The sequence below is a fragment of the Halictus rubicundus genome, unplaced genomic scaffold (genome assembly GCF_050948215.1).
Source record: "Halictus rubicundus isolate RS-2024b unplaced genomic scaffold, iyHalRubi1_principal scaffold0177, whole genome shotgun sequence".
In the NCBI taxonomy this organism is placed as follows: domain Eukaryota; kingdom Metazoa; phylum Arthropoda; class Insecta; order Hymenoptera; family Halictidae; genus Halictus; species Halictus rubicundus.
Window position 1 is genome coordinate 1 of NW_027488718.1, and position 72,089 is coordinate 72,089.

Genomic DNA, 72,089 nt, shown 5'->3' on the forward strand with positions numbered 1-72,089 from the left:
TCGCGTGACCGCTGCTGCAACGCAGCGCCTACCGTGAAATCCGATGCGTCGCTGAAGATCGCAAGGGGCAGCGTGGTGTCGGGATGGGCCAGAAGAGCTGCGTGCGCCAGGCTTTCCTTGCACCTCTCGAAGGCCTCGATTCGCTCCGGAGTCCATGTCACCGGTGCTCGTCCCTTCACGTCACCCTGGAGGGCCGCGTTGAGTGGCGCCTGCATCTCGGCGGCCGTTCGCACGAATCGTCGATAAAAGTTTATTACGCCCAGAAACTGTCGCAGCTCTTTCACCGTTTCCGGGCGCGGGAAAGTTCGAATCGCTTCGACTTTCTCTGGAAGCGGTCGGGTACCGTGCGCGGACACTGCGTAGCCGAGAAACGTCACCTCCGGCGCACCGAACACACACTTCGCACAATTGACGAGCACCCCGTACTCGTTTAGGCGGGAAAAAAGTTCGCGTAGGTGCTCTTCGTGTTCCTCGACTGAGCTCGATGCGACCAGAATATCGTCTATGTAAACGTAGCACCAGTCGAGGCCGCGTAACACTTCGTCCATAAACCGCTGGAATGTCTGCGCTGCGTTTCGAAGTCCGAAAGACATCCAGGGGAATTCAAATAGACCAAACGGGGTCGTGATCGCGGTTTTCGCGATGTCCTGCGGGTTCACCGGTATCTGGTTGTATGCGCGCACCAAGTCTATCGTAGAAAACACGCTTTTTCCCCCCAAGCGCTGCGCGAAATCTTCGATGTGCGGCACCGGATATTTGTCCGCGATTGTTCTCGCGTTTAATGCGCGGTAATCCCCGCACGGTCGCCACTCGCCGCTTTTCTTCGGTGTCAGGTGTAGGGCCGATGACCAACAGCTTTCGGATCGGCGCGCTGTTCCGTCCCTCACCATCGCCTCGAATTCCGCCTTAGCGATGCGGAGTTTATCCGGGGCCAGCCGACGGGGCTTGCACGATACCGGCGGGCCTGGCGTCGTCCGGATGTGGTGCTTCGTCGCGTGTTTGGCCGTGCGGTATCCTCCCGACGGCCGCGTGAGGTCCGGGAATCCCGCGAGGATCCTGTGGTAGGTGGACTCACCGGAAATCGCCTTCACGCTATCGGCACAACACGTCACTATACGACCAGCCGCCGACAGCGTCGTGACACCGTCTATTAGTTTTTTCGCGCGCATATCGACTAGGAGTCCGTAATGGCTCAAAAAATCGGCGCCGATTATCGGGGTTGTAACGTCCGCGATCACAAACCGCCACGAAAAGTCCCGACGCAGGCCGAAGTTCAACGCGAACCTCACGGAGCCGTACGTCGTGATCGTTGAACCGTTCGCGGCGTAAAGTTCATATGCCGTCCTTTCGCGTGCACCACTCACACGCGAACGCGGGAAAACGCACAGGTCGGATCCTGTGTCCACCATGAAGGTGATTTTTGTTGTCCGATCCGTCACGAACAGGCGGCTTGTAGCCGGCGCAGAGTCGTTCGCCGCCATCAACGACCGTCCCGCCGGTTTTCCGTCGCCTGGGAACACGGGTCGCGGCACTTCCTCGCGGCGGGACCGTGCTTCCAGTGGTACCAGCATCTGCCGTCACCAGGTGGTACCTCGTCGCTTCGGCTTCGCGACTTCGACGCCCTTCTTTCGCGAGGACCGCGCGACTTGGACCGCGCGCGGCGGGTGTCCATACCGACGCGAAGGGCCGCGATTTCGCGGCGGAGTTCCGCTATCAACGCCTGGGTCTCGTCCATTCGACTCGTCGATGCGGCGTTGACCTGCGGACGAGACGACACCTCGATGACGGCATCGGCGAGGGCTGCGAGGTCGGACAGCGGGTCCCTCCGTCTCGTCACTACCACAGTTTGTACGTTCGTTGGCAGCCGCGCCATCCACAGCGTCCTCAGGAACTCGTCTGTCACGGCACCGGCGGCGAGGCCCTGCAGGCGTCGCAGGAAGACGGAAGGCTTCCGGTCCCCGATCTCCTCGTGTTCCAGCAGGTTTCGGATGTCCTGTTCCTTGGAATCCGCGATTCGCCGTATGAGCTCCGTCTTGAGCGTTTCGTACATGTTGCTCTCCGGCGTGCTGCCGATAATGTCGACCACTACGTCAGCGTACTTGTTCTCCAAGTTCGCTGTGACGTAGTGGTACTTTGTGACGTCCTGCGTGATCCCAGACAGGACAAACTGGGATTCCAATTGCTGGAACCATATTCGTGGGTTCTTTTCCCAGAACGGTGGGATTTTTATGGCCACTCGTGCTACGCCCGCCAAGGGTACGACGTTGGCGTTACCGGGCGCTAGCGGGTCAGTCATCGCTGCGTTCCGTAATTAATTTTTTTTTTATGCACCCGAACTGCACACTACCGCGGTTCGCTCTGCCTTTGCGCGACAGATCACGTCGGGGTCACCAATTATGTGGGAGTCGGGTGAAATGACTGAGGCCGTGTTCGCGGGTATTCGTCTTTATTCGTCGGTGGACCGTCAACCGTCCTATACCGACGTTCGCGAGCGAGTGTCGATCACATGCCTTCGACCGACCGATTCTCCCTCGCGTCAGTCGATTGTTTAGCAGATGGCGACCGTCCCCGAAGCCGATCTTCACGTGTTTCTCTGCGGCTTTCCGAGGACGGTCGCCGCCGCGTACACAATGTATGTTTGTCGGTGGTCGGCGTGCTCTTTGCGCGGGCCGCCACAAACGAATGCGCTCTGACGCTTCCGACCTCGGAAGACATGTGGCTGCGGTTCAGCAACTACGCGTACAAAGAACGGGCGCCGTTCGTTATTTACGCCGATTTGGAATGTTTGCTGGAGAAACATGAAGGACAGAGCCGCGGGGCGCGCACGCAGTATCAACATCACCACGCGTTCAGTATTGGTTATTACATGCATTGTGGATACGATGCTTCCCTGTGCGAGTATCGGGCTTGTTCCAGAGAAGAGGGATGCTCGACATGGTTCGCGACAAAGTTGCACGGGTTAAGTTGTAAATTACAGAAGATACTTGATAAAAACGTGTCGATGAGGACATTGACCGAAGCAGAAAAATTAGATTTTCTTACAGCCACGTGTTGCCACGTATGTGAAAAACCGTTCAACGACTGCGACGAAAAAGTGCATGATCATTGTCATATCACGGGCGCGTATCGCGGTCCGGCGCATAACGCTTGTAATTTGAATTATCAATCTTCGTACGTGATACCAGTGGTTTTCCACAATTTGTCCGGTTACGACGCGCATTTTATCATTAAGGAATTGGCAAACGCGTTCAAGGGGAAGATAGACGTGTTACCGCTGACGAAAGAGCGGTACATCTCGTTCACGAAACACGTTGAGAACGACGGGGGGATGGGAAAAGATTACAGGAAGTTGATAACGTTTCGATTCATCGATTCATTCAAATTCCTGAATTCTAGTCTGGACAAGTTATCCTCGTATTTGGACAAGAGTAAATTGCGCGTCGTACGAGGCGAATTTGCACATCTTTCCGACAGCGATTTCAATCTTTTAACGAGAAAAGGTGTTTTTCCGTACGACTATCTAACGTCGTACGATAAACTAAAAGAGGAGCGATTGCCGCCGCGCGAAGCATTTTACAATCGGTTATGTACCAGCGAGATATCGGACACCGATTATCTTCACGCGAATACGGTTTGGTCTCGTTTCGCTATAAAGACGTTGGGACAGTACAGCGATTTGTATTTAAAATTGGACGTACTGTTGCTGGCAGATGTTTTTGAAAATTTCCGCGAAGACTGTCTCGAGAACTATAAACTCGATCCAGCGCATTATTACACGCTCCCCGGTTTCGCGTGGGACGTGATGTTAAAAATGACAAAGATCGAACTGGAGCTGTTCACCGACGTGGACATGCTATTGTTCGTGGAGCGTGGAATACGCGGTGGACTGAGTCAATGTTCTCACAGGTATGCGCGTGCCAATAACAAGTATTTACCGACGTACGATTCGAGCGAGCCGTCCACCTATCTAATGTATTTCGACGTTAATAATTTATACGGTTGGGCCATGTCGCAACCTCTGCCACACCGCGGTTTTCGCTGGGTGGACGAACGGGCGCATATAGATAATTTTAACGTTGAATCTATTCCAATCGACAGTCCCGTAGGATACATTTTGGATGTGGATTTAGAGTATCCGCGCAAAATTCATGACGCTCACGCGGATCTTCCGTTTTGCCCGAGTCACGACAAGGCGACGGCCGGCTCGAGTCAAAGGAAGTTGCTGGCAACGCTTCGCGATAAGGAGCGATACGTTCTGCATTATCGATATCTGCAGCAAAGTTTGCGACACGGTTTGAAATTAGGGAAAATTTATCGAATTTTAGAGTTTCGACAGTCTCGATGGCTGTGCAGCTACATCGATTTGAACACTAAATTACGCACCAACGCGAACAACGATTTTTCAAAAAATTTGTTCAAGCTAATGAATAACGCGGTGTTCGGAAAGACTATGGAGAACGTTCGGAATCACGCGATCGTGAAATTACTCTCTCGGTGGGACGGTCGACACGGTGTCGAACGATTGATAGCTAGACCGAATTTTCACAGTTGCACGGTGTTCTCGGAGGATTTCGTTGCGATTCAACTGAAAAAAACGAATATTAAATTTTATAAACCCGTATACATAGGCATGTCCGTATTGAATATATCTAAATGCTGTTTGTACGACTTTCATTATGGCTATATGTATCCAAATTTAAAAGAAAACTGTAAGATTTTATACACGGACACGGACAGCGTGATATACGAGATCGTTTGCGACGACGCGTACGAGCTGTTGAAACGCGATATCAATCGATACGACACGAGCATTTATGCTGAGAACAACGTGTACGGCGTTCCGATCGCGAACAAAAAGATGCTGGGTTTGATGAAGGACGAGAACGGTGGCAAAATTATGACGGAATTCGTAGGACTTCGCTCGAAAATGTACGCGACTCGCGTGCGCGACAGCGAGGACGCGTGCTGTGAAACCAAAAAGATAAAAGGCATTAGAACGAATGCCACGGCTAGGGATATAAGTTTCAAAGACTATATCGAGTGCCTTCATAATTATACGGAGAAAAGTGTTAGCAATAATCGTATAATGTCCGTACAGCATCAGGTGTATTCGGTATCCGAAATGAAATTGGCGCTGAGTCCGTACGACGATAAACGATACATTTGCAATAATTTGATCAATACTCTTCCTTGGGGTCATTATAGTATCAACGATGACGTTGATTTCCTACGAAAATAGGAAGTGGTGAAACTATTAGCACGAAGGTCGTTGCAACTGCATTCTGATTGGAGGAGGGGGACAACTTCCTTTTGAAAAAGGAAGCGGTGAAGCCGCTAGCGAGAAGACCGTTGCAACTGTAGAAATATCAATTATTTTTATCGGTTAAGGAAGTGATAAGGCGATTAAGGTATTGTACAAAACGAGGTGTTTCGAGCGTTACGTTTCAGAAAGTATCACACCCGCGGAGCAGTACATAGTCACGATGCGTCGCAACCAACCGAGCATGGACGAGACGAGAGCCGCCATAGTGGCGAAAAGGCGAAGAAACGTAGTGTAAGTATAGTGAAGATAAAACAGAAAAAAAATGAATACGTTCAACTTTTTAAAAATATAAAATTGATTGCAGGATTTTTCCACGATCGTCGCGGACACTGCTACCACCACCACCACCACCACAATCATCACAGTCCTCGTTGGTGACGAGTAGTTCACCAGGTACGAGGATTCTCACCCGAAGATATTCGCTTGCCGGAAATTACTTTAAATGGCTGGAAATTGGCGTGTGCGTCAACGTGGATATTGCTACCGAACTGGTTATTGGAGATAACCGAGGAAACGAAATTGTGATCCCTCAGAACGCATTGATGGAGCTGATGCGTACAAAGGGGTGTTTGAACAACATGCTGTCATCGGCGAAAAACGTGGCACAGCAACAACAACAACAACAAGAAGAAGAACAATATGTAAAGATCGGCGAAAATTTAACATTACGTATAGTGGACCTCGACGGGACGTATCTCATAAAATTATCGAGTCTAACAGTAGCATTGTACGTGACTGAGAACACCATGCAGAATTTGTATAATCTGGGGTTTTGCGTGCAAAATATGTATACGCGGTTATTAGACCAAGTTCCCATGGTCATAGAAAAATTCGTAAATTTTGCTGTTGCGGCGCAAACCGTCCCCGTCCGGAACCAATTTTTCGATCGGAGTTCGCTGATCGAGTGCGAACTGGTGGCTTTTTGCGTGGACGCGATCGAAGCGCATAGGCGGAATTAAATAATTTTAGAAAATATTGTGTGTGTGTGTGTGCGCGCGCGCGCGCGCGCGATGTTTTATTTCCATGCAACGTTTCATCGTGGTACGACGAAAAATGGTGGGATGTTTGATTTTCTGGCATAACGCGTTGAATCTATAAACGCATAGCGGTTTACCCGTGTATTCTGGAATAAACTAGAATCAATTCTAGTTTATTCCAGAACACACGAGTAAACCTCTGTGTTAATAGATTCAACGCGTCGTGTTGAGAAAATCGAACATCCTGTCATATTTCGAAAAAGCGAGAGATGTTTTTCCATGCAACGTTTCGGCAACGGACGTTGAAAAGAGGTTATACGTTTAAAAGCGAGTCGGATCGGCTACGTTAAAAATCACAGTCAGATAAACTTTCGAGGATTTGATTTAAATCGTTGAACACTCCAAATCTCGACTTGAAAGAAATTGCGGATGTCGGTAAATTCCAACATTTCGAAGACGGTATGAACAATATGCAAGTATCAGTCAAAAAATATATTGATATTAGAAACAATAGAAAGCTTGCATATAAAACCATGAGTCTGGTTGGTTATACGGAATGAGTGATGGGGCCCATCAGTAATTTCGCGTAGCCAATCCGACTCACGGCTTTATGCAAGCTTTCTATTGGCTGTAACGTCAATATATTCTTTAACGAATACTCGTATATTGTCCATACTCCTCTTCTAGATGCAGGAATTTGCCGGCATTCGTAAATTCTTACAAGTTGGCTTTGGAGCGTTCAACGATCTAATCCAATCCTCGAAAGTTTCATCCATCTGTGTTTTAACATAACCGATCCAACTCACATTTTAATATGACCTCTTTTCAACGTCCGTTGCGGAAAAACATGTATGATTTCGCGCGCAACGTGTATTCCTTCAAAGGGCCTAGCCGATTAAGATGGTCAAAACTGCCCTTAGAGGTTTTTCAATGATTAATGAACCATTCGGAAGCTGACCCAGAAAAACCCCTCTGAGCAAAATTTCAACCCCCTATCTTGCCCGTGAGGGTAGTTACAGGGTAAATTAGATTCCGCGCATTTCCGCGCATTTCCCACACTCTGATGCTTCCTAAAATTCTGAAAAAAATGTGGCATATTTTGGATCCTAAGACAGATTTTTGAGAATTTTTTCAGATTTTTTTCTTGCAAACTGTGGTCGCAAAAAATTAAAAACCTCAAAAAAATCGGAAAAATGTACATTTCTCAAAAATATGAAAACATGCTATTTTGCTGTTTAGTGCCCCGATAAAGTACCATAACAGGCAATGTCCTCAATTTTTTTTAGATTTTTTCTTGTGGGCACTTTTTGTCCAGACTAGAAAAACCGAATTTTTTCGCCGTTTCTGCTATTAGGAGGAAAGTTACACTTGTTGGTTTTATCGCAGGTATATATTAAGTCATTTTAAACATTATTACACTGAAACAAGTAAGTGTTTGACCTAAGAAATGTTTTAAGAGAAAAAATGGATTGTATTTTGTGCAGTATATACCAGAATGTTCGTAACGTTTAGAACATCGCCGGTTAGCACAGCGGTTAGGGCGTCGGACTACGGAACGGATACGCTGGTGTTCGAATCCCGTTGGTGGCAAAGTTTTTTTTCCATACGTCATCTTTATTTTTTCAATTTCTTATATGGTTTATTTATGTGATTTTAACAATATTTTTTTAATGTTTTAAAAATATTGAGGTAACATTTTTAACTAAAATACATACAAAAATAGTTTTGCAGTATCTATTATTTCCTCGATTCTCTAATTGTATATGTTCATCATTGCGGTCCTGTTTAACATTGTTAATATTAAAATTCATTAATCTAGTTTCTAAGCCTTGCGTCTTCAGAAATTAGGGAGGAAATAAGAAGAACTCTGAATAAATAACACGCAGCAAAGTATTGGTTTTTGTCAAATTGAGAGAAAAGGGCTACATACTACTACTATTTTGAAAGTGAGGTATCAGGTACAAATAAGCCTAAGCCATTCCTCTTTATTGTAAGGTACATGAGGAAGTAATTCCCGTTTATAGTTACTTGAATGAAAGACTTGTTCTGTGCACATTTATGATACGGATCAGGAAGTTCATTATTTTCGGTGGGATGCAGAGGCAATTCATAGTATACTAGGTCAAAAGTACCAGCTTCTACACAAACAAGTAGACAACAAAACCTTTCCAAAAATTGGGAACAATTGGAACTGCAAAAAGACTCCATTTCAAACAGTATCCTCGGTAGATACTCTTGATTTTCCGGAAATGACAGAAGTAGATTTAAAAATTCTTTTCACGGAATCTTACCAATTTTCACAAGCAATTTCATATCAGGCAGAAATCATGGACGAACACAATAATATAATTATTAATTTATTGCCTAATCCAAGAAAATAATATCATTAAATTCGAAGTAAAATCGGAGTGATATAAATAAAAGTTAGTTAAAAATGTTACCTCAATATTTTTAAAACATTAAAAAAATATTGTTAAAATCACATGAATAAACCATATAAGAAATTGAAAAAATAAAGATGACGTATGGAAAAAAAACATTCCCACCAACGGGATTCGAACACCAGCGTATCCGCTCCGTAGTCCGACGCCCTAACCGCTGTGCTAACCGGCGATGTTGTAAACGTTACGAACATTCTGGTATATACCGCACAAAATACAATCCATTTTTTCTCTTAAAACATTTCTTAGGTCAAACACTTACTTGTTTCAATGTAATAATGTTTAAAATGACTTAATATATACCTGCGATAAAACCAACAAGTGTAACTTTCCTCCTAATAGCAGAAACGGCGAAAAAATTCGGTTTTTCTAGTCTGGACAAAAAGTGCCCACAAGAAAAAATCTAAAAAAAATTGAGGACATTGCCTGTTATGGTACTTTATCGGGGCACTAAACAGCAAAATAGCATGTTTTCATATTTTTGAGAAATGTACATTTTTTCGATTTTTTTGAGGTTTTTAATTTTTTGCGACCACAGTTTGCAAGAAAAAAATCTGAAAAAATTCTCAAAAATCTGTCTTAGGATCCAAAATATGCCACATTTTTTTCAGAATTTTAGGAAGCATCAGAGTGTGGGAAATGCGCGGAAAAGCGCGGAATCTAATTTACCCTGTAACTACCCTCACGGGCAAGATAGGGGGTTGAAATTTTGCTCAGAGGGGTTTTTCTGGGTCAGCTTCCGAATGGTTCATTAATCATTGAAAAACCTCTAAGGGCAGTTTTGACCATCTTAATCGGCTAGGCCCTTTAAATAATGTATGTGTGAGATGATGTTTTTTCTCATAAATAAAACTATTGTCTTTTTCATATGTCTCAATAATTATTTTTATTCGATAAGATAATTTTTATACAAGCAGTTTCAGATGATTTTTCGAACGATATTCGTCAATGGGTTGTACTCCACGATGCAGTCGTGTATTATCAAACAGTAGGCGGTCGTTGATGGATGGACATCGGCTCGACATTCGAATTCGATTCGTACATCGATCGTGGCGTTTTTAAGCGCTTCGTTTTGACGGGAACAGTCGAGAACGACGAGCGGGGCATACTTTAGAAAATTCACGGCGTCGAGTAGCGCTTCGTCGTTTCCATAGTACGATTCTTGGAATTTCGCATACATATCGTAGAGCAACGCGTATTTACCTTTCTCGAAATCGATGTTTAAATCATCGTACGGATAGGTTTCCGAGTTCAAGTAAAGTCGAATATTGGCTAACTGACAATGATCGAATCGCGTAACCATTAAGCTGTTCCGTCGATCGGTTTGCAAAGCGAATATCACGTATCGCGGTTTTTCCATTTGCGGAGCTGTTTTTATCGCTCATGTATGCTTCGTGGTTGCTTGCAGTAGAGGATACTCGTACAGATCCCATTGTCATGCCAAGCTCATGCCGATCGACCTGTCACTGTCTAGGATACGTAACATTGATAGTTTATGTATTTCGTCCAGCGTGACGTGTGGCATTCGCCATTGAATTTTGTACAGATCTAGAACGGGCTTCGCGTTGTCGGAAGAGCCGTGCAACGCGTTCGCGTCGGTACGCGAGCGTATCAGAATCAACTCGTGTCGAGCATTTATTACGACGCGTTTGTAGTCTTCGCAGAAGCCCAATAACATGCTCATAGGTACGCAAAAATTGAAATTGATCGCCGCCGTGGCCGTGGCCGTTGGCTTCGGATCGTCGTTGCCGTACAACCACCCTGCATTGGACAACGCGTTGCTTCTCGTCTTGGACAGACTCGCATAATTCTTCAGGGTCGTGGTTGTACCAGGATTTCTGGACCGATCGATTTCCACTCCGTTCAATTCGTAGCGTATTTCCTCGAACATGAACGGGACGACATTGTTGTCGAGACTCGCAGTGTCGATGCGAGATTCTCCGGTCGGTAATTCGAGTTTTCCTGGTAAACTAAGTTTTCCCTCGACGTATAAGAAGCTTCTGCAGGGAAGCGTGTACAGATCTTGCTGTTGAATAGGTATCCTTATCTCATCGTTGTTTCCGAACGTTGTGTTGGCATAGGGATTGTACGTGTGCAGCTCGATCTTCGTTATACGATTGTCAAAGATCGGTGCTTTGGAGATGCCCAAAATGTCCTCGAACATGGTTCTCTCTGCCTCACTCACTGTTTAACGACGAATCCCAAAGATCGTAGATACCGTGCGTTCTCCGCGGTTAATTTCTTGCGAATCGACGCGTTTTCCTTCACGATTAGTTTCCTACGAATCGATGCGCTCTCGTCCTCGTTCAACGTGTGAAATGCCGTATTGTTATGAATTAGCGTTGCTTCGTCGAACGTGTAGTCGCACCGTGATTTCTTCGCCTCGAAAATCAATCAAACGTCCGGATTGGTCAACTATACGAATCGTTAAATCGTCGATTACTCGCGCGACGATCGGAAGGTAAATGACTCGCGCGGGCGTTTCCGATAATTTATACCCCGGCGGTACCTGAGGCGCGAACTCGTGTATCGTGTGAACGAGTTTGCCATTGTCGTACGATCCGGTGGTTACGTTGCATTCCATTCGAATGATATTCACGTTGACAATGTTCACGGGAGCGTCCGACGTGTGCCACGCGTTCGGCGATAGAACGCGGTTCGTGGAAAATCCTAGGATGGATCCTACGTTGCGAGGCTTCTCGAAATTTATCCGATACCTACTAACGATTTCGCTTTTCATGGTATTGTTGTTCGCCCGTAGTATCAGCGGATATTCGTTATCGGGGGACGATTCGCTGACATTTTTGGGAGGACGAGGATATCGCGCGCGTATCTCGCGTCTCAGGTACTCGTTGAACGCCTCTAATTCGTACGAACCGACCGGAATAACGATCTCCTCGTCCTTCTCGCCAAAGTAGAATCGATTGTTCCCGATGTTGGCGCTGATGTTCGGTATCGTGTAATAAGTTTGCAAGTTGAGCAATCCCAGCTCGTACTCGCCGTTGCTCAGATCTATGGGGGGAAAGTACTTGGACGACAATGTGCTGCTTCTTCCCGACAACGTGAACGTAAGCGACTTTTTCCCATCCATCGGATGTGGCGGCGGCGGCGGCGGAGAGGAGTTCGAGGAAATTTAAGTTTCTCGAAGAAATTTCACGCACAATTGTCCACACCGGCTTTCGTCGTAGTTCTGAAAACGTTCGTGATTATACGAGATCGTCGCGTTCGATCCGAAGTAACTAATCAACTCGATCGGCGGACGAAGATTGCCAAAACTATCGAAATAGTCGACGCGCGAGCCGCGTTTCACGTACGCGACCCAATGCGTTCCCGGCCCGCGACTATCGTCAAGATTAACGATACCTCACTCGTTTATCCAAGGTCGCGTCGGTAAATTGTCGCGCATGAAAACTCCACGAAAATGTGGCAATGCTTTACAGATGGCGGTTAATTCGATATCTGTCGTTGTCGCGTCGTCTTTCTTAGAGTTTTTTTTTTTCTTAGCTCTCCTCAAGCCTTTCCCATGCCTGTACGGTGCGAGACGCACCCCGCGACCCTCCATGGCGCGATTGTGTCGCCGGGCTTCCTCCAATTGTTTCTTCGCGGTTTTCGCGGCGTTTATCGCTTTGACTACCCCCGCAGCGCCACCTGTTAATGCTCCTATAGCCGAAAAAGCGTGCAACAGCAGCGGTAGAAAACCACCGCGTTTGGCGGTCGGGAGAATTCGCATTTTCTTGTTCTGCTTCTGCTTCTTCTCCTGCCGTCGTCTCCGCTGTCTCCTCAGACCCATACCTAATTTCGTTTTAGCTTTCATGGCGGTCAACACGGCGGCCGCGGCGACTTTTTCTCCGAACCTCGCGTCTTTGGTCGCTATACGCTGGAGCGCTCGATCCGCTAAAACGTTATCTGCCGCGTGACGATCGTCGAGATCTTTGCGCCGCGAATACGCTACGTCGTGTTCGCGACAGGCCGCATCCTAAGGATTGACTCCCCTATCGCCGCGGGCTAATCGCTTACGCAGTTTCGTACCAGGACCGCAGAACTGATAACCGGGGATGTGCAATTCGATCGGCAACGCGTCTACAGCTCTGTTGAAGAGTCCCTTGCCCGCAGTAGTAGTACACGGACGACGTTTCGCACGCATAGACTATTTTCCAGTCCCACCTTTAAAAATAGATTTTTTCGCAGGGAGGGAGGGGAACAACGACTGATACCGAAGGCGTTCGTGCTCTGGTATAAATACTACACGCCCCTCCCCTCCATCAAATTGATCGGAGTATGCGTTTCGTGAGACAATCTTTAAATATTCGTGTTGTTCCAACGTGTCACGGCGAGCTTGCCGACGACGACGACGACGAGACGATGAGAAAACATGGCTCGTTGCTACCTCGCGACGTACGATGCGTGATAAGCGGACCATCGGGATGCGGTAAAACGAACGTTATGATCAGCCTGCTCGAGAGCGCGAACGGACTACGATTCGCGAATGTTTACGTGTACTCGAAATCGTTGAATCAGTCAAAGTATCGATACTTGGACAAACTGTTCTCGTCCATGGGGGAGGACATCGGCTACTTCGCTTTCGCCGACAACGCCGATGTAATCCCTCCCGCGGAGGCGCTGCCCAATTCGATATTCATCTTCGACGACGTGGCGTGCGACGAACAGGATATAATGAGAGAGTATTTCGCGATGGGTAGACATTCTCGCGTCAATTGCTTCTACCTGGGTCAGTCGTACGCGAGAATACCTAAACATTTGATTCGCGACAACGCCAATTTGTTGATTCTGTTCAAACAAGATGTTACGAACCTGCAACACGTTCATCGGGATCACGTAAACACCGATATGTCGTTCGAAACGTTCTGCGCGTTGTGCGCGAATTGCTGGCGAAAAAAGTATGGATTTCTCGTAATAGATAAAGACAGTCCTGTGAACGGTGGTCGTTATAGACGCGGATTTAACGAGTTTGTCGTACTGTAACGCTCGCAGTTGCTCGGTAAGAGTCGAGAAAGTTGCATCGTGTGTGCTGATTGTAAATCTCTCTCTCTCTCTGGAGAACGATATGTCCTCGAAGGACGGTGCGAACAAGAAGCAACGAGCTTCGATCGCGAAAGAAATAGCAAAGACCGGTGATATTATACGTAAAAAGTATCGCGCGTTGAAACTTGGAATAATGGCCACCGAGACGAATTTGCAAACGACTTTACGGCCAATCGTTGAACCGTTGAAACAGCTGGTACAAAATACTGCTCCTACTACTACAGAATCAACCGATGATGCGCTCTCGAGTATCATGGAAACACCTGCAACCGCGAAAAAACGAGGACATGAATTAAATAAGAAGAAGGGGAAGAAGGGGTCGAAGAAGAAGAGAACGAGCGACTAAGCTGATTTAACGCCACTACCACCGAGACATCTGAAGAAAAAAATTAGTTTTTTCGAGGAGGATGATGATGATGATGATGAAGATGTTAACGAAGATGAAGATGAACCGATGGTACAGCAGCAGCAGCAGCATATCTTCGAGTCGCCCGCAACGAGCGCGGTATCTTTGGAATCGTCGATGCGTAATATTTTTGAGGATCCGGAAACTCATCGGGAGGAAAGCGAACATCTGTCCGAGAATCTCGGACCTTTGGCGCGTGAATACTTGCATAAATTTTTTACCGGGCCGACGAAAAATTCCGACAGCGTGTACGGAGTGTATCTCCGAGATGACAAACTGATGCTCGGAAATAGCACGTTCGATGTGAACAGTAATGACGATATCATCGTTAACGGGGTAGAGTATCGAGGAACTCGCGGTCTTTACGAATTGATATTCAATAGAATACCCGACGAGAGGCTGTACACCGAGGACGATAAGAAAGCTTACAAAAGAATTCTCATTATCACGCATGCGCACCGGCGGGGGAATCAGATAATGGGGAACAAAGGCTACAAGTATAAAAAGATTATAGGACCAATGTTTTCGAGGTCGCAAAGCGGAAGGGGAATGAAAGTTCCAACTCGTATGCGTGTGACCAACAATCCGATCGATTACGTGCATTGGGACGATCCGAACGAGCTCGTCGATCGTCTGAAAACGTCTTCGACGAGTGCCGGCCATTCCGGTCACAACAACGAAGTAATGTCGATAATCGAAGAACTTCGCGAAGCCGGTATAATTATAAATTAACGCGTAGGCGCGCTCGTCGAATCAGTGGCGAGTGAAATGTCCGCTGCATGGTTACGGCTCGTACGGGAAAAATGTCTATCGACAAATTTGGCATGACGTTTCGCGAAGCGAACAAACGCGACGCGACGAACGTTCATTCGATTTTCTATCCAGCGTTTAAAAGTTTCGGGCGCGACAACGCTATATGTTTGAACAACGATGTTGGCGGGGGTGGCGTTAAATCGTACGATGCGAAAGGTGGACGGATCGGACGCGTTGCGGAGCCCCGTGCGAACGACCACGCGACTACCAAATCGTACGTCGACCTCGTTTCGAAACGGGACAACGAAGAAATCGCGTCCTCGCTTAAGAAATATGTAATGAGTCATACGATCTATGACAATGGACATGCAGGAGCATTTAATGCTGAAAAGAAAAGCATTCAGAACGCTGGCCCGCCGCTAAATCTGAACGACGCCGCCAACAAATCGTACGTCGACTCAGGCATCCTAAAAACCATGGTGGCGGTTCAGAAGGACACCATATACATAGTGAAAAGATGGAACAAACGTAGTGGGAATTATGATAACTACTTCGATGCCAAGCGTTGTCGCATATGCTACTTGAGTGAACCCCTAAACAATGAGGATGCGACTAGCAAAGTATACGTGGATACGCTCAACGCGAGCCTAAAGTCCGAGATCCTCGGAAAAATGGTGGAAGAGCTGAAAACCGTTGAAGAGACAACAAAGTCTGAAATACAGACTGAGATACACGATAGCGTTCAACGCGATATCGAAAAACTGTCGGAAGAGCTGAAAACCGTTGAAGAAACGTTAAAGTCTGAAATACAGACTAAGATACATGGCGTTCGACACGATGTTAACTCGAATATGAGATTATACGATTCCAGCATCGATGAGATCAACGCGAAAATCGATAATTTGGATGCGTTGCAAACGCAAATGAGGGAAACCTTGAAGCAGAAAATAAAAGACGAGGTGAACGACATGGTCGAGGATCGACTGACAAATTTCGGAATAAGCTTACAGGAGAGAATTAAAAAATTAATCCGCGAACACACCGATCAGCTTTGAGAGAGTACCTGTACCTGTACCTGTACCTGTACCTGTACCTGTACCTGTACCTGTACCTGTACCTGTACCTGTACCTGTACCTGTACCTGTACCTGTACCTGTACCTGTACCTGTACCTGTACCTGTACCTGAACCTGTATCTGTACCTGTACCTGTACCTGTGCTATCCGTATTATCGATACGATAGCATTCGTTGCTAAAATGACATCAATCGTACCAACCTTGAAAATCTGTTTCTAAAAAACGGTGGAATGGTACCGTTGTACCAACCTTGAAAATCTACCTATTTTTAAAAATGATGTCATCTTCTCCCCACCACAACTTTTTAAAATTATGATTTCCGAATATAAAAATCCCGCTTCGCGAGAATCGTGTCATTGCGTGCGCGTTCACGGTCTTTGAAAAGGATCTACTCTCAATCGTTCGAACAGTAACAGTCATCATGGTGAATCCGAAAGCGGCGGGGACAACGGATCGAATTTTCGATCGCGAGAAAGACGATCCTATCGCGGCGACACCGACGCACGAGGATAACAGTGGCGGTGGCGGCAAGCGTAAAGCCATTCTGTTTGACCGAAACTTTGGGGAAATCATAAATTCGCTCAGTCGACGCATCCTGAACAGAGAAGACTCGTACTTCGACGCCGAGTCTCGACCCATAGAAAATCTGAAAGCTCCTGCCAAGAGAAACGATGCTGCGACGAAGGGCTATGCGGACGATCTCGTCGACAAGAAAGCGATAACACGTACCGGCGGTATCGATGAATTTTTCGATGCGAAGCATCTGCGTATCGGAAATACCGGAACACCGATCGCCATCAACGACTCGGCGACGAAACTGTACGTCGACGCGTGCATCGATTTGGTGAAAACCGCGCTCGCGAACGAATTCCGCCAGAACGTCAAGGACGAGATCGATCGTATTCGTAAAAATCTAGCTCTCGATATCGGGAAACGCATCCTCAATGAGTTGAAGGATATCGAGAAACGTGTGAAACAGCATGAAGAGAAGCTGAACAAGCTCGAGGAGGAAGAAGAAGATAAAATGGAGATATCTTTTAATTATCACACGTACTGTCGCTATAAATTCATCGAAATCGAGGACAATTTGGTAGAAATGATGAAACGCGATCGGAGATCGGATCGCGACAAAATAAGTGCCATAGGGATTCTTGCCGATAAACTCAGCGAAAGACTTTCGATCGTGGAACACGAAATCCATGAAAACTGGGAAAGAAAACTCCTAACCGCGAAGAATCTGCTGCTCGGTAAAATCGATGACGTGAGGGAAACGGTGAATGCCAACAAGTTGCATCGAAGAAGGTTGTCGCTTCTCGAAGAAACCGTGCGGGATATACGCGAAAAACAATCCGATTTAGTCGACGACTATGAGCAAAGAAGACGTTGTGAAGGAGCTGCACGCTCCGGCGAGACGATTCTTCCCCCGTAGACGGGTGATCGTGCGAGGATTCGACGATCTTTGGCAAGCCGATATCGTCGAAGTTCAACAATATGCGCGAGACAACCGGGGACATCGATACATTCTCACGATAATCGATGTATTCAGCAAATATGCGTGGGCGGTTCCTTTGAAGAGCAAAAACGCGAGCGACGTGTGCAAAGCTTTTGCGGCGGCGTTAAAGAGGGATGGCAGGGTGCCGAACAACTTGCAGACCGATATGGGAAAAGAGTTCTACAACGCAACGTTTCAAGAATATCTGAAGAAACGTAACATCAAGCATTATTCGACGTACAGCACCATGAAGGCTTCCGTCGTGGAACGTTTCAATCGCACGCTGAAGAACCGCATGTGGAAATTCTTCTCGTTGAGCGGAAAATACCGTTGGATCGATACGCTTCCCACGCTGATCGATGACTACAACAATCGAAAACATAGCACCATCCGTATGCGACCCGCGGACGTAAACCGCAAAAATGCCAAGCATCTTTTATCCACCGTGTACAGCAACATGAAGATCGCTGGTCCTGCCAAGTTCAAGGTTGGCGATCGCGTACGCGTCAGCAAGTTCAAAACGGTATTCGACAAGGGATACACACCGAACTGGTCAACGGAAATATTTAAGATTACCGCGGTGAAACGAACGAATCCCGTAGCGTACCTCTTGGCCGACTCGAAGGACAACCCGATCGCCGGCGGATTTTACGAGCACGAGATACGCGCTGTCAAATATCCTGACATATACTTGGTGGAAAAAATATTACGTAGAAAAGGAAATAAAATATACGTTAAATGGTTAGGGCTGGACGCGTCGCATAACTCATGGATATCGAAAACCGCTATACTTTAATCGTATTTCCACTCTTATTTTATGTAAGGATACAGCTTTCAAAATAAATTTTAAAATACGCATAATCGTTACGTCAAATTTTATTAATATCCAATCCCACATTTCTAATTCAACGTTTTTTTTTTCTTTATCCCGACCATGCGATATGCTTATCGCGCATCCTCAACCACATTTTTCGCGAGAGAGGAGGGAGACGTCGTTTCATCTCTCACGCATTCTTATAAATTAACCTCGATAGTTTCACGACAAGTTCATCGCAAACGCGTCGTGTAAGAAGCACATCTAGAGTCTTTTGTTCTCAGCGGTTTTTGTCGCATCCTTCTAACGCACGGTAAGTGTAGTAACCTTTTAGAATTAGTATTTAGATGAATCGTATCATTGGTACGAATGGATTTACTTGCGTATTTAGATGAATCATATCACGCACATCATTGACATGGATGGATTTACCGTGGACAAAAATTTCGTCTGCAAAGAACTATCCATCATTGACGTTCACGACGGATCATTCAAATTCGCTGAATTTCGTTTAGACAGAAAATTTTATAATTTATCCAGCGTTGACAAACGGTCGGCACGGTTCGTCAGCGATTCGGTGCATGGAATCCCATTCAAAGATTTCGGTTTTGAAGCTTACCGGCAAAAAGATATACCTGACATTATTAGAAATTTTGTTCGTGGCTACGCGGATCCGGTGGTAGCGTACAAAGGTGGATATTACGAGAAAAATTTTCTTCAAAATTTGAATATATCATCGATAAATTTGGAAACTTTTGGTTGTCCAAAGTATGATAACCTGATTCGCGATCCCGTGTATCAAATTGACCACGACGACGCGTCCTGCCGGCTTCATCGTTGGAAAAACGCTACCGGAAAAACCTATCATTGCTGCCTAAACGAAGTTCGAACATTTCGCGCATGGGTGATCAATTATAAGAAACAGGTATCGTGTAGAATACTCTTATAAGCACTTCTTCACAACGTGGTTCTTACGTAAACTCTTTTTCTTTCCAGCAACATGATTCAAGAAATATGTAAAGAAAAAATTGATTCTCCCGACTACCGCCTCGAACGCGACAGACTAAAAAGTTTTCAAAACTGGCAGTTTTCTCACATCGTCAAACCCGAAGATCTCGCGGCCGCAGGATTCTACTGCTCGAACGAAGCGGACCGCGTAGAATGTTTCGAATGTGGCATAGAACTGTATCTATGGGAACAGGATGACGATCCCATGACGGAGCATCGCACCTGGTCGAGATTCTGTCGACACGTTTGCGGACTAGATTGTGGCAACGTTCCGATAGGAGCCGATCCCACTGCGATGGCAAACCCATCGCCCCCTCGCGGCGTAGACGTATGCGGTTATCGCTAAGCCCTACTCGTCGAAGGTAAAAATAAATCAAATAATTATGTACGTGCGCGCGTTACAAATAATTATATACGTGTGTTACAGGGAAACGATCGAAGATTGGAATGCATGGTTTATTACAAAATCGTTCTACGATACAGTTGGAATACAGTTGGAATATATAGCATAATACGATAAACAGCAATCTGAAAAAACATTTTTAGTTTTTAATCTTACACGCATGTAAAACTTTATATTTGAATAAATTTAATTCGTCAAAAACTTACCATTCGAATAATCTCCTTATCGCTACAATAAACTCCTCGTCCCAGTCTTCTGCTTCGCTCATCCATTTCTTGATGGCGCGACGCCAAGACCGGGCAAAGATCATCCTATCCATGCCCGTCTGTGGAAAAAATATTTTTTTTCACTTACGCGAAACAAACGATGCACTTCGATACAAAACGATGCACTCACCAATCCCGCCGCTGCCTCCTCCAACGGCTGACCGTCATCGATCATCGCACACCGACGTTTTGAAATTGATACCAACATTCTCGATACTACTTTCGCTGCTTGAAAAACACAACTGGAAATGCGTGTAGCTGTGAACCACCTTCTATTTAAACACGTCTCTCGAGCGATAAAATGTATCGCGCAAATGCAATTAACAAAAGGATGTGGTTCTCTAATGGAATAAAAAACAGCGCGATAATGAAAAACCGTTGGAGCTATCGCAAAAGTATGCGGTTCTGTCTGAGAGAGAGAAAGAGAGATCCTCTCATCAAAAATGCAACAGCTGGAAGACGTGGAAGGGAAACGACCTATCCAGATAAATATATCGCAACCTTCAAGGCCGAATGACATTGTAGAATTTCATAACACGGTTACAATGAGTGCTGACAACATCTGGATGCAGCGATAAGAAAGCCGGCATAATAAAAATGGTTGCTCGCAAGAGCTAAACAATCTCCTGCCAAATATAATAAAAATGGCCGTCCGCAAGAGCTAAACAATCTCCCGCCAAATATAATAAAAATGGGCGTCCGCAAGAGCTAAACAATCTCCCGCCAAATATAATAAAAATGGCCGGCGGCAAGAGCTAAACAATCTCCCGCCAAATATAATAAAAATGGCCGACGGCATAATGGCCGCCGGCGGAAATGATAAGGCAGCGATAACGTCACGCCCCGCGCGATAAGGTAGCGATGACGCCACGCCCCGCGCGATTACCCCCCGCACCTCGCTAGAAAATGACCCCCCTCGCCTATTGAGTTAGAACCGGCATAGACTACCTACTCACTACCTGTGTCCAGGGGCAATAAATACTGCCTTACCTGCGTCGATAGGTTTACGCGTTGGCCAGAAGCCTTCCCACTCGTGAATTTCGAGGCCAAAACTGTGGCGCGTGCCTTTGTTTCGGGGTGGATAGCACGTTTTGGGACACCGGCGAGAATTACCACCGATCAGGGCCGGCAATTCGAGTCCCATCTTTTCAAGCAATTAAATGCATTGCTTGGGTGCTCGCACCTGAGGACTACCGCTTACCACCCCGCAGCAAACGGTCTAGTGGAACGCTTCCACCGACAGTTGAAGGCCGCGATAAAGTGTCGCGCCGACGATCGGTGGACCGATGCGTTGCCTGCCGTTCTGCTGGGTATCCGCGCCGCGCACCGCGACGACCTTAAGTCATCCGCGGCCGAGTTAGTTTACGGCGAAAACATACGCTTGCCAGCGGAGATATTCAGCGACGAGCCGATCGGAGTATCCGATCCGGCGGAATTAGTACACCAGCTCCGCGAGCATTTTAGAGACATACGACCGGTGAACGGATCACGTCACGGACAGAGGAGGATTTTTGTATTTAAGGACTTACAGACGACATCGCACGTCTTTATTAGAACAGACGCGGTGCGAACTCCTCTACAAAATCCTTATGACGGTCCATTCCCAGTCGTATGTCGAAACAAGAAAACTTTCGTAGTGCGGGTTCGAGGCAAAGAGACTACCGTCTCAATTGACAGGCTCAAACCCGCCTATATATTAAATAACGACATAGACGAGAAACGCGACCAGAATCATGTCAAAGTTCCGGATAAACCACAAGCTGGTACGCGAGAATTCGTACATACTCGTTCGGGTAGGCGAGTATGTTTCCCCGACCGCTTACAGGTCGGATTCTAACGCTTGTAAATAGTCGAGATAAGTTTTTTGTATATAGTAGTTTTAGGTCTAAACGTAAGTTAGTTTATGTAGGATAAGTAGAATTAGGTAACGTTTGCACTGGTAAGGGGGTGATGTAGCGTCCGGTCGCACGCACACAAAAGAGTCTTTCTTTAAGAGACGAACTGAAGGGCACTTGAAGCGGACCCAACGGTCTATCGACACTTGGGTCAAGCATGGGTGGCCCGGAGGAAAGTCCCATCATCTTCTCCGATCACCTCGCCGTTCCGAAAACAAACACGCCAAGGGCGGAAGGAACGGGGATGAGACGAAGAAAAAGAACAGCTCTGATTGGAAGGACCCAAAGCGTGGGTTAGCCAATCAGGGTTGTTTAGGATTTTTACCAGGGCAAACGAAGGCGTTAGAATTAAGTTGTACAGGACTTTCGAGGAGTCAGTCAGAAGTCGTGGCGAGATACACTTCGGATTAGTAGACAGTCGTCGAGCGTTGTTCGAAGACACCTCGCGTAAATTGTACAGTCGCGAACACTATATGTACATTTAGAGATTAAATTGAGTTCGCCAGCAAGTGTAGTTGATGATAAATAGACCCTACCCACAGGGTCTACTCGCGGATTGGTTCGCGTTAGTGTCTGGTCGCGGATTGGCTCCTGCTTGAGTCACCATCGCGAGCTCGCGACGGAACGCGAGAATCGTAGTTTCGTCGCAGGGTATAGAATTGAACTGAGGTTCTTAATGAATTTCCCGTAATAGTTTACGAAACCAATGAATGATCGCACTTCTGATACATTGCGGGGTGTAGACATTTTCTCTATAGCATCTATCTTTTTACGGTCTTCATGTATACCGTCCTTATCTATAATGTAACCGCAATATTCAATTTGATTTGTAAAGAAAGTACTTTTCTCTAGATTAATCTTGATATTGTGTTCATGTAATCTCTGAAAAACTAAATCTAGTCTATGTAAGTGTTCTGCATCACTTGTCCCCGTAATTTTTATATCATCGAGAAAGACTGTAAATCCGGGTATATCTCGCAGAATATTTTCAATTTCTCGCTGCCATATGGCTGGAGCAGAAGCAATCCCGTTCATTAATCTAGTCGGTCTATACTCGGTGTGTTTAGCGTAAGTAATGCCTGATCTTCTTTCCGAACTTGTAATTGTAAATAAGCTTGTCGGAGATCAATTTTTGAAAAACTAGTTCCACCTGCCATTTGTGCGAATAGTTCATCAATTGTAGGTAATGGGTGATCGTCTACCGTTAGATTTAGATTTAATGTGACACTGTAGTCACCACAGATTCTAATATTCCCTTCTTTCTTTAAAATAGGCACTGTGGGTGTAGCCCATTCCGACGTATTGACTTTCACTAAGATCCCTGCTGCTTCTAAATTTTCGATTTCCTTCTCAACTAGTGGTAATAAATTGAAAGGAACTGTACGATGTTTTACGAATACAGGGTTTGCATTATCTTTTAGTGTTAATCGTGCCTGCCTATTCTTAATACGATCTAAACCAGGTTCTAGAATCTCTTTGTATTTATGTAATATCGTATTTAATTGGACTTTTCTGTCGCTAGCATTAAACGTATGTACTGTACACTGGTTTAAAGAAATTTCACGCAGTTCTGTATGGGTTATCAATTGGCGTAACCATTCACGCCCTAGTGATGATGCTCTTTCAATGTTGGTAAGATAAATATTTAATTTACGTTCTGTATTACCGTATTTGACGCGTACCGTAATATAACCTACTGAATCGAACGCATTATTACAATATGTAATTAATTTTAAAGTCGTAGCGTGTATGTACGCTGCACCGCTGTCTACTTCAAATTTTACTATTTTATCATTTACCTGCAATTTTGCAAAGAATTTATCGCGGTGTTCCACTTGTTCTTGCTGTAATATTTTTCTACTGGACCTTGTATGCAGTATTTCCTCGATGTAATTTGTGTGTCCCTTACTTTTAAAACAGACTGATTGGAGATGCCCTCGGTACAGCAGTACATCGCACCTTTGGATTCGTGATTTTCGGCGTTACGAGGTAAAGTCTTCCGCGACGCGAATTACCGCCGTGACACTAAGACGCTAGCAGGGCCAACGCGAAATAATTATTTAAAAGGAAGCCTGATCGGCACTTACCACTCGGTACAACTGCTTCTCGGTTCAAGACACGGTAGCTACCCTTTCATGAGCTGGATCGGCAGCGACGCAAAAACTTCTCTAAATTAGGCAACTGTTAAGCGACTAGTTCGTACTAAGGCCAACGACACAGTGACCTACTTCGCGATGGCTCGCTAACGCGGAAGCGAGGCGTCCCCCACTTTCCTGACTTTTCCTGCTCCCACGCGACGCTCGGACCTATCGCTAATGCTCGCGCGGCAGGGCTGCACCCGACGGTCCGGACCCTATGGCATTCGACTTATTTGCTAAATCTTTGTCGATGATCCCCGATGATTGGCTGTGTCGGATTCTGGCTGCTTTTCCCCCTGCTCTTCTCCCTGTTTCCATTTTTTCGCCCGTATGTCTGCCTGTAATATGTTGATGGCAGCAACATTTGATGATCCTTGGTCACATACAGTGGCAACAACTTCTAATCCAGGTTTCTACACTGCTTTCACGATGTCCTTGATGCAGAATATTAATTGTGGCGTTTTCGTTTGGCCGTCGCAATAATTGTAGGAAATGGGCATTTTCCACCCACTCTACAGTCCTCTTAACATGAAGACAAGGGCGTGATCGGCAAATCTTGAAGTTCTTCTTCTGCCTCAGTCTTCGAAGCCTACTATCTTTCCCTTACTAATGTCGTAGTCAACGTGAGGTTTTAATGACATTTTGTCCCACATTAACACGCACAACTTTTCTTCAGCGCTCATGGTATCCGCTGCGACTGCGTAGATGTGTCATCACAACTTGTGATACTCCAGTCTCGACTGGAATTTTCCTTAACATTTTCTTTAGTGTATTTGCACTTGGCAAATTACACAGTTTCCACGTGAATACGGGGTCCTCCCGGCGGTGCGAGACGGTAAAGAGAGCCTTCTGCTCGGGCGCCAGGCACCGAAAGGGTGCCACGCGAAATGCAGATCTCTGCGTACCGCGAGATGGGTGGAAAGCGCGAAAGGGTTGGGGTTCGGACGCTGGGATAGCGGGGACAGCTCTCACGGCATAGCGGATCTCGCGGGGCGGAAATAATAACGTGAGAAATGGGCTCAAATCATATATTTTGGGTCAAGTTTACAAAACCGCGGCTACGAGGTCGCACCCGAGAGCCCGCGTTCTTCATACAAATTTGCAATAGGGTGGTCGTGTCGCAGCGCGAAGTGGTCAGAGTTAGTAAAAATCTCCGCGCTCGTGCGGTAGTTCGGCACGAGAAAATCGCGCTCGCAAGAGCGAGATTCGGCGGGACGCAGGTGGACGGCGCAATTACAAAAGACTGTCGTGATAAACTCCGGAACGCTACGGTCGCGGAGGTGGTCGACAGGCGGCCCGCGATGTCGCTGGCCCGCGAGGGCAGGCGGATTCGTACCGGACGTCCAACCGACGGAGGGCGTTCCGCGACGCGATCCGATACAATACTCGGCGAACGAACCTACGGTAACCGGCGCGAGAGAACGCAAGCGACGGTAAACGAGAGCGACGCGAACGACTGCAACTTGCAGCGACTGCGACTCCTCCGAGGAGAGACTTCCGTATCTTGTTCCGTCGGGAAACTACGGCACCGCTCAAAGCACCGACGGCTCGGCGCGAGCAATCTTTGCAAAGCGGGAAGCGCCTCGTCACACGAAATGTGGAGAACGAGACGGGATGGCAACGAGTCCGCTCACCGACCCACGAGCTCGCGAAGTCGCGAGGGCGCGGGGCCGACGTCGTACACTCGTGGCGTTCTCCCGCGAACTTTGCGAACCAACTCGCGAGATTCTATGAAAGGGCCAAGAGCGTGGACCACTGCGTGGACTTACCGTACTCCGCTGGTTCGTTTGACGGGCCTCGCTTTGGGCGCTTTTTCCGGCTGGTGTATGCCTCGGAATCCGGTAATTCTCGTACGCTCTGTCGGCGTGGCGGACTGATCCCCGCTGGTGGAACGGCGCGAAGAATTCGCCGGTACAAACGGCACCAACCATGCGAGACGCGATTCCCGATTCGAACGTTCGCAATTTTACAATCTTGGCGCAGCCCGGTACGTTACCTCACGCTAAGTCGGTAGTTACCGCGACAGTGGTCCGTCGCTCGACGGAATCGGGACGATGGGGTCCTCGTCATCCCCATTCTAATTGCTAGTCCTTATGTTTCCTGCTTGGGCGAGCTTCGCACGCGGAAGTCACGAAATTCAGGACCGTGCCCACGACAGGTCCTTGGGCTCCGGGCCCTACGCGAAAAACCTTCCGGTCGCTCTTCGCGGCCGGGAAAAAGGGGGTCCGATCTACGATCTCCCCGGATACGGCACGCCTACACCACCCACGCCGAGGCCGCTTTGTAAGTGGCGGGGTGAGGAGGCGGCAGAACCGCGAAATTAATTGTCGGATGTTCGACGGGGCCTCTGTCCTGCTTCGTCGCCTCCAGGTTGTCTGGCCCGGGTGCTGCGTTCCATCTCCATAGAGCCTATGCACAAGACTTTGCGTTTCCCCGTAATCGGCCATAGTTTGTCGTGGGAGTTCCCGCGAAGCGAGGCGCCCTTCTAAGCCTCCCGGAATCCGTTGGTGCGTCGTGCACGTCCCTGGAACTCGGCCGTGCTCGGCGCGCGCGAAAAGTCTTAGCCATCGATCGAAAATCGATACGGAAGCTCCTCGGGGAGCACTTCCAAACCTCACGAGCAGTCGTTTATCGCAAAATTCGGCGTCCGATCCCTCCGCTATTTCGCAACGGGTGGGACAGTGACGCTGCAAAATTTTGCATTTCTTTGTCTCTATAATTTCTTCTCCAATTACGAGCTAAACGTGCGCGCCCGCGACGGCAATCTCTTGCACAGGAGTGAGCGTTCCGCGAGCCGTATTCTTGCCCGAGCTATTCCGCCGCGAAATTTCTAACTCGCTCGCGTGCGAACAGTAACTGACTATTTCTTTCGTGCACGTCCCACCGTTACACCTGCAATTCCCGTCCCGAACGACGGAACAAAATACAAAATGTAAAATTAGAATTAATATAGGTACGGATATTTGTGATCATGAATCTATTAGTATTTCACTCGCCGGTGTAATTGCGACCTTCGATTGCAATCGTTTTTTGAACAACTCTTCATATGCGCTGTATTGCGCTTGTATTATCTTCATTCCTTTTGGCGTCCATAAACAGAATAGAGCATTTTGTCTATTTGTTATGTGCAATTGTCCTTGCACTTGATGATAGTAATGGTGAGTTTTATTCATTTTATCACCCTGAAAAATGCGTCGTATCGCATAAAACTTCTCCATTGCTTCATCGAGAGTTAAATCCCGATCGGGAGTTAAAAGCCGAATATGGACACTTTATCTCGACGATTGTATCGTCTTGTACAAGTCCATCTGGTGTCGTACCTAAGTAAGGCGCGACAGAATCTATGAACAGCCAACACGGTAGAATAGAGATTCCTAATTCTATTTCCATTTGTCTCAGGGCGTTCATCTCGTTTTCCTTTCCGTATTGTACGGCTGGCAGACTTTCGATTTGTGGGTTCATCACAGTTTCAAACAACTTGCTCGTGATATAGTCTTTCGTAATCGGCATACTGGGCCGAAATTGGATGCTGTTAATAATTTCTTCCTATAGGCCATCCATCTTTCGCTGTTCCCTTGATTACGAGTTTCAGCCTCGACCGTGTGTCGCATCGATTGCCACTCGAGGAGCGTTACCATGTGTCTCTCACATTCAGAAACATATACTGTCTCCTCCATGTCTGGTTTTGCCGCACTGGGGCCATAATCCTTGTCGCATTGTTGTTTCTCCTGTCGGAAGGAGGATGCTTTCTTTCGTGCTCTATATTCAATTTCCTTTTCCATTTCACGCTTACATCGATTTTCCAACTGTTTTACGATTGTTGTCGGTTCTTTGCTCATTACAGCACTCAATCGACTAAACGTTTCTTTTGTGTTGAATTGGACGACAGCAGCAGAGGTTCTACCTTGATAAGAACCTCTTTGTCCATAGTTTACTCGTTTCCCTGCGATGAATTTCGCTATTATATTATTAAAGCACTCTACGGCGTTATTATTTGTTCGGCTTCGAGACGTGACTGTAGCCTTATAGCCTCATTTGTCACGCCCATCCCTCACGCCCTTGTCATCTTCAAGGCCCGTGAGGGTCTGAGACACGCGTTCGCAGCCCCTTGGGCAATCTGGTACAGACCAAACACGGGTCCCACTGTTTCAGAAATACGCAATTTCTAAAGGGTACCGGACGTAGAGTACTTAGGAGTCTCGTGTTCAAGGTCTGAACCCGACTGTCGTCCATCCACTTTGGACAAGGGGCCATAAATTTGCACAACCATGTGCAGGCCACTCGAGTCTCTTCGTCACGCTGCACCGGGGTCCCGTCGTTCGAAAATTTCCCAAAGTTTCTGTGATTGACCAGGGGGTAAGGACTTCCACCTCCACCGTGGAGGACTGTCCGGAAGATCCGCCTCCCTCAGGTCAATCAACGAATGGGGACGAGTCTTTCGGGATTTTCGGGCCCATCCCTTGAAAGAGTTGGACACCAACGAGGTGGCCAGAAAACGGACCCCGGATCAGTCTGTCTGAGTCTTCCGTTCATATCAAACGATCGTACAGCAAACGCAGCAGTCATTCCGTTATTATCAGACTTTCGCAATCGTATGCAGCCACAGCACTTTCAATCGGATCCCGTTACCCAATATTAAATTGGCGGGTAACTTTTCGGCGACACGGGTACGCGACGCGTTCACAACGGTGAATCCGAGCCTTACTCTCGATTTGTTCGGGGTCAGAGTATTTGCTACAAAAGTAAGCCAATTTCTGACACTCTTTGTGTTCACCGAACAAGCGACTTGGCACGTTTCTCAGATCTATTTTTAAATTTAATTTGGTCTGATAATCTCAGCTTTTCTTTGAAGCGATGTTCTGCAGCTTTCTTTACACCAGTGCGCAGACACCAGTGCGCAGAAATTCCGCAAAAGATGGTTGGTGCATTCAATTTTCCGCACTTGTACCATGTACTCTTTATACGGATCGTTCTCCAAGATCTTTTTATAGACGCTGCTATCACCGTCGGCAACCAAAATGTTGTATATTAGGCCGTGCATTTCTACGCTACATTGGAATCCTTCCACAATAGCAGCACTTTCCATACCCGTCGAACTCTGATCGCGACCCCAGTTTTTGAAGCAGCGATGCTCCCGTGCCACTTCCTTCTTTTTAGCTGCTGCGTGGCAAACGAAGCAGAATTATTTTTTTACACCGAGGTGTAGAACGTTCTTCGTGTAATGTCCAACGATGGCTCCTACACCAGAAAGGGAATTATACTCGCCGCCACGATATGACCTCTTCATCCAGCTGCCATCTGCAACTACCGGAATGAATGGTATATTACATCCTGGATGTACGTTGCCTCTTGCTATGGCTAATTCCCTCTCATGTCTTCCAGCATCTTCCATTTCTCGTTGTGCAGCCACTTCGAAGGCATCGATTATTTCGTCGTGGCATTTTCGGTATAAATGCTTAGACATGCACGACATATTCATGCCACATATCATTTCTTCCAGCTGTCTATATCCGCCTCCTGTCAGTATTGTTGCGGAAACTGCGCTGTGATTGATATCCATGGCGTCATTATTTTCTTGAATACATCGTATGCGCTCCTTGTGATTGCACATCTGGCATTGCACGTGATAGATTTTCTCTAGTCCGTTTTGCGTCCGTTTGTGTGATTCTTCCACAATTTCTTCTACAATTTCTTCTACAATTTCAGTGGATAATTTGAATGCAATGAATGTTGAGATAAATGCTGATTTGCTCTCCATTATGCTTTTATATAGCCTACCAGAAAGTTTTGAGAATTTCAGGTGTGCGATTGAATCAAGGGACAATCTACCCGATGCAGAAACGTTAAAAGTAAAAATTCTGGAAGAAAATGAGGCAAGGAAGCAGAAAATGAATGAGGGTACAGCAGGAGCTATGATGGCAGGTCCGAGCTGGAAAAAGAGCACGAGCCCAGCAAAACCATGGAAACCAAAAGTATTCAGGGATAATAATTTGACCAAAGAGACGAGAGAGGAGGAGACAAAGGAATTGTGGATAGGGTCTATTTATCATTCTACACTTTGCTGGCGAACTTACTTTAATGTCTATATGTACACGTATTGTTCGCGACTGTACAATTTTATGCGTGGTACCTTCGAACAACGCTCGACGACTGTCTACTTAATCCGAAGTATATCTCGCGACGACTTCTGACTGACTCTTCGAAAGTCCTGTACAACTTAATTCTAACGCCTTCGTTTGCCCTGGTAAAAATCCTAAACAACCCTGATTGGCTAACCCACGCTTTGGGTCCTTCCAATCAGAGCTGTTCTTTCTTCGTCTCACCCCCGTTCCTTCCGCCCTTGGCGTGTTTGTTTTCGGAACGGCGAGGTGATCGGAGAAGATGATGGGACTTTCCTCCGGGCCACCCATGCTTGACCCAAGTGTCGATAGACCGTTGGGTCCGCTTCAAGTGCCCTTCGGTTCGTCTCTTAATTTATGACGGTCTCAGTTTGCTATTGAGGACTTTGGGACAAAACTCTAATAAACATACTTCGACTAGGTCTGGAAAATGTCCACTCAAAAATAGCTTCGTCGAACGAGAGTCGTAAATTGCGTTGGCCGTTTGCACGAAAGAAAGACTCTTTTGTGTGCGTGCGACCGGACGCTACAGAATCTAAGGTATTTCCACACAATAAAGTATAATGAGATGTTTTAAGTGCAATAAAATAGGGCATATAGCGGCAAGATGTCACACTAATTTAAATTATAAAAATAAGCATAAGGCAAATACGGTAGATGATCTCTTTTATATAAACCCGCCTAATTTAGGGGAGAATAAAGTAAATTATATTAACCAAAGAAGCAATCAATGGTGCTTAGATAGCGGGTGCACAACCCATTTATGTAAAGAAAAGGGCAAATTCAATAACATTATTGATGTACATAACCAAAATTTAAATTTAGCCAGTAAAGCATCGACGGAGGCCAAGGCAAGAGGTGATGTGATCTTAAGAGTTACGAATGGAAGATCGGAAAGATCAGTTAGCCTGCAAAACATATTGTTCGTTCCTGACCTTCGTACAAATCTAGTCTCTGTTAGCAGAATCACAGAGAGAAATCACGAAGTAACATTCAAGAAAGATATAGCCATAGTGAAAAGTAACGAAGGAGAGATCAAAATGATTGCTGATAGAGTGGGTAATCTATATTATATAAGAGAAGGAAATGAATATGCAAATAGAGTATCAAGCAAAGAAGAATCAGAAATTAAATTATGGCATGATCGAATGGCTCACTTGAATGTAAGAGATTTGACACAACTGATGAAAAATGAAGTTGCTATTGGAAGAAAAGTAACCAAAGAAGAGAGTATTAAGGAATGTAAGATATGTTTACTAGGCAAGCAACACCGAGAGCCTTTCAAAGGTCAAAGAGAGCCATGTTCAGAACTTCTAAGAATAGTGCATACTGACATATGTGGTCCAATGAGAACCTCATCAAAAGGGGGTGCTCGATATTTTATTACATTCATAGATGATCACTCTAGATGGTGTCAAAATCTACTCAAGAGAAAAAGTGATTGCCTGGATGCATTTAAGAGATATAAAAAGTTGGTCGAAAATCGAAAAGAAAGAAGGATTAAAATTCTACAATCTGATAATGGACGTGAGTATTGCAATTATGAATTTGCAAGATATCTGGAGGAAAATGGGATTCAAGCCAGGAGAACGACAGTATATACTCCTGAGCAAAATGGTGTAGCTGAAAGGAGAAATCGAACAGTAGTCGAAGCAGCCAGATGCATGCTCATACAGTCGGGATTACCATTGTCATTTTGGGGAGAAGCAGTGATGACAGCAAATCACATAAAAAATAGATGTCCAACGAAGGCACTTAAAGGAAGAATTCCATTTGAAATCTGGATGGGAAGGATGCCGAATTTAAGATATATGCAAGTATTCGGAACAAAGACATATGCATTCGACAAAACCACAAACAAAGGAAAGTTTGAGGAAAGATCAAAGGAAGGAGTGTTCATAGGATACTCAGACGAAGTCAAAGGATATCGAATCTGGTTAAACAAAGACCAAAAGGTAGTCATCTCAAGAGATGTAAAATTCATTGATGAGAAAGGCGATAAGCAGGAAGTAGGAGATTTCTATTCAGAGAAACAAGATGGTAATGACTTACAAATACATGAGAAGCAAGAAACTGTGATCGAAAATTATCGAACAGAAAATTAAGAAGAAAATGGAGATGAAAGTAACATAAATGCCGAAAAAGAAGGGAATGCTACTGACAAGCGATTACCCGGTAGACCGAAAACAATCAGGTCTGGTAAACCTGGACGGCCAAGGAAGTCGTATCGGACATTAAACTCAAACGCACAGAATAATAATGAAGACAGTGTAGAGCGGGATTTGGAGAGTATGGAATTTGAAGATGAGGTATTCCAAGACGCTGCAGGATTCATTGAAGTCAACCTGGAGGAAGCCATAAATTGCAAAAAAAAGCTGAATGGGAAGATGCCATAATACTGGAATTTAAACAATTAATAAAGAACAGAACATGGCGCATTGTCGATCGAACGGAAAATAAGAATGTTGTCGGATGCAAAATTGTATTGACCAATAAAACAAATGCGGACGGAAGCTTGGAGAGAAGGAAAGCTCGACTAGTAGCGAAAGGTTACAGCCAACGTGTAGGCATTGACTATAAGCAAACCTTCGCACCCGTTGCCAGACTCGGCTCCGTGAGAATAATTTCTGCTTTATCTGCTCGATACGAGATGGAGATACACCAATTGGATGTAACTGCAGCCTTCTTAAACGGAGATTTAGAGGAGGAGGTGTTCATGGAGGTTCCAGAGTATTTAAATAAATTTCTTGAAAGAATTGTACTCCAGGAGGGAGAAAGAGAGCATTTAGGTAAGTTAGCAAAAAATATGTTCCAAGAAATAAACAAAGGGAACAAGGTGTGCCGATTAAATCGGGCAATATACGGGTTGAAACAAGTTGGAAGGCAATGGAACATTAAATTAGACCGTAAGTTAAAAGATTTTGGATTGAAACCAATAGCTAGCGATCCGTGTGTCTATTTTAAAAGAATTGCAGAATCCTTGATAATTGTTTTGATATATGTCGATGATATTCTAATTGCGTCAAATAGTAAAGAATCTATAAATATGTTTAAACTGTATTTAATGAATATATTTGAAGTTAGAGATTTAGGTAAAGCAAGGTATTGTCTGGGGATAGAAATTGCACAGAAAAATGGACGAGTTACTCTGTCGCAGAGGAAGTATACAGAAGAGATTCTGAAACGATTTGGCATGGAGAATGCCAAAACGATTGACACTCCAATAGATGTAAATGTCAAGCTTAAAAAAAAAACGATGACGATGATGAGGATGGCATGCCCAGAAATGAGCCTTATCGGGAACTGGTTGGAGCATTAATGTACTTGGCGGTCGCGACTAGATCCGATATAATGAGAACGGTAGCAGGTCTGGCTCAATTCTCAAATTGTCACAAGCGATCCCACTGGGTAGCTGCGAAGCGGGTCCTAAGGTACCTGAGGGGAGGATGTAATGTAGAGCTGACATACGAGAAGGACAGCCTACCGTTGATGGGCTACACCGATGCAGACTGGGTCTCATGCATAATTGACAGAAAATCGTACACGGGGTACGCGTTTATCATGAGTGGAACCGTCATAAGTTGGAAGTCACAGAAGCAGAAGACGGTAGCATTGTCATCAACCGAAGCAGAGTATATGGCAATAGCTGAAGCTACGAAGGAGGCCATGTACCTCGGCAGGTACCTACAAGAATTAGGATTTGTATGTGAAGTATTATTATTCAGCGACAATCAAGGCGCAAACTTACTTGCGAATAACGCGATCTATCACAGTCGATCTAAACACATCGACATAAGATATCATTTCGTTCGCGAAGCATTGAGAGAAAACAGGCTTACACTAGAATATGTTCCGACTGATAAAATGCTTGCTGATGTGTTAACGAAAGGACTGAATAGAATTAAGCATAATTCATGTATGTTAGGATTAGGTCTAAAGAAATCAAATTTGTAATTAGATGTAATACTTTGAAAACGCACACATTAAGGAGGGAGTGTTGAAGTTATACTATGTATTATACAAATTGTAATGCGCGCGTTTTACGAGTCGAGGCTCACAGATGACAACGACATCTGTGCGGTGTATTTAAGGGCCAGTTTTCCTACGTGGCCTCGAGTCGCCACGCTCCAAACAGGAACTAGGAGAAGCTTCCTAGCGATCTTCACGCTACAAACGGCCGCTATGAGAAGCTCAAATGACAGTGTGTGTGCCGTGTGCGTGTGCCATGGTATGCCCCACACAACGCTAGATCCGCAAGAACGACAAAGATTGCAAGGGTTCGGGAGGCGGCAAATCATTGTTCGATAATGCAAAGATGGGGCTTTCCAGGGGTGAAAAGCGTTAGATAAAAGATAAATCTAGAGCGCTCGCGAACGAACAGGTCCTACTTTTGCGTTTTCTAGGCGTAATTTGCAATATTCGGCAGAATGTAGATATAAGGACACATTTTCTTAAATAACCGGGTTCTTATTGAGAATGTTGACGGCGAGCGCTCTAGCGGTGACATATACAATGTCAATGCAACGCCTATTATATTGTATAATTACGTATTAAACAAAGGATTTGCCGCCCCCGAAAAACCATCCCACAGCTATTATTTTGCTCAAATATAGTTCCGGCATTTTTCGCTACGAGCTCTGTATTCTCTTTCCGATCATTGTCGTCGTCAGCAGTCACTATGCTCGAATGAGAGTTGTGCGGCACACTCACACACCGCCAGGTCAACGTGTACGTGTACCGATGAGAATAGCAGGATCCGGGATGCCGCGAATCATTCCTCGATAATGCAAAGATGGGGCTTATCAGTAGTCAAAAGCGCTAGATAAAAGATAAATCTAGAGCGCTCGCCATCAAACAGGTCCGACTCTTGCATTTTCGAGCAACATTTTGCATTATTCGGTCGCATGATGCCTGTCAGAGAGGCGATCTGAGCACGCGTGGCCGACAACGTAAACAACGGCGCTGCCGTAGCTTCGTTCGAACAGCCGTGCCTCGGCACACTCACACACCGCCAGGTCGACGTGTACGTGTACCGATGAGAATAGCAAGGGTCCGGGATGCCGCGAATCATTCCTCGATAATGCAAAGATGGGGCTTATCAGTAGTCAAAAGCGCTAGATAAAAGATAAATCTAGAGCGCTCTCCATCAAACAGGTCCGACTCTTGCATTTTCGAGCAACATTTTGCATTATTCGGTCGCATGGTGCCTGCCGTAGCTTCGTTCGAACAGCCGTGCCTCGGCACACTCACACACCGCCAGGTCGGCGTGTACGTGTACCTACGAGAATCACAAGGGTCCGGGATGCCGCGATTCATTGCTCGATAATGCAAAATGGCAGAGTTGGGCAAAATATTTATCTAAATAAAAATTTCGAATAACTAGTAAAAGATAAAAAAAATTTTTATTCCTTATTCGAAGGTTCGAGTAAAGAAAGTATCTTTATTTGATGTGTATCGAATAATTTTATTCGACGAGAATTTATCCGACGAAAAAAGATAATTTTTTTTATTCGAAGCGGATTTATTCAAACTTCGAATAATTTTTTCATCTTTTATCTGTATTTTCTATTCGAAGGCTTCTAATAAATCTTCAAATTACTTTTACCGAGCGCCGAGCTTCAAAGACCCAGCGACGACAGACGACATACAATGTAAGCGGATGGAGAATCGCGCACGTATGAAAGTTTAAACTTTTAGATTTTTCAATATATCCTCATGAAATTGTGACGAGCGAATGGAGGGGATGTTCCTGATGAAAATAAGGTCAAATTCGAGTGTAATCAAACAAGTTTCACTGATACGTAATGTTACAATAAAAATTACAATCTAATTAAAGACAGTCCAAATGATGTCGTGTTTGCACTCATTTTGATCGGAACAAGCTCTACAACTCATTCGTATAAACAATATTGTTCTGATTAAAAATGTAAAAGCATAAATTGCCAATAATGCTCGATTCTCCATCTGCTTACATTGTAGGCCGTTGGTCGGTCGCTGGGTCTTCGACGTTCGGCGCTCGTCGGTCCTCCGGTCCGACCGGTTTATTCGTCGAGCTGGCAAAAGTTAGCCGAAGATTTATTCGAAGCCTTCGAATATATCTACAATTAAAAATATTAAACACAGTCCAATTTGTACCGCGTTTAGTGTCATTTTAATCAGAAGAATGCCACGAATTAGTTGGCGCAAGTCCCATAAAAAAATAATGAAAAATAAACAAGTTTTGCAATTGTATTGGTAGTTGTTTCACACCGATATCTCGCGACTCTACGAGCTCGGGACTTCAAAGACCAGCGACCGACCAACGGCCTACAATGTAAGCAGATGGAGAATCGAGCATTATTGGCAATTTATGCTTTTACATTTTTAATCAGAACAATATTGTTTATACGAATGAATTGTAGAGCTTATCCCGATGAAAATGAGTCCAAACACGACATCATTTGGACTGTCTTTAATGAGATTGTAATTTTTATCGTAACATTACGTATCAATGAAACTTGTTCGATTACACTCGAATTTGAACTTATTTTCATCGGGAAAATCCCCTCCATTCGCTCGTCACAATTTCATGAGGATATATTGAAAAATCTAAAAGTTTAAACTTTCATACGTGCGCGATTCTCCATCCGCTTACATTGTATGTCGTTTGTCGTCGCTGGGTCTTTGAAGCTCGGCGCTCGGTAAAAGTAATTCGAAGATTTATTAGAAGCCTTCGAATAGAAAATAAAGATAAAAGATGAAAAAATTATTCGAAGTTTGAATAAATCCGCTTCGAATAAAAAAAATTATCTTTTTTCGTCGGATAAATTCTCGTCGAATAAAATTATTCGATACACATCAAATAAAGATACTTTCTTTACTCGAACCTTCGAATAAGGAATAAAAATTTTTTTTTATCTTTTACTAGTTATTCGAAATTTTTATTTAGATAAATATTTTGCCCAACTCTGCCATTTTGCATTATCGAGGAATGATTCGCGGCATCCCGGACCCTAGCTATTCTCGTAGGTACACGTACACGCCGACCTAGCGGTGTGTGAGTGTGCCGAGGCACAGCTGTTCGAACGAAGCTACGGCAGGCACCATGCGACCGAATAATGCAAAATGTTGCTCGAAAATGCAAGAGTCGGACCTGTTTGATGGCGAGCGCTCTAGATTTATCTTTTATCTAGCGCTTTTGACTACTGATAAGCCCCATCTTTGCATTATCGAGGAATGATTCGCGGCATCCCGGACCCTTGCTATTCTCATCGGTACACGTACACGTCGACCTGGCGGTGTGTGAGTGTGCCGAGGCACGGCTGTTCGAACGAAGCTACGGCAGGCATCATGCGACCGAATAATGCAAAATGTTGCTCGAAAATGCAAGAGTAGGACCTGTTTGATGGCGAGCGCTCTAGATTTATCTTTTATCTAGCGCTTTTGACTACTGATGAACCCCATCTTTGCATTATCGAGGAATGATTCGCGGCATCCCGGACCCTTGCTATTCTCATCGGTACACGTACGCGCCGACCTGGCGGTGCGTGAGTGTGCCGAGGCACGGCTGTTCGAGCGAAGCTACGGCAGCGCCGTCGTTTATGATGTCGTCCACGCATGCTCAGATCTCCTCTATTGTCAGAGATCATGCGACCGAATCAGAGAGGATACTCGGAAAATGCCACTCGACACTGAATGTGGAAAGTGCACCCAGCTCCCCATACTGGACGAAAATGTTACTATTTAGCTTCTTCTAGTGGCCGTTATAGCGGTACTATCGATTGTTCAAGGCCACCTGGGAAAACTGTCCCTTAAAGCGTGTAAGAGACCCTCGGGCTCTCTCTCTCTCTCTCTCTCTCTCTCTCGTGATATACTGCGAAACAAAAAGGTATTACATAGCTTTCTGTAAAAGTGTTCTCATTGATATACGAATATATATATATAAGCGTATATATATATATATACGTTTACAAAACCTCAGTCAAACATTAATAATTCCTCCGGTAACGTTTCCACGATTATTCCTAACAGAAAGAATTCTCACGTTAATTCAACAACATTCATTTTCGGAGGATATACACGCACTGAAAACTGGAAGCGAATTACCATCCAAAAGCAAATTGCTTTGTTTGAGTCCTTTTCTCGATAAGAAAGGAATACTATGCGTTGGAGGTCGTCTCCAAAATTCCAAATTTTCATACCAGACAAAACATCAGATACTCTTGCCGAAAAACAATAGCGTCATTAATCTCATTATTCATAACGCACACATCGAATATCATCATTCGGGTCTGACATCCACATTGTACAATGTCAGACAACAATATTGGCCGATCGATGGAAAAAACACAACACGCAAAATATTGCGAAATTGCGTGAAGTGTTTCCGCGTTAATCCACCTACGACAAGGTACACAATGAGTAATTTACCAGCAGACAGAGGCACCGAAACTCGACCATTCACCAACATCGGGGTGGATTACTGCGGCCCATTTTTTATTAAGGAACGCAAATTCCGTAATCGCGCTAAAATAAAGGTCTACGTTGCCGTTTTTATTTGTTTCTCCACTAAGGCCATACACCTCGAGGTGGTTAGCGATATGACTACCGAAGCTTTCCTCGCTGCATTGAAACGTTTTATCGCGCGCCGCGGAATATGCAAAAACATATATTCCGACAATGGCACCAATTTCGTCGGTGCCAATAATGACTTGACCGAGCTCTCCAGAGTCCTGCACGAGGATAAAAGAGTTCGTCGATTTCTTGAGGACAAAGAGATCTCGTGGCACTTCATGCCGGCTTTGTCGCCACATTTCGGCGGGCTCTGGGAGGCTGCGGTCAAGTCATTCAAACATCATCTGAAACGCGTGGTCGGTGATAAACTTTTCACCTACGAGCAATTCGCAACATTTGTAACGGAAATCGAGGCAATCCTTAATTCCCGCCCGTTGACTCCACTCTCGCCCGATCCCAACGATCCACAAGCTCTCACCCCCGGCTATTTTTTGATTGGTTCCGCGATGACAAGCTTACCCGAGGTCGGTTTCACCGAGACCTCCAGCAATCGGTTGTCCAAATGGCAACACATCCAGAAGGTGAAACACGACTTCTGGATCAGGTGGTCCAAGGAATACATAAACCACCTGAATGTACGCGCAAAATGGACCAAAGGATCCCACGAGATGAACAAGGGAACCATCGTCATCTTGAAGGACGATCACCTTCCACCATCCCATTGGAGTCTCGGACGCATCGTGGAGGTTCATCCGGGCCAAGACGACATCATTCGCGCAGTTACCGTTAAGACAGTAAACGGCTTGTACAAACGTAATGTTAAGAAACTCGCGCCACTTCCCATCGAGACCTAATTATGTCACTTTATCGCGTTCTACTCTTTATATAGTTAATTTGCGTAAGTTATATTTTTTGTTACTATCGATATAGTTATAACCGCGTTGACTTCTATTGCGTATTTTTTTCTTTTTATATACTTCGTTACGTTTTTGTGTGTGTTCCTTCCTTTACATATATAGTCCTAGTATATTACGTTTCGATTATTTCGCGCTTATTTTTACCAAGCAATTCCGTTTCTGCAATTATAATTTCGAATCGCGCATATTTTCGCTATTGAATGACAGTGCCATTCAACGGGGGGAGCATGTTCGATCCCTCGCAGACATAAGTACTGTGAGTCCTCGCATTTCCGGCTGTAACGCAAGCGAGGATGTTACAGCTGCACGGAGCATGCTCTTTCGCCCTAAAAACACATGCGTAACGAAAGCCCTTTTCCGATTTTTGTCCGTCCTTCGACTAATCACGAAGAATGCTAATTCTCGGGTTGCCGCACGCGGGGCACTCGAGGGTTCGAGCTGATGGCATTGGAAAAGTGGCCATAAGTCAATCCGTGCGGCCCTCACTCCGTATACCGTCCGCGAGGTACTTGAGGGTCCCGGATTCGGACACAGCGGGCCTTGTGGCCAACTACAAGCGGCGGCCAAGGGGTCGTAAATCCTCTGCCGCATTTGCTGTGCGAACCATTATGCCGTCGCGAGGCATACTCGGGTATGTTCAGTTTCGAATTTCCGTATCTCTGATTTTCGTCAACGGACGAAACCCAGAGACAAATAAATGCATCTATGGGCCACTTAGGCCTTCATCGCGCTGCTCCGGGGTCCCATAAATCGTGGGGACTTCCTGCTCCACCGGTGAGGGCTGTTTCAGAAGATCCTCCGCCCTCAAGTCAAATCAACGAATGGAGATGATTCTTCCCCCGAAAATGGGCCCATGGCCAAAAAATCGTGTCACCACGGAGGTGACGAGCAAGCGGGCCTCGGAGCAGAGGGCCAGAATCAGCAAAATCGGCATCCGAACCACAAAAAGAATTCGAGTCTAACAATCGCGCTATACTGTATCTACCGCTACTATTCACTGAATCCCACAAATTAGTCACCCGAAGTTAGTTCGGCCGGTGACAGGGCATTTTGTTAAGTTTGCAATAAACTTTATTTAAACTGTCACGGGTCCCGCGTTTTCCGACCCGTCCGACGGACGAAAACCGGGGCCACGACGGGTTAGGCACGTTCGGCCGCGCGGAACGTGTTTCGCCCGGTGACAAACGGTATCCCGTAGGTTCGGCTTTTTCCCCGACGGAAGACTTTACCAGGTTCGGGACTCGAAACGGGCGCCAGACACTCGCAAGTGTCACACGAACAATTTCGAAGATTACGCGAGACGCTAATTATTCTGCCGAACCTACGAGGACCGCGCGAGGGCCTGAATAGCGGCAGCCTGGGCCAGGATTCTACGCGGAGGGAATGCGGGACGTTTCCCGCGGCGGAAAGGTTTCCCACGAAAGAAAGATAGACGAGAATGGGCTTCGACTTTACATTTATTAATCTTGCTGATTACAGAAGGCTGCCGGGGCGACCCGGCAGCGATGGAAACGAAGCCCGCGCGGTATTGTACAATGATTCGACAGTTGGACGGTCGCTCGCGCTTATTTCTCCCGATTCTACTTTCCTACGCGTCGAACCCGATCGTAGGCGCGATGTACGGCAGCTACGAGTGGCAATTAGCCGGTCGAGAAGCGACCGGGTTCCGATGGTATACGTGGCAGCAAACTCGAAATGACTGTGGCCGTCGGAATTAGCCGGAAACAGCGATACGGTTTTCGTCGCGTCGTCTCACCGTGGGACGTCCCCAGATTGGATTCGCCAAAAATCGGTAACGATACGGGCCCCCCGTCCGTTCACCGACCGACGGCCTCACCCCCTTCTCGATTCTATTCCGATCGCGATTCACGGCGAGCGAGGTTACGTCTTAAATTCGACTCGAAGTCCGGCCGATTCGCAAAAACGCTACCGAGCCAACGCGAAAATTATAATGGTGCGGAAAAAAACCTGGTCGGCACTTACCACGCGGCACGTGGCTTCCTAGTCGCTTCGCTCTCTCTCAACGGCAGCTCTGGGCTCCCTAGCGGCTTATACTCTCCGGAATTCGGCAGCTCTTTCAATGCCTACCCTCGGCAGCGGTGATGATGTTCGAAAATACTTTGTAATTTACGCACTGGTAAAAGTGACTAACCCGGACTAGATTCGGCAGCACAGTGCCCTACTTCTCGAAGACTCGCTAACGCGGAAGCGAGGCGTCCCCCACTATCCTACTCTTCCCTGCTCCCGCGCGACGCTCTAACCTATCGCTAGCTGTCGCGCGTCAGGGCCGCTTCCGGCGGTACGGGGCCCTCGGCTACGGATCTATCGGCTAACGCTTTCTTGGTGACGCGCGTTGATTGGCCGCTTCCCTTGGAGACAGACCGCTTGCCATTCCCTCGACGGGTGCGTGTAGCTTTTCGGGACGAGGCGGCGACGAGGTCGAGAAGATGTACGCCTCAGACCCGTAATTCCTCGGCGGCGCCTCCGGGTTGGTAGGCCCGGGCTCGGTGTCCTTCTCGTTGGCTTTCTGCAGGGCGTCCTCCGTAGCCGTCCCCTGAACAGTTTCCCTCCGGATTTTCCGCGTTCCTGTGAGCTGGGAAAAGGATCCGGGTCCTGGGACCCGGCCACGGTCATGCAACTTCGTGTCGCGCCAAGTGGCGCGGCATTCAAACCGCGTCAATATCCGATCTGGGATCTCGGACGCTCCCAGGGAGATCGATCACGACCACCGTTATCGCGGTGGTGCTGCCAAAGGGCGGCCCGGTCTTTCGATCTCCGATCTGAGGGACCTGGACAATTTTGCCACGTCACAAAACAAACGCGCGCACCAATTTTCTCGTGAAAACGAACACGCCCTTCTTTCCAGGCAATGCATAGTATACTAGGTCAAAAGTACCAGCTTCTACACAAACAAGTAGACAACAAAACCTTTCCAAAAATTGGAAATAATTGGAACTGCAAAAAGACTCCATTTCAAACAGTATCCTCGGTAGATACTCTTGATTTTCCGGAAATGACAGAAGTAGATTTAAAAATTCTTTTCACGGAATCGTACCAATTTTCACAAGCATTTCATATCTGGCGGAAATCGTGGACGAACACAATAAAATAAATATTAATTTATTGCCCAATCCAAGAAAACAACATCATTAAATTCGAAGTAAAATCGGAGTGATATAAATAAAAGTTAGTTAAAAATGTTACCTCAATATTTTTAAAACATTAAAAAAATTTGTTAAAATCACATGAATAAACCATATAAGAAATTGAAAAAATAAAGATGACGTATGGAAAAAAACTTTCCCACCGACTGGAATCGAACCCCAGCGTATCCGCTCCGTAGTTCGACGCCCTAACCGCTGTGCCAACCGGCGATGTTGTAAACAATATGAACATTCTGGTATATATCGCACAAAATAAAATCCATTTTCTCTCTTAAAACATTTCTTAGGTCAGACACTTACTTGTTTCAATGTAATAATGTTTAAAATGACTTAATATATACCTGCGGTAAAACCAACAAGTGTAACTTTCCTCCTAATAGCAGAAACGGCGAAAAAATTCGGTTTTTCTTGTGTTTACAAAAAGTGCCCACAACAAAAAATCTAAAAAAAATTGACGACACTGCCTGTTATGGTACTTTATCGGGACACTAAACAGCAAAATAGCATGTTTTCATATTTTTTAGAAATGTACATTTTTCCGATTTTTTTTAGGTTTTTCAATTTTTGCGACCACAGTTAACAACAAAAAAATCTGAAAGAATTCTCAAAAATCTGTCAGGATCCAAAATATTCCCCATTTTTTTCAGAATTTTAGGAAGTATCAGAGTGCGGAAAATGCTCGGAAAAACGCGAAATACAATTTACTCTGTAACTACCCTCACTGGCAAGATAGGGGGTTGAAATTTTGCTCATTGTCAGAGGGGTTTTTCTTGGTCAGATGTCGAATGGTTGATTAATCATTGAAAAACCTCTGAGGGCAGTTTTGACCATCTTAATCGACTAGCTCCTTTCCTTGTATTTCTTGAAATATTAATAATACGAACAATAAATGTCAAGAGATACGAAGAAATTTATAACCAAAAAATAAAATAAACAAATAAAAAAATAAAAACAAATAAAAAAAACAATTGTAAATATTATTTTCAGACAATAAAATTTAAACGATTAATAGTAAAAATTATAAGAGGAACACAAAGGAAAATGGAGGAAATTAAATTAGAGAAATTATATGAAGAATTGTTCAGTGTTGTGTCGCAGTGTGGTGGGATGGGGACTTTTGTTGTGGGTTCGGGTGCCCGTGGAGCGCTGAAGCGCTCTGTTCGTGGAGGTTCACAAATAACTTCGTACACAGAGTAAAGTGGCGGAAATAATTGTTAAAGATTTATTTAGGAATTCCTAGAGATGTAACTCCCTCGGTTCTATAATGAGTTCTGTGTCGTCCTGGAGCTTCGAATCCCTTTTCTAGCTTCTTCCTTCTCGTCTCGCTTCCTTAGCCAATAGGAAAATTGGGATCTTCTGGCTAGGCGTTGATTCGTCGGATCACTCGTCTTCCGGTTGCTGCTTGATGGTGATTGGCAGTGGATGGATCTTAATAGCGCACGCACGGGAGTGGGGTACGCATGAGGCTGAAGCCCCGCCAAAACAAGGGACGTGGGGCCATGTGGGACCAAACGAGAGAGAGGTCCGAGGGAGTTCCAAGAGGTCCTTGACTGAGAATTTATGACCTCTTGTCCTTAACTGATTCCGGACTTCGACTATCCCTAATTTATGTTGAATTGGAGAAGCTACTCTAAGAGGCTGCGTGACTTTCTCTAAATTCCTCAATTAGTCTCGCCGACTCGAATTTCGTCAAGGATCTCTATGGAACTCTCCCGGTCTTTCTTTACCTACTCTAAACTATCGCGTCCAAATAGAATACATATGTATTAAATACGCGATTGCATCTTATATTTAAATTTCCCTCTCCGCGCCATTAATCGATGCTATATATATATATCTAGCTATGTTCGCGTGGTCAACTGGCCACGCTACATCAGTCCATGAGTAATGGCGGAGCCAATAGGCGTTCAACGAACGTGGAAATGAAGCTATAGGCCAGTGTTCCTTGTTCTACGCGCCCAGGATGCGTGCCTCTTTTTATCTCCCCGCTTATAGACATAGTCGCGTGCAGATGTGCAATACGTAGTTGGTGATTAACGAGACATGTGTACCTTTGCATTATATTGTGTTATATCATATACGTTACTTATTAAATGTCCTCATATATATATAAATGAATGTGGTTTACTTTGCGTATAATCCCAACAATGGTTATGGGCCAAGAAACGTGTAAAAGTAAGACATAACCTATGAAGACCACGTGTTCAGTGCAAGACAGAAATGGAATCGCAAAGTGAATGAATGCATAGGAGGTGAAAGAATGTATAGCAGAGGCGAACGGCAGATAACAAAATTATCTGATAGAAACTATCGCTCATGGAAAATAGAAATGAAATGGCTATTACGAGCCAAAGGTTTATGGGATCTCGTATCGAGAGACGTTGATCCAAATGAGAACACTACAGAATTGGAAAGAAAGACATTTGTGATGACAATACAGTCATCGCAGCGATTGGACTAAACATAGAACCTACACAGCAAATTCATATTGAAGACAGTAAAACTGCACGAGAAGCTTGGAAATCACTCGAACAAGTACACCAACCAAAGTCTCGGGTAAGAATCTTTCAACTTAAAAGAGAATTACATAATTTGCAGATGAAATCAGATGAGTCCATGTCGTCGTACATATCACAAGCAAAGATAGTTGCAAATAACCTAATGGAGGCAGGAGCAGAGGTTAAAGACGAGGATTTGGCATATGTACTACTAGCAGGTCTTCCAGATAGTTACGAGAACCTGAATATGGCATTGGCAAGCTTGCCTGACGACAAGTTTACGTCAGGAGAAGTCAAAAGAGAAGTCAAAAGATTAGCGGAATATGGTAGAAGGGTATCTAGACAACAGGATGAAGGAAGTACGCGTAAAGAGGCATTCCAAATCTCAAAGAGAACAGATACGAAAGAACATAAGGTACAACATTTCAACAAATTCAGAAATCATACATGTGTCAATTACAAGAAACCAGGACATATAGTGAGGGACTGTCGAACCAGAGTAGAGGACAGGAAGTAATTTGATTCGAAATCAAAAGTAAAGTATAACACATTCTTAGTGCCGTTGAATCAAGTCGACATTGAAGATGTGTGGATTCTGGACAACGGAAGTACGCACCATGTATGCAAAAGGAGAGATTGGTTTTCCAGTTTCCAGGAAATTAATACACAAGTCATAAATACAGCTGCTGACCCATATAGACCAGGTGCAATATTACATGCAATGGACATTGGCAGTGTGACAATCAAGACGTTTGTTGGATATGAGACAAAGGGTGTCGTGTTGAATAATGTATACTTCGTACCACACCTCAGGAAGAATTTGATATCTGTTTCTCAAATAGAAAAGAGGAACAAAGAATTAGTGTTCAAAGAAGGAACGGTAAAAATAAGAAACACATTGACAGATGAGGTTATGTGTGAAGCATACAGAAAGAATGACTTGTACATAATAAAGGCTGAAGTACAAACATCATTTGAAGATACAGCAGAAGTGAGTAATTTGAGTATTCAAGACGAAGCAATATGGCATCAACGTTTTTGTCATGTCAATAATGATGCGATTAAAGCATTGTCAAATGGTGACCGAGTAATTGGATCGAGCAACACCAAGTTAGACAAGTATACATGTGATGCCTGTAACATAGCCAAGGCAACAAAAAGCCCTTGCAAGCAGCTAAAGATAAGACAAACTAAAGAAATAAATGAATTAATACACTCAGATGTTTGTGGCCCGTTACCAGTTCCATCCATTGGTGGAAGTAGATATTTCATAAACTTCACAGATGATTTTTCAAAAGCAGTTACAGTGAGATGTTTAAAGACAAAAGACGAAACAAAAGAAGTTATCAAAGATTACATTACAAAAAATGGAACACCAAACTGGGAAGAGGGTAACAAGATTCCGCACTGACAATGGATTAGAATACTGCAATAAAGATTTAACTGCATATTTTAACAGTTTAGGAATCAAACACGAGAGATCAAACTTAGAAACGCCACAAATGAACGGCGTGGCTGAAAGGATAAATAGAACATTGTTAAATTTAACCAGAGCAATGTTAAAATCTTCAGGTTTACCCCAGAGATTTTGGGCGGAAGCAGTCATTACGGCCAGCTACGTGAAGAATAGAATTGGCCATCCTGCAACAAAAGGTGAAGTGTCCATGGCAATATTGACGGACCGAAAACGCGGTGTACGTCACCTGAAAGTTTATGGTTGTTTGTGTTACGTCCCAAGTGGGATGAATTATGATTTTTAGAGGATAGGACACAGTTTCGAACCTACCTGCATACATCGGCTACGGTTCGGGAAATTGAGGATCGTTTAAATAAGTTTGTACCTTTATTTTGAATCTAACAAAATTATTGATTTATTCAAAGTGTGGTTCTGAATCAGAGATTACAAATTTGATTTTACAAATATATTAGAAATTTAAGTAGTAAAGTTAAAGAATTATACGCCTAGAGGGTTCTGGGGTAAGTGCTGAGCGGTCTCACACAGTCCTCTTACCAGAAGGCATGCTTGGCTTCCCCACTCCGTAGCCAGATCCGCCCCGAAATCATCTCGATTGGTTCTTCATCCGACACGTCACCGATGACGTCGCGTCAACGGTAGCGTCGGCAATCGGCAATTAGGGATCGGTGTCTCTGTCACCGATTTCAAAGCGTCGGCCGACTCTCAGAGGTCGCCGCTCAAAGCATCGGCCGACTCTCAGAGGTCGCCGCTCAAAGCATCGGCCGACTCTCAGAGGTCGTCGTGCTTACCAAGTATCGGTAGCCGTCCCTGATTCGGCCCGAAACATATTGGCGCTAACAAATATGGTTTATACAGCGCATATACTAGAGTGCTTACAAGTACTTCGTTTATGACAACAATAATAACAATAATAATATTAGTATTACCGAGGTCTAGGCTTCGGATTCTTTTACAATATATTGTAACTGCTGGGCTTCGGATTCGCTCGCAATGTACAGGAGTTGCTGGCACGGAACAACTACAAGAACTCGCGGAACTTCAAAACGAAAACTGAACTAACGTTGACTTTAAAAGAAAGAACTGGACTACTTAACTGGATTATCGCTAATTGACTATGGCTGTCTGACTGACTGATTCTTGTTGACTGGTGTTGAGGAGTTGGTCCCTTTTTTATAGGATGGCCCATTTATAGGATGGCCAGTCCTTTGTTTTTCGAAGATGCTGGCTCAGGAGTCACCAGGCTCAACCTACCGGGCATCTACCTTCAGTCTCTACATTTAATGATTCTCGCCCACAAGAGCCATATGTCCAGCTTTTTTCGTTACTATTTGGGCAAATTCATCAGGTTTTATAGTTGCTAATGTCAGGGCATTAGTCAATACTTGTTTTTCCAAATTGCATTTTTCCGTGAGCATATTCTTGTACAGATTGTTTACCTGGTTCTTTATGTGCCTTTCTATGTAGACGAATTTTGAATCTATGTAAGTGAAAATATCGAGATTCTCTACACGCATTTTTCTTTCCCCAGTAAATGTTCTTCCTTTAGTCGTTTAAAAAATGAACAGTTTTGGGTGTTCTGTTTGAAATAGGGTGTATCCGCATACTGGCATTTCACCCATTTTTGTTAATGCAAATGTTATTTCTCCTTCGGTTAAAGCGAATACTGATGGGAATTCTTCTACGTTCATACTGTCTGTAAGTCTTGATGCCATTCCTTCATACAGGACATCGTATTGTTCGAATTTACAAGTGGATTTTGGGTAAGGCTTCCAGTAACTGTACCCGTCGTCGTCATCTAAGCAGGTTCCGCTTTGGAAAACGCATATGGTTCCCGATTTTAACATTATCTTGTTTGCTTCTAATTGTACAGGTAGAGAAGCTGTTCGTAATGTTATCGGTGCTACGGCCTGTACGATGACGTTATTGTAAGATCCATATGGGTCTGAGAATTGGACTCCTTGGCATTTGCCATTGATGTTTAGTTCTCCTGCTAACGTGAAGGGCCTGGTTACCGTGGAGTTGACCTTTAAACCGCTGAGATATGTGTTTCTTCCCACGGACATAGTGCCGTACAGGTGCATTCTTCTGCACTGTTCTTCTGTTATCAGTTCTAAATATTCGCTTATCCCGTTTTGTACTGCCGATATATGAGAATGCATACCGCAGTAGCTGACTGTTCTAGATATTACGACCTTGCATTGGATGATGTCCGCGTAACTGTAATCTGATAGCTGTAGTAGTTGAATGTAGACTTCTTCCGCCCTTGTAGCGACGTGGTCAATGTTACAGTCGTCAACGGTCTTGAGAGATAAGGTAGTCACGTTTAGGTGGTGTCCATTACAATCGTATCCGATAATGGCATGCGAGGATTGTATCAACATGGATACTAGCCAAAGGCTTAACATTTTCTGTAAGCAAACGCATCGTTCTTCTAATCCTTATACAAATGATTATCGCGTTATCTTTTAAGTTGTTATAGTAGAGTTATAGGAATTAGCATGATGATAACGAAAGAGTGCCTGTTCAAGGTATTCTGAATTATTATGTGAGTGAAGAAGCATTTCATCTTGTTATCTATTTTGCATCCGTTAGTTTGGAGTAAGGTTCTTCGCTTAGTTATTTCTATGAATAATACAATCGGTGTGTTAGTTGTGACAATAGTGGTAGAAACATTCTGCTATGAAATTTTAGATATTCTTATTTAGATAGGGCCATGGTCCGATGGATTAGCATGCTTCTCATATTGTTACAGCAGTATCCTTCTAGCAAAAGGAATGTCCTATGATTTTTATTGGGGTAATTATTTTTTTACGCATTTGTATGGGTGTGTATGAGTGTTTATTTCATGAGGTATGTGTATGTTATATAATATACTACGTTGAAGAAAATGTATATATGGTGGTGGGTGTCCTTTTCACCATCGGGTGATCACTTCCTGGGCGTAGCCCGTATGAATTAACCACCACTCGTCTGCATTCATCTCGAAGTGCTCCTCTATGCACTCCGTACAGTCGTATGCCTGGCGGACTCTTCCTAGTTGTAGGCCGCAGTCTCGGCATCTTGCGAATGACCGGGCCGTGTCTAGCTGGCACATAATGTGCCAGCCCCCTTGTTCGTAATACCACTGCTCCCGCTGCGTTAGGCGGCCATAGCAGGTCCTACACAGCGTATGCTGATGGTAGATGTATGACGGTTCTTGCATCGGTACGACCACGCAATACAGATTTAGCAAGTTCCGGTATGTTTCAGGGTAGTCGGTTGGTACCACCCCGTGTATTGGCCCGTAAAACTCTTCCAGTTCTTCCTCTTCTGGACGGTAACTTGGCCTTGGAATGGGCATGGTTTGTCATCGTCTGTCCTGTCGTCTTCCGTCGTATCGTATCGTTAGTCGAGTCTACGGTGAGCTAATTTTAATTTATTTATGTGTAGCGTACAAGGATTTCCTTTGATTAGAATCTTTACATTTTGATTAGGTAGCATTTCTATAACTTTGTGAGGTCCAGTATACTGATCGCTGAATATGCCTTTGACCGGTTCCTTTAACAAATATACGAGATCCGTTACCTTGAAGTTTTGTGGGTTAATTTTCTGATCATAGTAGTATTTCGATTTTGCTTTAGCGGCGTTCAGATTTTTAGATGCCGCCTTTTGTAATTCCTTGATGGTCATATGCAAATCTCGGAGGTAATCCGCATATGTGGATTCTAGGTTTTCTTTTACTGGATCACTGCTGGTTGGTTCATGAGCAATTTTTCCATAAACTAATTCATGCGGAGAAAACTTAGTTTCTTCATGTACTGATGTATTATACGAAAGCATGGCCAAGTCTAGTCAGTCATCCCAATTGTTTGCATTGTTCATATACTGCTTTAGGTATTCCATTAGTGCATGATGTGATGTTTCAATTGAGCCATTGCTTTGTGGGCGATAAGCTGTAGTCTTGTAATGTTTAATTTTAAATTTTCTTGCCACTTGTTTCATTAAGTTTGAGGTGAAATTAGTTCCTAGATCCGTTAAAATTGCTTTAGGGGCTCCAAATCGACAAATGAGATTTTTAATGAAGGCATCCGCGGTATCTGCAGTTGTGATTCGTTCCAAAACGTCTGCTACAGAGTATTTAGTCAATAAGTCTTGAATAGTTAGGATATATTTATTTCCCTTTCTTGTTTATGGTAGAGGCCCTACGATGTCCAGGCTGACATTGTCGAGAGCTTTTCCTGGAGTGTCTGTTAACACCATTGGTTGTTTTGTTTTAATTCTTGTCGGCTTTCTTAACTGACATTCGCTACATGTGCCGATGTGAAATTTTGAATGTCTTTCTTCATTCCTTCCCAATAGTACAATTGTCGAATTCGGTGGTAAGTCTTCGTTACGCCCTTATGTCCACCGGCGGCAGACATATGCTTTTCTTCGATTAAATTTAATCACCTTCAGGTGGTATAGTTATTCGGCCTGTGCATATGATTATCTTTATCGGTTTATTCTGGAATGCTTCCTTTAATTTGTTTACGATGTATTTCCAAGGTATGTCTTCAATGTTATTAGACTTCCTTATGCTGAATGAATTCAAGTTCATTTCTTGAACTACATCTAATAATGGGTGATGCAGTTGACAATGTATTCAGGTTCGATAGGAATGTGTTTCTCCTGTTTAACAGGTAGGGCTATTGTGTAGAATTTGTCCCATGGTTGTAATCTAGTGTTGATGTGATGATAGTTTTCAATACATTGGCTTCTTTTCTTGGGTTGTTCGGAAAGTAATTTCGTTTTGTTTTATGAAAATGAAAGACGATTTTTTTATAGCGAATAAATATTTTATTGAATTATATATTGTCCATTCTGGTCCAATACCTTTTGCCATCTTTCTGGCAGTAACATGATTCCACGCTCATAAAATGTTTGGTTTTTGCTGGCAAAAAACTGATCTAGGTGATTTTCGACCTCCTCATTTGAAGTAAAGATTTTACCGTCTAAAAAATTTTGTAGAGACCGGAACAAGTAATAATCAGAAGGTGCCACATCTGGAGAATATGGTGGGTGTGGCAGTATATCCTATCCAAGCTGTAGAAGCTTTTGGCAAGTTAACAAACTTGTATGAGATCTCGCTTTATCTTAGTGAAACACTACACCTTTTCTATTCATCAATTCTGGTCTGTTCTGTTTAAGTGAATCATTCAAATTGTCCAGCTGGTAAACAGTACACTTCAGAATTGATCGTTGTGTTGTCCGGTAGAATCTAAAAAAAAAACGATTTCTTTAAAATCCCATCAAACAGATAGCATCACCTTTTCTGATGAATATCGGCTTTCGAAGTGCTTTGAGCCGGTTCGTCTTTTTTACTCCATAATCTCTTGCGTGTAAAATTGTTGTAGACAATCCATTTCTCGTCCCCAGTGATGATGCGCTACAAAAATGGATCATTTTCTTGACGTTTGAGAAGCAACTCACAGACGTCAATGCGATGATACAAATTTCTTTCCGTTGTAACGGGAACGAAGGGTTGTGCTGCCCTCTCCTGGATGCTCGAGCACGCCAGGGTCTTTGGAGAAAGCAGCGGGATCGAAATAATTCGACAACGGTCTTTGTGATACTTAGTAAACTTTATTCCCGGTCCGGGTTGCCGGTTGGTCCGGCGTGGATCGGTGCGGTGTCCCGGCGAGAGGTTCCCGCTGGAACCGGCGGCTACGGATAATCGTTAGTGGACGTCGGTTAATTAAGCAATTACAATTGATACTAAACCTAAACTTAAGACTAATCGCAGGAAAGCTATGGTACAGACGCGGATCGAGTCTTGGCTCGCGGAAACGCGGAGCGATTCTAAATCCCGTACGGTACAGGCGCGAGCGGTTCTGGACTGCGTGACGGCGGGAAACGCGGAGCGACTGTGAATCGCGTACGGTACAGGCGCGAGCGATTCTCAATCGTGCGACGGTGGAGAGAATCGGGATACCCTGGGCTCCGGATGGAAGCAGGAACCACCGCGGCTCAGCTATCTTATAGTGAATCGGTGTTTCCCTCGTTAGTGCTGAGCTCGCGGGTTCGCGATTTGCCTCGTAGCCCGACCGGCGGGATGCCCGGCTCGCCGCTCTCGGCCCGATCGCGGTGTGGGTTTGCTCGCACACGGACGTAACCCGTAGAACGTGCTCCCCCGACACCGGCGTCGTCAGTCGCTCACGGAAGTAACCCGTAGAACGAGCCCTATACGCGGCTGCGGCTGGACGGGGACTAAGCGCTCGAGGCTCGGTCGCGGGACGGTGAGCGAATATCGCGGGATTATAGGAATCGGGAATCGGATCGCAAGGAGGGAGAGAGCCGGAGGCGCGGTTCGTCGCAGTACTCGGGAGCACTGCTCTCGCCCGACTAGCCGCCTCGAGACTCGCTCGCGGTGTTGGTCTCGCTCGCACACGGACGTAATCCGTAGTACTCGTTCCATCGACACCAGCGTGCTCATGCACACGCACGGACGTAACCCGTAGGGTGCGCGCTTACACGCTCGTCTGGAGCTCGGAGAAGTGCCTCCGAGAGTTGCTCCAAGCCAAGTCCGGTGCTGGCTTTCTTTTTTTTTATACAAGGAGTATAGGGTGGATAGGGTGGATAGCCAGCAGAGATCCCCACCCTGTGTGAGCTGCGCCTGAGAGCCTCGGCTATCTTATCAGCTGATTGAGTGGTAATGGTATTACCTATGGAAGTATTGAGTAAAAGTGGTAAAAGTTGTAACGGTACACGTCTCGTACGGGATGCGTAGCGAGACGGGTAAGCCCTCCCCGGATTGGGAAAATAAACTAAACAAGATTTATTATTTCTTCGGCTACTTTGCCGGTTTCCGGGTCACCGGTGGATCCGGCCCGGGTCGGTCCGGTGCTCTGGCCCGTCTCTCGGCCGGTCTGGTACAAAAGAAAGAAAACAAATGTGTGGGTGGACGCTCGATGCGTAACGGATGCTTAAACCTATGTCTTAATAAACCCTTACCCTAATTAATAACCCCCTAACCGAACGATCGGTTTCCTATAACTAATTAATACTAACGCGGGAGCGGCGGGGCTCCGTATCGGCGGACGAGGTCGAACCTCGCGGCGGTTTCTCGGATTTCGCGGCGGACGCCGTCCGCCGGTGGACGGCGGCAGAAAACGGAGCAATATTCGGTACGGTACGCGGTACGCTGGCGCGGAGAGCGCGGAGCGAGCCGGGCTCGCTTAGTGTCGGCACGGCGATCGGGTGTTCTCGGCGCGAGCCCGAATCCCCCGATTCCCGTTGGCGCAGTCGCCTCGGCGAGGTGATCGGAAATCGCCATGGCCCCGCACATGGTGGTGGATCGGCGACGTTCCCTACGTCGGCTGGGCTCGCGGGGCGCGAGGAGGATTCGCGGGATTCGCGGAACGCTCCGTTCGTCGCCCCCGTGCGGCCGCGGCTCGAGTTCGTATGCACAGACGTAAACCTCGTACTTACGACTCGAAACCGGCGAGGTCGCTCGTCCGAGCTCCACATTCTGCTGCGGTCGGTTGGAGACTAGACTCCTGGAGCGCGGCGCGGAATCTCCGGTCAGGAACGCGGGATGCGGGAACGGGTCCGAGGAGTGGGGATGACGGTCCTGAGTGTCGAAACGACGGTGCTCTGAAAAGTGTAGGCCGTCGATCGACCGCCTCCCAGAACCTACTCGCGGTCTCGGTTTTGGCGTATGGGACGTAAACCCACGTACGCCTCGGCCGATCCCGGCGCTTCGGCGTGTTCGTCCGGTAGTATACCGAGGCTGGCACGATTCTGCGCGGCTGCGAGAGGACCTGGGCTCGGGTGTTCGTCCGAGAGCTGCTCCAGACCAACTCCGCTCTCGTGTGGTTTCGTCGCGATCTTTATAGCCCGAGCGCGGACCACGTGTGCTCTTTCGCGAATGTTCGGCACACGTCGATTGGTCCGCGCCCGGGCCGGATTCGCGGATTGGCGCGCGGCTGGTCCTCGCCGCTAATTGGCGCGGGCCTGGTCGGAAACTCGACGGCAACGAGACGTACGTGTCTCGTTGCAAGTAAGTGAAAAGAGAAATGCCTGAATAGTTTAAGCAGGGAAAAGTGTTGTTTAGTTCTCCTTAGGACTTGGTGAGATAATCAGCAAGTCCAGGGAGAAGAGGAGAGATCACGTGAAGGCGTGAGGCTTAAATTTTTAATTGCGGGTTCCGCGAGGGGCGGAAACGTGCGTAAAGAATAGAATTTGGAATGATAGCGGAAATGGAGTTGTAGTCAGATAAGGAAGTTTGTCTGGGGTGTATTCCCCGGTCATGCGAATTAAAGGGTTGTCATGCTCTTTGACAGAGAAGTTGGATATCATATTATCTATGTATTTACCCAGTATAGGTACGTTTGCAAGAGTATGAAGTTCCCTGGTGGGAAACCTACGGTCCTTGTTGAGTATCAACTTCAGTATTCTGGATTGGATAGTTTGCGCTTTCCGCCTGGTAGTTTTAGGGAGGCTTTCTAATGTCGCGTATCAGCTGTTCCCGGCGTCGCCGGATTAATAATTTAATCTCTTCTTTCTGTTTCCGTACAGGCGGAACTACGTACACACCATTGCAAATTTTCGTCACATCCACTGCAGGTATTGCATCCCCCTCCTCAAGACGTTCCAAATACGGCACCAGGGTAACTAGAAACTTTTTATATAATTCTGGACTGTCCGTAAAATCTTTCCTATACCGAGACATGGAGGTAGGATACTGAAGTCCGCTGGCACAAGACGGTTATACATAGGCATGCGCCTTCCGCGTCATTGGTCGCGCATGCGCAGTTGACCGTGCGGACCGACCGTACCTGCGCAATCGACCAATCGGTTCACGCGGAACGAGCTCGCGCGGTTATACAGTGACTCACGAAAGTATTTGAATACTTACCATGAAATACTTTATTTATTATAATAAGTATATTATACAATACTTACAGAAACATTATTAACATTGTAAATTGGTATGACTCTCTAGATTATACAGGTCAAGTTTCAAGTAAATCGAAATATGTATACAATAGTTATGAATTATTTCTGACAAACATAAACTTTGCTGATGCCACAAAAGTATTTGAACATACAGAAATGAGCTCTAAGAATGAATGAAAACAATGTATTTCAGGCACTGAATGTAAACATTCACTGTTGCTAGTTGTCCTACGCGCGTCAGTCGTAGTCTAGCATTCATGGTGAAATATTCTATTGAACATGTGTCCCAAAACATCTGAAATTCCTGAAAATGAGAGAAAATTAATTGTGAAGTGGCGTCACGAAGGAAAGACGTATGGTGAAATAAGTAACTTATTAAATATAAATACTTACTATATACTATAAATACTTACTATAACTGTAAAAAACAAGTACCGTTCAGGCCGTCCAAAACAACTAACGGAAAGAGGAGAAAGAGCTTTGATCGGTGAAATAAAAAAAAATCCAAAGATTTCTGCTACACAACTTGCAACGATAGTTAGAGATTACTTCAAGAAAGATGTAAATCCAGAATTATGTAGAAGAGTGCTACGTAAAAATGATTATCATGCCAGGGTTCCTAGAAAGAAGCCGTACATTAGTAATATTAATAAGAAAAAGAGATTAAAATTCGCCAAGGAATTTATTAGTAAAAATAATGCATTCTGGAATAAAGTAATCTTTTCAGATGAATCGAAATTTAACGTTTTTGGATCGAACGGACGCAGTTTTGTTTGGAGACAAGCAAATACTGAAATGGAAGTGAAAAACTTGCGTGCTACGGTAAAACATGGGGGTGGTTCAATTATGATCTGGGGGTGCATGTCTGCAGACGGTACCAGGAATTTTATTTTTTTCTCCGAGAAAAATAGAAATTATTCGAAAAAATTGAAAATATCAATGTCAGATGTTGTATTGAATTTAGAAACTGTGTTCCAGCCGAGGATACTCTCCCTGTATTTGTCTCAATCGGTGGACATGTAGAATAAAGATCCTGAGAAGGGATCCACGAAGGCGATTTTTGTAAGTGAAACTGGTCTGTGTTCCGTACCAAAGTGATCCAAGGCAGCGCACAAGAAGGAGTGAGGTAGATCTGTGATAAAAAAATCTATTATTGACGGAAGAATCCGTGGCCTGGTGAAAGTAGGCGAGTCAGGTGCAATAATTGCAAAGTTTGACTTAATCATGCATTCGTAAAGGGTGGTACCGGCCTTATTTGCTCTGGCGTTGTTCCAGAAACGATATTTGGCATTCCAGTCTCCGCCGATTATGTAAGGAGAACCAAAGTGCGTAATGTGTCTCAGGTCGTCTCCGGTTAGGGATCGGTGTGGATTGAAGTAGATGACTCCGACCAAGATGGAGGGATGGTCAAGTCTGATGGCCAGGAATTCCAAATCGGTGTGAGTGCGTACAACTGTAAATTTTAAGTTGTTATTAATAATAATGGGTACGCCTCTCATCCTGGTGGGTTGGTTCTTGCGGATCACCGTATAACCAGGAATAGAGAAATTGATATTGGGGGTGAGCCAAGTTTCTGTGACCAGAAGGATATCACATTCAAGTTTTTCAAGATTGGCAATGATTTCATTACGCTTGGGATAAATAGACCCTGCATTCCAGGTAATAATATGCGGTAGAGAAGCCATTGTAATAAGCAAGAGGTGGATGGAAATGGTTAATCCAAGGTCGAAATGACCTGCAGGAATGCTTGGAATTTTTGGGAATTCGTAGTGCACAGCCTGAGCCTATTGGCCAGGGTTTCAGCAGTGTTAAGCATGAGGTTGAGATCGCAGAGATGTTTTAGTTCATGAAGAATATCGGTTAACTTAATAAATTAGTTGAAATCTGGATTTTGATTTGCCGAGAAGTTGCGGTAGCTTGGCTCGTTTGACTGTGGAATCAGAGATGATTTAAGGCGGGGGCCGCGGCTCAAGATTGTGTGGGTGCATCCGCTCCCTAGTTCCGCACACGTACACGAGATTTGCAAGGGTACGGGATGCCCGCTTTCATTTGTTAATAATGCAAAGATAGTACTGTCCTGTAGTCAAAAGCGTTAGATAAAAGTTCAATCTAGGCGGCAAAGGTCCTCAGAAGTCCTACTTTTGCGTTTTTAGCCGTAATTTGCAATATTCAGCAGCATGCTGATTTCGTGTGTTGTCGAGTGATATTATCGTAAATATCGAGAGATTTAGAGCTCGTATGGAGTTCGTAGGACCTTTCCCGCCTAGCGGGAACATATAGGATCTCAATGCAACGCCAATCGCGTTGTATGCTTACGTATCAAACAAATAAATGCGGGAACCCAGAAAAATTGGATCATTGAGTATTTCATCAAAATATAGTTCCGGCACGACAGCGTGGATGGCGTGTACGGGTGCCTACGCCGATCGCAGGGACCGGGATGCCTCGAAATATTTCCCAATAATGCAGACACGGGACTTTTCCATAGTGAAAAGAGCTAGATAAAAGTTCAATCTAGGCGGGAAAGTTCCTCAGCAGTCCTACTTTTGCATCATTGGGAAATGGTTAGCAATATTCGGCAGCATGTCGTTTGTTAGGGCGGCTACGGAAACTGACATGGCGGCAGACTCACACACCGCCTGGTCGGCGTGTACGTGTGCCTACGAGTGTTGGAAGGGTCTGGAATTCCGCAACCCATTTCTCTATAATACACAGATGTGAATTTTCAGTAATGGTTCGCACTAGATAAAAAGATCAACCTAACATGCTGAATCCCTCGAAAATCCGTAAAATTTATTGTTTGCGAAATGTAACAAATAGTTTGACAAACTATATTTAAACAATTGATTTTTTCTAGTTTTTATCTCTAGTTAGAAGTGAACGCATTCTAAATATTTTCAGTAAAAATTTGTTTTCTATAACTCTAATGGTCGAAAGCAACCTGTTGCAAATTAGCATCTTGCGCCGATGGCCCGCGCCGTGACATTGACACTGAAGGGTGTCATAAATTAGCCCTCCCACGACACTGTCTCGCCGAAGACGAAAGAACTTTCCTGTAACCTCGGTGCAAAACACAGTCATTCACTAAAGTCTGAAACATCGCCGCTTCGCACGAATGTACGATTGCCTAGTAAATATGATCCAAATTATGATATATCATGTTTGGTGTCAATTTTATCAGGAAAATGACATGAATGTGTTGAGAGAAGTTTCATGAATATATAATGAAAAACAAAAAAATTATGACATTGCATTGGTATTGTCTCACCGATGTACCTGAGCCATGTTACACCCAACGACCGGCACACCGAACGGCCAGGCCGACTACGCTTGCAATGTTCCGCATTTTATATGGATTTCTGAATGCATTGTCGGGCAGGCCTGACGGTATGCGGGGTCCGAGAGTTTCTGCGTTTTTATGAAATACATAATGGTAATAACGGTACTTCATTCATATATAACTTATAACTTTATCATATCACTTTATCATTTATATAACTTATAACTTATAACGTAACTTTTAATATACTTGGTTTTTTTTAATAATTACAGTAGGTATATTTAGCAAACATGTGCATAATCTTTATTTGTATTAAATTCTGTATTAAATTAAATTAAATTAAATTAAATAATTCTGGAATTCCGACGAATTTGTTCCGAATGAAGTTGCATACGTATCGATAATATCATTAAAATATCCTTACGAAGTTTTACATACGCCTAGAAGGTATGACAAGATGGTAAATTATGACAATTTGTTGAGGAGTGCTGTAACTTCGTGAGGATACTTTAGTGATATTGTAAAGTAAATATAATTCAAATTATGGCATGTTTGGTGTGATTTATAGCGGGAGAATGCCACCAATGTGTTGAAAGATGTTTCATGAAAACATTGCATCAGGATAGTCTCACCGATATACCTGACCTTGCACAATGTTATACCCTTCGGCGGTCTAGCTTCTGGGCCTTTCGACAGGTAGACACTTGAGGGTGTCATCAACTAGCCGCCCCAATATAACACCGCATAAAAGAGCTAAGGGGCACAGAATGCCTGTAGAATTAGGATATTTGTTGCGTTGATTGAGAACGAACGAGCGGCAACCGGTCCTCTTGCGGTACTGGTACAACGTCGCTGCAGGGAAAGGTGAAGGGTAGTTTCAGGGGGGGGGGAGAGAAAGAGAGAGTTTTTACTGTTGCATTTATTCATAAGCAGAAACTAATACAGTGGCAAATATATGGGAAAAGCGTGTTTTTTTACAAAGTGTGTGTGGGGGGGGGGCACATATTTGGGGCGCGTGAGGAAGGATTATGCTTTACTTTCGCGGGGCGGCGTCGATAGGTGGCGAAGGAGCGTCCTCCTCGTTGTGGACATCGTAGAGATAGAGCTTGGTCGTCCTCGCTTGGCTGCTCCTTTTCTTTGTTGTTGTTGTTACGGATGTTACGGAGGTTTGAGGACAGTCCTAGAAGTGACACAAAAACAAAATAAACAAGATGCGAAAAAAATTGGAATTTACTCGGTAATGTAAAAGGTAAAATTGCATTGCTCTGCTTATATTGTGAGCTGCTGCTCCATCCATTGTCGGCTCGAAATCTGCGCAGTGTGGGATGACAGTCGGCCAGTTTTCCTCCATCGTCGCCTCGAAGAACAAACAGCTCAGATGAATCGAGAAAAAGAAAATAAACATAATGTTAAAAAATTGGAATCCACCTTGGAATATAAAAAGTAAAATTGTGTTGATCTACTTACATTGGTGATTGTTTCGGCTTGAATTGAGCGCTGAGGAAAGTGGTAGAGAGGGCAGGTGATTTGCGCGAAACGCGAAGGTTGTTCAAAGCCACTTTAATTGGTTTTAACACGACTAGGCCACACCGATGGCACAAACACAGAAATGTAACGTAAATCGCGATACAAACTAGATTGAGATAGAAAGCGACGATGCCGCAAGAAAATGAATATTTGGAAATAGGTGACGAAGTCACGAGCGAAGTCTTACTGCAAGCGAGCGCAGCGAAGTCAGAACGTATTCTGAGATCTCGTTCGCGCACGAGAACGCACGAAACGTCGGAAGGACGGTTGATCTCATTGTTCTAATGGGTGAATTCGGTTCACCTTTGCGCGCGAGGTGAGATTCAAACGGAGGTGTTTGTCGCCGGTGACACGGCTGTTTACGCGAGCGAGACAACAGCCGCTCGATCGCGCGGTCGTAACGCGAAAACAATTTTGGAATCACCAACGGTCGGAACACCTTCGTTTGAATTCTCCCCGTTTATGCCAATACTGAACAGTGATGCTCCGTCCATTAGCGCTTTAGAATCTGCATGGTGTAGGACAACTCTCGGCCAGTATCGTCCATCATCGTGTCGACGAACAAACAGCCCACATGGTTCAAGAAACATGAAAATAAACAATAAAATAAACATAAAATTTCATTGCCGTTCTTACATTGGGAGCTGATGCCCCATCCATTGTCGTCTCGGAATATTTTTTATATTTTGTAACGGGAGCGTTTCCCTGCGCGAGCGTCTAACCACGAAAGGAAGGTTCGTTCTGTCCTCTCCTGGATTTGCTCAGCGGCCAGGGTCGGCGGAGAGGACAGCAGGTGAAATAACGGAGACGATTTTATGAAAAGATATACTTTATTCCCGGCGGCGGTTCGCCCAGGATCAGGACGGTGTGTCCCGGCTGGCGGGTTCCGGTGAGACGGCTGGCTGTAAACAGCACGAGGAGGCGACACGTTATTACAATTCTAACTCTACGTACTATCTTAATGCTAATACACGCGAAATAATAAACGGCGGAACGCGGAGCGATCGGGATTCGCTATCTTCGGCGGAACGCGGAGCGATCAAGACTCGCTATTACGGCGGGAACGCAGAGCGATCAGGATTCGCTATTTTCGGCGGATATACGGAGCGAGGAGACGGCGTTTCTCCGATTCGAAGGATTCACGGGATTCCGGATCTACGGCTGGTCGGTGGGAACCACCGCGGCTCGGCGGGATACTAGTGAATCGGTGTTTCCTCGCTGACGGCCGAGCGCACGGTGGCCGCGAATCCACTCCGACTCCGGACCGACGGAACGCCCCGCCCGTCGCCTTCGGTCAGATCGCGATGGGGGTCGCTCGCACCCGGACATTCCTAGAGAACGAGCTCCCGTCACCAGCGTCGTCACTCGTACAGGACGAGCTCCGAACGCGGCTGCGATTGGACGAGGACTGCCACGAATATGACGCGGCGTCTGGTCGCGGGCCGATGAGCGAATTTCGCAGGATCGACGGAAAGGAATCGGGCAGTGGGGAGAGAGCCGAAGCGCGCGACGAGCAGTAGTGCCCCGAGACACTGCCCCCGTCCGACTGCCCGCTCGAGACTTCCTCGCGGTACTGGTTTCGCGCGCACACGGAAGAAGCCGTAGTACGCGTTCCACCTGGCACCAGCGTGCTCGCACACACACACACACACACACACACGGAAGAAGCCGTAGTATGCGTGTTCACACGCGGCTGCGAGTGGTCAGGAGCTTGGGATGATTCCCGGTGAGCAGCTCCCAGCCAACTCCGATTTGATCGTGGTTTGTCCCGATATTTACAGGGAAGGCGCGGACTACGAAGAGTGCGCCGCCTCGCGAAAAGTTCGCGAAGCGGCGGCGTGCTCTGATTGGTGCGTGCTTGGGCCGGTTGAGGATTGGCTCGCACTCGGGTCACTTGTGCGAGCTCGCGACGGAACGCGAATTTCGCCGTTTCGTTGCAATTTTTCATTATATTCAATCGCTGATATACATCAGCGATCCTGCACACTTATCTGCAAGTGTGCACTTGACGTCGGACAGCAATTTTCTTTTTCCAACTGATCGAGTCAGTGGCGTTGCACCAGTAGGTGTATCCCGACGTGGCATAACACTTTAATATTTCTTTTTCCATCGTTGATATAAATCAGCGATCCTGGGCACTTATCTGCAAGTGTGCACCTGACGTCGGACAGCAATTTTCTTTTTCCAACTTATCGAGTCAGTGGCGTTGCACCAGTAGGTGTATCCCGACGTGGCATAATATGATACTTTAATATTTTTTCCACTTTTCTATCTCTTTGTACTTTCTCTGGCTTCGAGAATATATTGAGGTTCCCGAATGGGCATGCCTCTTGTATGTCTGCTGTCGACTATTTCCGGCAGCATACAATCGATATAAAAACGCGACAATTTTGCCTCCATCTTACGTTGCCAAAATTCGTCGTCTCTCTCAACTTTAATTGTCTTAATTCCTTTTTTCGTCCACAGGCAAAACAGGCAGTATTTTCTACCAGTTACGTGTAGCTGCCCTTGTACTTGGTAGTAGTACTCGTGGGTTTTCTTCAATGCAGTACCTGCACTGTCTGCAAATATTTTCTTGACAGCTGGTACTGTGCTTATTGCCTCTTCTGGCGTTAAATTCTTTGCGGTTTGTGGGCATTTTATTTCCACAATACCGTCGTCATCTATCACACCGTCTGGCGATGCTCCCAAATAGGGAATCGATGGATCGATGAAAAGGCCACATCGTCGAATTTGAATGTTTTTTCTTGCTAATTCTTCGCGAGCAATATCTTCATTCTCCCTTCAATACTCTAGAGCGGGAACGGTTAGCGGGCGTGGATAGAGCAACGTCCTCACCAGCTTCGAACAAAGCGTGGTTTTTTTCGGTGGCACACGGCGCGGAAGTTGGACGCAGTCAAATGCTTCGACCTGTACGTCATCCAATTTGTGTTTGCGCTCTGTCCAATGGTATCCTGCTCGATGTTTTCTCGGTCCTTCTGCCAATTGTTTAGCATTTCCATCTGCTTTTCTATCTGCAGATCAAACATGCATTTGTCCATGTCTTCTTTCTCCGCGTTTGGTCCATAATCCGAATCTTGGACTGCGCGGAACTGCTTCTTCGTGCTCTTCGTAGTCCTCTTCATTTCGACATTTTCTGAGACTTTCTTTTTGCGTCGTTTTTCCATATTTTTCAAAACTTATGGCGATTCTTTTACCATAGCTTTGCATAAGCGAGACAACGCTTCGCCTGTATTGTATTGTACTACAGCAGCGGCATATCTTGCGAAGTACGATCCTCTTTGGCCGAAATGTAGTCTCTTTCCGCCAATATGTTTTGCAATAACAGAGTCGAAGCTCTCCACCGCGTTGTTGTTGGTTCGGTAGAGGAGGCTTTCGGAATACGCCGATAGTATCCGGATGATGTCCTTGATGGTTTCGTAGACACCAACGGTTGACAATTGCGGAACAATATTCTGTTCGTCCATCTTCGGTGTTCCATCGCAGAAGTATCCTAATTCTTTGCATTTCTCGTGTTCGCCAAAAACGTGGCTGGGCACATTCCTGATATCTTCAACCAAATTTCTCACTTTCTGAGACATCGGCAGGTTCGGATGCTGGAATCTGTATTCAGCAGCTTTCATGATGTCCGTGCGCATCCACAGAATATTATTCTCTACGGTTTTTCTCAGCTTTCCGGGCGGAGTCCTCTTCGCAACATCTTTCATCTTGTTGCAGAAGTTGCGCATCAAATGATTCGTGCATTCAATTTTCTTGACACGAACCAAATTTTTATATGGGTCGCAGTCTATTATTCTTTTGTACACGCTGCTATCGCCGTCAGCAATCAGTGTCGAATATACAAGTCCTCGTTTTTCGACACTGGTGTTGAATCCCTCTGCTATGGCTTCGCTCTCCATTCTGGTGGATGTCCGGTTTGTGCCCCAATTCTTGAAACATTGCTGTTGCCTTGCTTCTTTTTCCATTTTCGCCGCAGCTTGGCAAATGCAGCAAGTCTTGTTCTTGACTGCAATGAACAACACTTTCTTCGTGTGGTAGCCCATGATAACCAGACATCGAGTCGTATTTCCCTGTCCGGTACGACCGCTTCATCCAGCTTCCGTCAGCCACGACGGGAATGTGTGGAATTCCACATGGGAGGACGTCGTCTCTTTCAACGGCTACCTCCTCTTCAGCCGCTGTCATCATCTCCTCTTCCGCAGCAGCGCCGAATCCGTTGACGATGTAGTCGTGATATTTGCGGTACTGCCTCTTCGACATGCACGGAACGTTTATGGCTGCGAGAAATTCTTCCATTTTCTCATATCCGCCTCCGGTTGTCATTGTTCCGGCGACCGCGCTTCGGTTGATATTCATGATCTCAGCATCTCCAGGCTGACTATGGACTTCGGTTCTGTAATTGCACATCTTACATTCTATGACCAGTGTGGTCTTCAAACCGAATCTCTTGAGATTTTTTATTTCCAAATGTCTGGTCGAACACTCGAATGTTCCCGAATGTTCGGCTATCAGCTTGAGTTGCTGAAAGACGTGGTGCATGTCCACGATGCTCAAACCGTCAGAGAGGCACAATGTTTCCTCGACTGTCGTTTCTCTTTCCACGACAAGCTTCTCATTTTTGGCGGTTTTTTCGGTCTCTTCTATTGTTTCGGATTGGACGGGAGAATAAACTCTTCTTCTAGGGACGAGCATTTTATTCACCGTCTAGCGGTTCGTCAACGGACGTACTTCACAAAAAACTATGTACAGTGGTGTAAGGCCAACCGTCAGGTTTGACCTGAGCGACAATAAATGTATTGAACCCGTAATTACAGTAGTAATTATTCTCAGCTACGTTGCTGGAAATCCCGATAAATGATTCGACTTCAGCTTATGAACGGTCCCACAACGCGCGACGTCTTAGTTAACTAAAGAAGATTGCCTACTAAGGAGAATTGATCGAATTGCCAAGTGCGAACGATTGGAGATGAACTAACGATCTGCTGTTCTAACGATTGGCGAGCGGTTTTCTATCACCGCCGGAACGATGACTTGCGATATTTTGAACGCGCAGCCAATAGAAGTTCTAATTGCCGGGTCGATAATCGCTTCGACGGTGACAACCTATTATGCGTCGCGCTGTCGATCGACCGTCGATCTCGCGGCGACGCGAGCACCCGTCAATAGCCGGGCGGCGCGGAGGATCTCGCGTTCGAGATGTGACGCCACGCGCAGCCAATACCAAACACCCGTGTTTTTTTCTCGCGATGACTATTGGTGAGCTCCAGGGGCTCCGTGACGGCTGGACGACCCCTTCGGAGAGCATTTTGTCGACTTCGTCGTCGATAATGGCCTGCATCGCGGGATTACGCGGCCGGTTCGCTGCTTGATCGGCGTCGGATTGAGGAGTCTAATTTCGTGCTGGGCAAGCGGAGTTACGCCGCGGACTCCTTCGAATGCGGCTTGCTGCTGGCGGATGAGCTCGTGTAGTCGCCGGTCCTCGGCGGCGGGCAGGTTGACGAGTCCGGCGGGAGCAGTCAAGGCACAGGCGTGTCCGGTGGGTCCGGTGTTGGCCGGGTGTATGCGGCGTCCTCCGAGGTGAAGCTGTATCCGGTATTTTCGGAGCACGTCCATCCCGAGGAGTATATCATACTCCAATCCCTCCAGCATGTAATATTGGTGACACATGGAGATGCCCTCGACGGTGATCGTACTCCGGACGCTCCGGGTGAGGTCTGCCCTGGTGCCGTCGGCCATGGTGGCGATCGTGTCTTCTGCTCGGATCTGCCATCCGGACGAGAGACATTTTCGAGCCAGTTCGCTGCTAACGAAGGAACAGGCTGAGCCCGTGTCGAGGAAGGCTCGGGCCTGATGATTCCCGACGGAGACGGTGGCGTAGATCCGGTTGTCGACGAATTCGGGGGCCGCACTTACTCTCCTCTTAACATATAGAGTGGCAGTTCGTCCGGATGAAGAACCGCTGCTCTGACCACTTGTCTTTCAGCGTTATTGTCTAACCACCAGTAAGCTCCGCCCACCGATGTGCCGACGGCAGCGACAGCTACCAGTGAAGCCACAGCCAACGACGCATATTCAACCTCGTCGATCAATTCTTCATCGATTCTGGTTCCGGCCTCTTCACCGGTGGATTCTACTATATGCTTTTTAAACAACTCCGCCTGTAGATCAAGTGAAAGGCTCACTTGCTCTCTTGTGCATTCGATCTTAAAACCGATTTTATCATTTAGCTTAATTCTGTCTTCTTCACTATTGACGACCACTCCAAATTCTTCCCACTTAGTGTAAAATTCATTGTCTCCAATAGGTGACCCTGTTTTCCTAAGCTCAGCTGATGCACTCGTATGATCAATCAGCTCCTTGCTCAAGCAGCTTGACAGATAAAGATACAGAAGATCTCCGTTAACTCCAGATACCAGCTTGGCCTTGTCAAGCAAATTGTCGCCTATCCAGGGGTTTTTATTTTGCTTTTTTCTTTCTTGACTGATCGTCTTTCTAGACGATGTCCAAACACTAACTTCCCTCAAGTTCTCAGGCAGGACCCAAGAATAAGCATTGATGGCATGTTTTATGAAATCAATATAATAATTGTCGTACCTCATCCTGGGTTTGTTCTCCCTGTTCGCCCCTTTCTTTGTTTCGCTGTGTGTTCATCTATTGTCTGTTGTAACGTGGACCTCCACTCGCCGCGTGGGAAGGCGGGAGCGGGGTCCACTCCGGGAATTTATGGGCTCAGAGGCCGGGCCGCGTACGGCCGTGAATACGCGGTCCTCCCGGTACTAACAGATTCCCGAAGGTTCTCGGAAATCGAAAAGAGCCTGCTGCTCGGGCGCCAGGCACCGGAAGGGTGCCACGCGAAACGCGGACGAAGTCCGCCCTTAGCCGAAGCTGGGGGCGGGAGGTGAACCTTCGGGAACCGCGAAAAGGTCGAGTGGCGCAAAAAGGGTCGGGGGTTCGGACACGGAAGGGAACGAGGACAGCCCTCACGGCAGGGCGGATCGCGCAGGTGAAAAGATCGATAGTCGGGCTGGGCTCTACAATTTTATTGGCGTCGGTTCTTACAAAGCCGCGGCCACGTGGCCGCACCCGAGAGCCCGCGCTCTTCGTACAAAGTTTGCGATAAGGTGGAGGGTTCGCAACGCGCTGTTGTCGATCGGTAAAATACGCCGCGGGGGTGCGGTAGATCGGCACGAGAATTGTCCCTCGCCGAAGCGAGAGGTTCGCGGCACGCAGGTGGTCGGCGCGATTACGGTATGACTGTCGCGGCGCGGTTTCGGTTCCGACGGACGGCGAACGCTCGGCGAAAACTTCACGATAGGCTATGCGACGGCTCGATAGGAATAACGCGAGAGGTAACGTAACGGACGGATGGTTGCAAACGTTAACGGCGGCAACGCCCTCCGAGGAAGACTTCCGCACGATATTTTTCCGGGAACCCGGTGCCGCGGCTCAAAGTACCGAGGGATTCGGTACGAGCGAAATGTCCGAGGCGAGAAGCGCCCCGGCACGCGAAAACTCGGGGAACGAGACGCGATATTATGCGCCCGACGGGCGATCCGTGAGCTCGCGTTGCCGCGAGGGCACTGAATCGTCGTCGGCCGACCTCGTCGGTTCCCCGGTAGAGCCTGGCGAACCAACTCGCGAAAAACGAACGAATACGGTCACTTTGGGGACTCACCGTTCCTCTCGATATAATCCCGCCTTCGGTCGCGGTACTGTCCGTCTCGCACGGGATGGTCTCCGGCTTTCGGCGCTCGGCTCGGGACGGAATCGAGGTCCTGGGACCGCTGCAGCCCGGTAATAGAGTGCACGCACTTCGCGTTTACGGCAATCGGTACTAACGGCGCGGTATCGCACGCTGCACGACGGTCTGCGCTGGCTCGGTATTTTCGTGTGGCGATTCAGTACGGAAGTCACCGCGACAGTAATTCGTCCTGGTCCGTTGGCGTTACGGCAGGGTCCTCGTATCCCCACTCCGTGCCCTAGTCCGGCTTTCCTCTAATTGGGCGCGCGACTGGCGCGAAACTCGTAAGACGCAGGACCGTGCCTACGTCGGGTCCTTGGGCCCCAGACGTTACGCGAAAATCGTCCCAAAATTGGAACACGGGGCAGATCTGCGATTTCCCCTGGTATGGAGGGGGGCGCCTACACCACCCTCGCCGAGGCCCCCTTGAAAGTGGCTAGGTGAGGCGGCGGCAGGACCGCGAAGTATGTTGTCGGTTGGTCGACAGGGGCCTTCGTCCCGCTTCGTCACCTCCGGGTTGTCTGGCCCGTGTGTGGCGTCGCCCATTCCTCGACATTACCGGTGCACCGGATTTTCGTGTTGGCCATGGTTTGGCGTAGGTGGTCCCGCGAAGCGCTGTGCCCTTTCCTCAGGTCGGCTGGATACCGGGGTGCCATTCGCCTACCTGAAACTTGCCGGGCTCGGCGCGCGCGAAAGGTGTAAAGATGCGAGTTTCCCGTCGATTCGGGAGTTCCTCGGGGAGCGCCTCCTAACCTATCGAGCCGTTGTTCTATTCGCGATAACGTTGTTTTCGGACAGTCCGGTCCCTTCGCTCGGTTGTCTGGGGCGCCAAAGGGGCGATGCGATTTGTGCAACGTCACACTGTCTTGTCAGCACATTGCTGCACAGCATAGAATCATGACTCACTTCCAACCTTGTCCTAGGCTTGAGTTCTTGAAGAAAATCAACCACGACTCTACAGCCTGGTATCGTGACAGATTGGCCGACTACATCAGTTCAAAATATCCAAGCATTAGCGGGTATTATTGATAAATCAACCGTAGCCCCCCCCCCATGAATCGGCAATATTATTCCTGTTGCTTCCTTGTAGAATTTAGAGCTATACATTGTAGCTATCTCACAATCCCACCTAGATGCTATAAAGAACAGGATTCTACCCGCTTGGATTAAACTAAGGTTGATTTTAAATCCTAAACCAAATCCTTCTATCCTGATGGACGTGTACTTAGCAGGCAAAAGGAACCATTCAGATCTGCAGTCTTCTTTTTGCATAGGCTGTATATATATTGTTTCATCTATTTTGAATCTTGTTGCGTTCATGTTCATATGCGGCACCAATCTCTGCGCTTTGTTCGTAGTTGTAACCGTGGCACTCAAATGTATGCATTTATAAGGCACCCCAGGGCGTGTTAATTCCAAATCAGCTGCGAGTACTGTGGAGTCGTTCAAGCAATGTATTTCATCTAACAGTATGAAGTCATAGCTCGACATGAATCTACTCATTTCACCTAGGGCTCTTCCATACGACATCAATACTAATTTGGTTGGGCCTGATCCTTCATCTCGCATACTAAGTTCTCGTTGTTGACCTATCATATATTTTATCGTAAACTGATTGCCACCTTGCCCAGCGGTATTTAACACTGTACGCAAACGTTCGTATGCGCCCAAAACTGCAACTACGGTGGGCTGAAGCAGCAGTATTCTGGACTCAGAAGGGGCCATTCTGCATAAATTCACTGTAAAAGATATAGTTTTCCCTGTTCCAGTCGGTGCGTTGACCAAATAATATGTTTGACCATCTATTAATGGGCTGTTGAGGACCTCAGCCACTGCTGCCTTAAAATAAGCGTCAGGCACTATCTCAGGTCGAATATCAGGTGCCATAACGGTCAACGCTTTAGTCTCCAGCGAGCTGTCTCTGCCAGAGTTGGGCAAAAATTTATTTAAAAATTTTGAATACAAATAAATGAAATCTATCTTTTATTCGAACTCGTTTCTCTCGGATACATATTCACCACAGTTTATCCGTCGGATACTTTTCACGATTTTCATTTGTCGTCCGTGGGTCATCCGAATCGCGAAGCAAAGGCTATGCGTATTCGACGCCTCTAGCGGCGAGAATTTATTTGAGAGAATTTATTCGAAGATACAGCTGATGAGTTGCAAGTATCTTTGATTTTTATTCGATAGTTTTTGGCAGCGCCCCCATGTATTCGACGGTGAATTTCGGCAGATACTCGCAACTCAGAATGTATCTTTGATTTTCGACGTACGATTTTTGCGTGGCCTTGAGATTTATTCGAATGCTCGATGTAGGGAAGATGATTTATTCGATTTTTTATTCGAGACGAGCATGAGGAATAAATGAAAATCAAATGTATCTTTTATTCGAAATTGTATTCGAAGTTCGGATACAAGACCGAGCGACGTTGCCAAGCCGTAATATATAAATATATGTACAAATAAACGGTTTAAAAACTTTGGACTTAGTGGAACAAGGAGCTTATAACCTACTATAAATATCTTATTTTTGAAAGTTAAACAAATTTATTTAAAATGTAACGAAATCGCTTATTTATCTTGGTAACGTACGAAATATTGTCAATATCTTGTGAAATATTGTCGATATTTAATTATACCTCATACCATATTTAACTAAGTATATGTTATTAATAAATTAATTCACTTTATTTGTCAGTAATGTTTAAAACAATAATTGGTCGTCAAATGACATGATAAATTGAGTTTTTATTATAATTTGTGCAGGGTATATAAATAATTTCTACTTATTTGAACAAATAATTTTTATCTATTTGTATAATTTTAACTTAAATATATAAATAATTGGTACAGGTTGTATAAATAATTTCTACCTGTTTGTATTAATAATTTTTATTTATTTTTATAATTTATACTTGTATATATAAATAATTGGTGCAGGGTGTATAAATAATTTCTACTTACTTGAATAAATAATTTTTATTTATTTTTATAATGTATACTTGCTTATATAAATAATTGGTGCAGGGTGTATAAATAATTTTTACTCATTTGTTAACAGTTTTTATTTATTTTTATAATTGTAACTTATATATATTGTCACGTTGCCCTGATTTTCGGCCCGTCCGACGGGAGAAAAACCTGGGCAACGGCGAGTTTTTACAGGCCGTGAGGCCGGGCCACGCTCGGCCGCGCGATACGTGGTCCACCCGTGACAAACGGTATCTCGTAGGCTCGATTTTCCCGACGGATCTTACAAGGTTCGGGACTTGAAACGGGCGCCAGACACTCGCAAGTGTCACACGAACAATTTGTAACGAACGCGAGACGCGAAGTATAATACCGAACTTACGAGAACCGCGCGAGAACCTGAATAGCGGCGGCCTGGGCCAGGATTCTACGCGGAGGGAATACGGGACGTTTCCCGCGGCGGAAAGGTTTCTCACAATGAAGCGTACACGAGTGTGGGCTTCGAGTTAATATATATTTGTTCCGGTCTTTGCAAGGAGCTGCCGGGATCGCCCGGCAGCGGTGTAATCGAAGCCCGCGCGATTTTACAAACTTGCACGACAGGTAGACGGTCGTTCGCGCTTTTTGCACCCGGATATGCTTTCTACGGGTCGAACTCGATCGCGGGCGCGCTGTACGGCAGTCTCTATCGACAATTAGCCGGTCGAGAAGCGACCGGGTTCCGATGAAATACGCGGCAGCGAATTCTAATTGACTGTGGCCGTCGGAAGTAGCCGGAGACGGCGATACGGCTTTCGTCGCGTCGTCCCACCGTGGGACATCCCCAGGTTGGCCACATTCACCAAAAATCGGCAACGGAACGAGCACACCGCCCGTTGACCGACCGACGGCCTCGCCCCCTACGCGATTCTATCCTGATCGCGATTTACGGCGGGCTTGGTTACGTCTT

At 45.8% G+C, this 72,089-nt stretch overlaps 3 protein-coding genes and 1 pseudogene across 3 annotated transcripts; 3 read left to right on the forward strand and 1 right to left on the reverse strand.

The window, feature by feature from the left end:
• The first annotated feature begins 2,713 nt into the window (after positions 1-2,713).
• On the forward strand, positions 2,714-4,367 carry LOC143363933 (uncharacterized). The gene is made up of 2 exons (XM_076804460.1): positions 2,714-4,225; positions 4,326-4,367. Exons 1-2 carry the CDS (start codon positions 2,714-2,716, stop codon positions 4,365-4,367), a joined length of 1,554 nt encoding a protein of 517 aa, XP_076660575.1.
• A 45-nt stretch (positions 4,368-4,412) lies between these two features.
• Positions 4,413-5,239, forward strand: LOC143363934 (uncharacterized). Its single transcript, XM_076804461.1, has one exon. It carries the CDS (start codon positions 4,424-4,426, stop codon positions 5,237-5,239), a length of 816 nt encoding a protein of 271 aa, XP_076660576.1. The 5' UTR covers positions 4,413-4,423.
• A 4,937-nt stretch (positions 5,240-10,176) lies between these two features.
• On the reverse strand, positions 10,177-10,905 carry LOC143363935 (uncharacterized). Its single transcript, XM_076804462.1, has one exon. The coding sequence runs from the start codon at positions 10,903-10,905 to the stop codon at positions 10,177-10,179; it is 729 nt and encodes a 242-aa protein (XP_076660577.1).
• A 22,600-nt stretch (positions 10,906-33,505) lies between these two features.
• LOC143363936 (uncharacterized) lies at positions 33,506-33,936 on the forward strand (annotated as a pseudogene).
• Positions 33,937-72,089: the final 38,153 nt, after the last annotated feature.

What these genes read in the sequence shown, in the direction of transcription:
- LOC143363934 (XM_076804461.1), top strand. Translation starts at nt 4,424, where the DNA reads ATGAATAACGCGGTGTTCGGAAAGACTATGGAGAACGTTCGGAATCAC.
- LOC143363933 (XM_076804460.1), top strand. Translation starts at nt 2,714, where the DNA reads ATGTGGCTGCGGTTCAGCAACTACGCGTACAAAGAACGGGCGCCGTTC. An exon ending in CGAGTCAAAGGAAGTTGCTG is followed by an intron (nt 4,226 to 4,325) that starts GCAACGCTTCGC and finishes ATCGAATTTTAG; the next exon opens with AGTTTCGACAGTCTCGATGG.
- LOC143363935 (XM_076804462.1), bottom strand. Translation starts at nt 10,905, where the DNA reads ATGTTCGAGGACATTTTGGGCATCTCCAAAGCACCGATCTTTGACAAT.